The 70,146-nt window shown below is 48.9% G+C and overlaps 2 protein-coding genes across 7 annotated transcripts in view; both read left to right on the top strand.

Annotated features, from left to right (window-relative positions):
• The window catches only part of Pum2 (pumilio RNA binding family member 2), a 100,359-nt gene extending 88,753 nt beyond the window's left edge, over nt 1-11,606 (top strand). For all 6 annotated transcript variants that reach the window (XM_070025055.1, XM_070025054.1, XM_070025051.1 and 3 more), the window contains 6 exons: nt 90-218; nt 1,606-1,743; nt 2,453-2,578; nt 2,784-2,905; nt 4,169-4,361; nt 8,484-11,606. In XM_070025055.1, the coding sequence (XP_069881156.1) occupies nt 90-218; nt 1,606-1,743; nt 2,453-2,578; nt 2,784-2,905; nt 4,169-4,361; nt 8,484-8,615 (840 nt within the window). In that variant the 3' untranslated portion in view covers nt 8,616-11,606. The remainder of the gene's footprint in view (nt 1-89; nt 219-1,605; nt 1,744-2,452; nt 2,579-2,783; nt 2,906-4,168; nt 4,362-8,483) is intronic.
• A 25,797-nt stretch (nt 11,607-37,403) lies between these two features.
• Sdc1 (syndecan 1) lies at nt 37,404-58,983 on the top strand. The gene is made up of 5 exons (XM_070025049.1): nt 37,404-37,748; nt 54,846-54,927; nt 56,177-56,649; nt 57,150-57,285; nt 57,455-58,983. The coding sequence occupies exons 1-5, from the start codon at nt 37,683-37,685 to the stop codon at nt 57,622-57,624; spliced, it is 927 nt and encodes a 308-aa protein (XP_069881150.1). The 5' UTR covers nt 37,404-37,682; the 3' UTR covers nt 57,625-58,983.
• Nucleotides 58,984-70,146: the final 11,163 nt, after the last annotated feature.

Here is a 70,146-nt window from a genome sequence, read left to right as displayed (position 1 = left end):
ACTGAATAGGCTGCATACAATATCTACCTCAAGGTTTAACAAGTTAATATGTAATCACTTAATGTTCATATCAATTTTTTTTCTTTCAGTTTGGGAATTTGGATCAAAAATTAGCTTTGGCTACTCGTATTCGTGGTCATGTTCTGCCTTTAGCTTTGCAGATGTATGGCTGCCGTGTTATTCAGAAAGCATTAGAGTCCATTTCTTCTGACCAGCAGGTAATTGTAAGTTAAGAAAAGAAGTTTAAACTTCCAATTTTTAACTTAAAATAATCAGATTTCTACAACAAGACTAAAATCCTTTTTTCAAAAATCTGCACATGATCCAGTGGCTCACACCTGTAATCCTAGCTACTCAGGGATCTGCGATCTAGGGATTGCAGTTCGAAGTCAGCCTGGGCAGAAAAGTCCCTGCGAAGCTCTTATCTCCAATTAGCCACTCAAAAACTGTAAGCAAAGTTTGGCTCTAAGTGGTAGAGCAACAACCTTAAGCAAAAGCGCTCAGGGACAGTGCCCAGACCCTGAGTTCAAGCCACACAACTGACCAAAAAAAAAAGCTCCAGCCAAGCGGTGGTGGCTCACTCCTGTTAATTCTAGCTACTCAGGAGGCTGAGATCTGAGGATCACAGTTTGAGGCCAGCCTAAGCAGGAAAGTCTAAGACCTTTATCTCCAGTAAGCCACCAAAGACAGGAAGTAGAGCTGTGACCCAAGTTGTAGAGCACTGTCCTTGAGCAGAAAGGCTCAGGGACATGGCTCAAGGATAGGTTTCCTGTCAAGCATACATGAGGTCCTGAGTTTAATCCCTAATAATAAAAGAACAATAATGGTGGTGGTGGAATGTGTGTATACGTTGTGTATATGTACATTAATCATATTACGAAAAAATAATTACGCTTCTAGAAGAAAACCTAAGTTTGGGAGTAATTGAAGGTATATCAACAATGGAGAAAAATCAAATTTGGTCATATAAAGGCTTAGAATTTCTCTGCCACAAGTTACAAAGTAGTATAGATTAAAGATAGCCTAAATGTCTTTGATATTTGAGAACATAAAGCATTGGGCTAACTTTTAATGTGAATCAGTATAATTGTGATGTTTATTCTTAGATTTTTATGTTACCATGTTTTAGGCTTATATATAATTAAGTTCATTTTAGCTTAGATACGAACATCTATGGTATAAGTTGATTTAATAAGAAACTTTCATGATAAGAGTAGTTATAAGTTCTTTGAGAAATATTTTAAAGATTATTAAAACATGAATGCATTTACACTAAGCATATGTGCACCATTCTTCCACAGAATTTTTTATTACTCTTATAAGTTGTACAGATCATTGTATCAATGATGAGCCATATGAAGTAAATTCTTTATTGAATTTAAAGTTGCTGTGAGGTCCAGTTGAGCCAAGTTCAGGATTAAATGCAAACCCCAGTACCGCCAAAATATTAAAAGTCACAACAGGAATCAGGCTATAACTATCTCCCATCAAACTTCTTAAATTTAGCAGAATATATTTTTGAGGGTCCTTTGGCTTTTGTCTCAGTATTTTTATTTTGTTAAATTGTTTAATGGGGTGATTATTTAAATGGCATCTTCTTTGCAGAGTGAAATGGTAAAGGAATTAGATGGACATGTACTCAAATGTGTGAAAGATCAGAATGGAAACCATGTTGTTCAAAAATGTATTGAATGTGTTCAGCCACAGTCACTACAGTTCATCATTGATGCTTTCAAAGGACAAGTAAGATTGATTTTTAGCTTCTAATTTGCTAAATATTATATAATTTAAACCTTTATTTCTTATAATACCTAGCACTTTCATGTAAAAATAGAAGCCAAGATAGCAAATGTGAGTTGATGTGGTGATGTAATCCCAGCACTTGGAAGGCTGAGGCAGGAAGGTGGAGAGTTTAGGTCAGCCTGAGATACATAGCGAGATTAAGACTTGGTCTTTAAAAACAAAAAGAACTTCTGTGCTTCTTCATACAACCATAGATAGATGCCTTCACTTCGTTGAAACTGAAAAATGTAGAAATAGGTGTTTTCATTCATAATAAGAAATAAAGGCAGGGCACCAGTGGCTCACACTATGTAATCCTAGCTACTCTGGAGACTGAGATCTGAGGATCGCTGTTCAAAGCCAGCCAGGGCAGGAAAGTCTGTGAGATACCTATCTCCAATAAATCACAGAAAAAACCACAAATGGTGCTATAGCTTAAGTGGTAGATAGTTAGAAGCAGCTCAGGGCCAATGCCCAGGCCCTGAGTTCAATCCCCAGGACTGGCAACACCCAAAAAAGAAGAAAGAAGGTAAAAAATAATAATGAGGTAATCACTGTTAGAATTTTAAACCACAATATTTTTCCAATTTCATGGGAGAAAGGGAAGGGAGAAACACTCAAAACTTAATGAAAAGACAGAAAATGCAAGTTTTAATTCTTCTGTTTTAAGGTATTTGTGCTTTCAACTCATCCTTACGGCTGCAGAGTAATTCAACGTATCCTAGAGCATTGCACTGCAGAGCAGACGTTGCCTATCTTAGAAGAGCTTCACCAACATACAGAGCAGTTGGTACAGGTATAGGTCTCTTAATAATTTGAAATGTTTGTATACTTATGGAATTGCTTTTATTTTTTTTTAAATTAACTTACTAATGTAAAAAAGCTTACTGATTTCCATGTGGATACTTATACTGATTGATTTTTAAACAACTTGTTAACATGTTTTAAATAATCATTCTTAAGGAATAACTGATAGAAGTAACTTTTAAATCTTTCCATAGGATCAGTATGGCAATTATGTTATTCAGCATGTATTGGAACATGGTCGACCTGAAGACAAGAGCAAAATTGTTGGGGAAATCAGAGGAAAGGTCTTAGCCCTGAGTCAACACAAATTTGCCAGGTATTTCTTATTCAGAGGGTTATTTCTCTCGCCTCCTCATGTAGAATATTATATTGAAAGAATAACCACATACCATGATTCACAAAGTTCCAGCCACTCTAAAAACGGAGGCAGAAGAATCACTTGAGTCTACACGTTGGAGACCAACCTGAATAAAATTAGCAAGCCCTTGTATCAACAACTTTCCAGACATCAGTGGCTCACACCTGTAATCCTAGCTACTCAAAAGGCTGAGATTTAGGAATCATGGTTCAAAGCTGGGCCTGGCACGAAAAGTCCATGAGACTCTTACCTCCAATTAACTACCAAAAAGCTGGAAATTTGAGTAAGATATTGGTTCTACCCACCTGTATTCCATTTTTGAATTTGTATTTAAGAGATAATGGTCTTTGACTAGTAAAGAAGGCTGGGAGGGGCTGGAAAGGTGGCTCAGTGGTAAAGTGCTTGCCTTGCATGCATGAGGCCCTGGGTTCGATTCCTCAGCACCACATAACCAGAAAGAGCCAGAAGTTGGGCTGATACTCAAGTGGTAGAGTGCTAGCCTTGAGCTGAAGAGCTCAGGGACAGCACCCAGGCCCAGAGTTCAGGCCCCACGACTGACAAAAAAAAAAAAGAAGGCTGGGAATGTGTTTCAGTACATGCGTAAAGCCCTGGTTCGATTCCTCAGCACTACATAAACAGAAAAGGCTGGAAGTAGCGCTGTGGCTCAAGTGGTAGAATGCTGGCTTTGAGCAAAAGCAACTCAGGGACAGTGCCCAGGACCTTCCTGAGTTCAGGTCCCAGGCATCCCCTTCTCCCCACACCCCCCCCCCAAAAAAAAAAAAAGAACTAGGAAAGTAATACGAATACAATTAGTACATATTTTTTTAGAGTTAGGCTTTATTGGTGTCCTGGTTTTACTGTTTGAATTATAATTGTAAAAAGGCCATAGTTAGGGTTGTCTTCTGATAACTTTGTTTTTTTGTTTTGTTTTATTTTTTGTCGGTTATGGGGCTTGAACTTGGCGTAGGCCACTGTCTTTGAGCTCTTCAGCTCAAGGTGAGTGCTCTACCACTTGAGCCACAACACCACTTCCGGTTTTCTGGTGATTAATTGGAGATAAGAGTCTCACAGACTTTCCTGCCTGGGCTGGCTTTGAACCATGTCTTCAAATCTCAGACTCCTGAGTAGCTAGGATTACAAGTGTGAGCACCAGCCCCTGGCTAAGTTGTTTTTTTTGTTGTTGTTGTTGTTTGTTTGTTTGTATATACTTTTAACTTTTAGCAATGTAGTAGAAAAATGTGTTACTCATGCCTCCCGTGCTGAGAGAGCTTTGCTGATTGATGAAGTTTGCTGCCAGAATGATGGTCCTCACAGTGCCTTATACACCATGATGAAGGACCAGTATGCCAACTATGTGGTTCAGAAGATGATCGACATGGCTGAACCTGCTCAAAGAAAGATAGTCATGCACAAGGTAAGGTGTACAGAAGACCATTTCTTTTCTTTTGTCGGTTGTGGGGCCTGAACTCTGGGCCTGGATGCTGTCCGTCAGTTCTTGAGCTCAAGGCTAGCACTCTACTATTTTGAATCACAGCAATGCTTCCAGTTTTCTAGTGGTTTATTGGAGATAAGAGTCTCAAAGACAGATACGGTCAGATAAGTTGGTGTTAGGTGAAATGAACCCCAAGATAAGGATTCAGATGTTTTTTTCTTTCTTGCAGTTGTTTCTAACACATTTATAAGATTTCTTTGTTGCTTTCTATGTCCCTCCCCCATGATATAACCCCTGTTTTCACTGTATTTGATGTTGGTATACTTTGTGGAGGGGAAGGAAAAAAGCAAATTTTTTAAATCGGGATACCCATTGCAACAATGAGATGCACAAGACGTTATGTAGAAAAACAAACTTTACAACTTTGGGCGGGGGAGGGGGGGAAGTGGGGCAAGGTGGAGAGAGGAGATGGGAAGGGGAAACAGAGGAGGAGGCAACAATGCTTGATAAGAAATGTACTCATGGGCTGGGAAGATGGCCCAGTGGTGGAGTGCTTGCCTTGCATGCATGAGGCCCTGGGTTCGATTCCTCAGCACCACATAAGAAGAAAAAGCCAGAAGTGGTGCTGTGGCTCAAGTGGTAGAGTGCTAGCCTTGAGCTGAAGAGCTCAGGGACAGCACCCAGGCCCAGAGTTCAGGCTCCACAACTGACAAAAAAAAAAAAAAAAGAAATGTACTCATTACCTTGCCCATGTAATTGTAACCCCTCTGTACGGTATTTTCACAATTAAAAAAAAAAATCTCAAAGACTTTCCTGCCCAGGCTGGCTTTGAACCGAGATCCTCAAATCTCAGCCTCCTGAGTAGCTAGGATTATAGGTGTGAGCCACCAGCACCCGGCTCTATGATTTTTGACTACACATTTAACTTCATAGGTGTTGATTTCCCCATATATGTTATCATTGGATTAAAAAATGAAAACTAGTTAATTTTCTTTGTCTATTTCTTTTTTTTTTTTTTTGGGTCCGGTCATGGGGCCTGAACTCTGGGCCTGGGCGCTGTCCCTCAGCTCTTCAGTCAAGGCTAGCACTCTACCACTTGAGCCACAGCGCCACTTCTGGCTTTTTTCCTTTTTGTTTATGTGGTGCTGAGGAATCGAACCCAGGGCCTCATGCATGCAAGGCAAGCGCTCTACCACTGAGCCACCTTCCCAGCCCCTCTTTGTCCATTTCTTAAATTAAGTTTATAATCTGTTCGATAAAACCATGTTCTTTTCTCATCTGTTTACATATGGTTAAGCATTAGTTTCTCTCCCTATGTTAAAATACAGTTATCTTGCTGTCGTATATGAGTTAACATTGATTTTAGATTGTAATAAGATTTTCCCACTACAGTAATAAATGTTAGTTCTAGAAAGATCTTTTATTATCTTTAAATATTTGTATTTGTACAAGAGTTGGCATTTAACAAAACAGTTTATGAATACAATATCTTTATCAGTAGTCATCTCTTTCAACATTCTAACCCAATTTTTCCCTACCCTTATCTCCCCCCTCCCCCCCCCCACTCGCCCCATCTCAAAGCTAGCACTCTACTACTTGAGTGCCACAGCACCACTTTTAGTTTTGGTGGTTTATTGGAGATAAGAGTCACACAGACTTGCCTGCCTGGGCTGGCTGTGAAGCAGATCTCAGCCTCCTGAGTAGCTAGGATTACAGGCATGGATTTTTGGCTCAAGACTAGAATTCTACCACTTCTGGCTTTTTTTTCAGGGGGTTGTTAATTGAAGATGAGAGTCTCACAACTTTGCTACCCAAGCTGGTTTTGAGCTATAAACTATAGTCTTTCAGCCTCTTGAATAGTAAGGATTACAGGCAAGAGCCACTGACATCTGAAACGGAACTGTGGCTCAAGAGATGAGTGCTAGCCTTGAGCAAAGCAGTTCAAGGACAGTACCCAGGCCCTGAATTCATGCCCCAGGACTAGTGCATGCATGCACACATATACACACACGCACGCACACGCACAAGTATACATACACAAATTTTTGATAGGATAGATTATGTAAACCTTTTTTTTTTTTTTTTTTTTTTTTTTTTGTCGGCCGTGGGGCTTGAACTCTGGGCCTGGGTGCTGTCCCTCAGCTCTTCAGCTCAAGGCGAGCGCTCTACCACTTGAGCTACAGCGCCACTTCCGGTTTTCTGGTGGTTTATTGGAGATAGGAGTCTCATGGTCTCTACTGCCCGGGCTGGCTTTGAACCACGATCCTCAGATCTCAGCCTCCTGAGTAGCTAGGATTACAGGCGTGAGCCACCAGCGCCCGGCTTGTAAATCATTTTAATAAGAAAAACTAGCAGCAAAAATAAAACCTTGCTTCCATTTCCTTGAGTTCATTTTGGTAAATGTTTTTATATGATCAGATGCACATAGACATCATGCCTTTGTGTTCTCTCCTAAGAATATCCTCCTTTGGTCTCACTGTATGAATGTCTAGAGTCCTGTATAATTTATCATGTTTTAGTGTACATTAGACCTAGCTTCTGCATATAAGAGGGACTCATTGTTTGTGTCTCTGAGCTTGGCTACCTTCTCAGTTGAAATGATTTGTTCTAGGTACATCTATTTCTCTGCAATGGGTGTGTAAAATTCCTTTGTGTATGGGTATTACTTGTGTGTGTCTATGTCTGTGTCGATCATGGCGCCTGAACTTGGCCTGGGCGCTGTCCCTCAGCTCTTCAGCTCAAGGTGAACACTCTACCACTTGAGCCACAGTGCCACTTCTGGCTTGTTCTTCTTATGTGGTGCTGAGGAATTGAACCCAGGGCTTTATGCATGCGAGGCAAGCACTCTACCACTGAGCCACCTTCCCAGCCCCTGTCCTGGCTTGTGATGTTCTGGGTGTGACTTACTTTAAAAGTAATGATTGGCTGGGAAGGTGGGTTCGATTCCTCACCACATAAGCAAAAAGAAAAAAGCTGGAAGTGGCGCTGTGGCTCAAGTGGTAGAGCGCTAGCCTTGAGCTGAAGAGCTGAGGGACAGCGCCCAGGCCCAGAGTTCAGACCCCCACGACCGAACCTAAATGGATGGATGGATGGATGGATGTAATGATTGGTGCCAGCCACCATGGCTTCTGCCTGTAATTCCTAGCTACTCAGGATGTTGAGATCTGAGGATCACAATTTAAAGCCAGCCCAAGAAGGAAAGTCCAGGAAACTCCTTTCCCGTTCTCTCTTCTTCTCCCCAACAGCCCTCCCCCCCAGCCCATCCTTGTCCTGAGCCTTGAACTCATAGCCTCTTTGTGCTCAAGGCTAGCACTCTACCACTTGAGCTACAGCCCCACTTCCAGCTTTTTGTGAGTAGTTTATTGGAAATAAAGAGTCTCAGATGGGCATTGGTGGCTCACGCCTGTGATTGTAGCTACTCAGGAGGCTGAGATTTGAGGATAGCAGTTCAAAGCCAGCCTGGGCAAGAAAGTCCGCAAGACTCTTATTACCAGTTAACCACCAGAAGAAATCCAGGAGTGGCACTGTGGCTCAAGTGGTAGAGCACTCACATTGAGCTGAAGGGCTGAGGGACAGCACCCAAGCCCATAGTTAAGCCCCATGACTCACCAAAAAAAAAAAGAAATAGGAGTCTCATGGACTTTTCCTGCCTGGGCTAGCTTCGAACTGCAGTCCTCATATCTCAGCTTTCTGAGTAGCTAGGATTACAGTCATGGGCTACCTGTGCCTGGCTCAGGAGGCTCTCCAATTAGCACAAAAAAATCTGGAAGTGGAGCCGTAGCTCAAGTGGCAAAGTGCTAGCCTAGAGCAAAAATTTGCTCAGGCATAGCACACAGAGTGAGTTCAAGTCCTAAGACTCCCTCCTTCCCCTACTTCTACCCCTGCCCGCACCCCCCATAAAAGTAGTGATTTGTTAATTCATTGAACAACTTTAAGTGCATACATTGGGAGAGATTGAGTGAATCAGAATTGCTTTCAAAAGAAAATAGCTTCATGTTTGAATTTTTAAATAAGCAGTCATTCCTTTGAATTGTCCAGATTTGAATGTGCTTTATAGAGAATTAAGAAACTTAAGATTTCCTAAGCAGATTGTTTGTTTTACAGATTCGACCTCACATTACTACTTTGCGCAAATACACATATGGGAAGCATATACTGGCCAAGTTGGAAAAATATTATTTGAAAAATAGCCCAGACCTAGGGCCTATTGGAGGACCACCAAATGGAATGCTATAAAGGAAAACAGAAAGAAGATGGTTTAACCATGTGGAGAAAAAAAAATGGAGGTTTTGTTGGTTTTTTTTTTTTTTGTGAATTATCAAAACACAACTCAACTATGGATCTTCAATTTTTTTTAAAGCAAAACTATTTATTGACTTTATTCATCCATTTGTAAATTTTTTAAGGTTCTTGTGTATATTTGGGGGGTGGGGTGGTGAACTTTAAATGATACTCAGCCCTGAATGGAGACCTATCAGATTGGATTGCTGGCAAAGCACAGAAGCCTGTATATGATGTAACTGTATCAAAAAAAAAAAAAGCTGTCACATATTTTGTAAATTTTTACCTTGTAAAGTCACAAAAATAGTTTTTAAAGGAAAAAGTACAGTATTCTTTTAATAAACTGGCTTGCAGTCTGGTAGGTCTATGACCCCATAGCACAACAGGTTTATAGAGATGTATATAGAATTATAGTCCTTATTTTTTTTCCTTTGCGTGAAGCCTTTTATAACAGATTAACAATCAACTGCATAAATATTATTAATATTTTAAAAAGAAAGTTAAGTTGTATTTTGGTAATTCACAAACTATCATGCAAATAAAAACTCAGCAAGTAAGATAAAAATGATTTGAGATAAAAAGAACATTATTTACAGTGGATGTGGTTTTAATACAGATACTGCCCTATAATGTCGCTGGCGATGTACAGAAGTATTGTATATACTTAAATATGTAATTGTGAGAGTTAGAAAAAACAAAATCATGGTGACACTTCCATTCAATAAAGTGGGCTAAATGAAAAGTTAGTTTGTATTAACTTTTCAGTTTGGTTTATAATGAGAAAGAGTAGAAATTTGTATTTTGTTTTTCCTTATAGAATTACAAATACATGTTGAGGAAGTGTTGAGCTTTATTTTGCTTTTTCATAGTAGATACAGAAAGTTAGGAACCAGTTAAGAGATGAAAAGGGGCCACTGAAAAGTGAGTTGGATAGCTCAGCATTTAAGCATGACTACATATTCAGATAGCTTTTTTTGCTTCCTATAAATATATGCATTGTGTGTGTAGTATTAGATGTAAGTTTACACTTTGAAAGCAAATCTTGTTTCAATGTTCATTATAAAAGCCTTGCTAATTTAGTAGTAATGCTTTCCTTGGTTGTACAGGTGTACATTTTGTAAACCTTCATGCTGTAAATTGAATTTGTTTTATCTCTTTGGGAAACATTTGCATTTTAGTGTACATTTATGTCCCTGCCCTCTTTGGCCTGGCAATATAGTGTTGTATAATGTAAATTTATTTCTCCAAATCAAAAGTGATTTTTTAAAAAGTTTTTTATCTTTATATGGTTTCAAAAGTATGAACCAGCTTTCTTTTTATTATTGTGAGAAACATTTTGTTTCATAACATAGTCATTGACTCTTAATAATGGACATGCTAGGATGGGTCACTTTCAATTGAAGTCAGGGTATTGTGCATAATAGAACGTATTGGACTGATATACTTGGTAACCATGGAGGCCAATGCTTTTTCCATCTTATCAAATGTGATGTGACTTTTTTTTTCTTTGTACAGAAGAGTACTGTATTTTTGAATAGCCTACACCCAAGTAAGAGCAAATCTGTATGATAACTTTTTTTTTCCTCTGGACATAGACGTTATAACAGTAACATGATGTACATTTACAAGCGGCCTTATGTACATTTCCCAACAATCTTTTTAAGGCAAAATTGTGACCATATGTGTATAATTAAAATCATTTTTAATCCTTTGCCTATGAAAATATTTTGGAAAAAAAACTTGCTTTGTATATTCAGTTTCTGGAAGATAAAGAAAGTGCTTTGTATTTTTGTTGAAGTCAGTATTTTGTATAAACATTATGTTGGCCCACTTACGTTTAGTGCTAAAAAACTAAAATGAACATGCCCTCTCTGTCAGTTGAACTTGGAAGGGAATTTTTTTTAACCAGAAGTCTGCAGAAGAAAAGATATCTTCTGAGCACAATATTGAATATAATGGTTTTATTACTTAATTGTTCATATCATGAACCTTAAAATAACGGCATGAAATTTGAGGTGCCAGGAATACTTCTCATGTTTTATGTTGAGTTATTCTAGTTTTCTTAACCCAACATTCCCTGGTGAGGCCATTAAATTCAGTCACCTGATATTTCTCAGTCACTCTGGTTCATCCACATGTCCTTGTCATAGTTGCAATACTCCTTCACCCCCAAGTCCTTCCTCCTTGGAAAACTGCTCTTCCACTGCTTCCTGCTTTGTATTGCCAGACTTAGACTATCTTGGCCCATCTTAAGATTTCTTCCCAGTATCAGCCCATGGTTTCAGCATCAAAACTGTCCTATAAAAGTCCACTTGTCCTAATTTGCCTTCATCCTTTACCTCCAGTTGGCACGGGCAGTTCCTGCTACAACTTTAGAAAATCACAAGTCCTAGAGAATGTTCCATTTGGAACCCAGTCCCTCTCCTTGAGGTCTTTTCTAGCACTAACAACCCAGCCCTCCTGATCTTACCTGCATATTCTAGAGAAATACCTGTTCTTGTAGACATTTTATGGTCTGCCACTTTTTGTGCCCACCCCTGGCTCCCCCTTTAGTATGTTGGCATGGAACTTGGGTCATATTTGACATTTCAGAATAAAGAAATGTGGGCAGTCCTACTTAGGCTTTACTCTTGAGCGTCTCTTTTTGGTATGGATTGTTTCTGGACCAGCTTGTCTAAGTCCTGCCTCTTATTGGTTCAAATGAAATGTTATCTTCACTTCTTTGTATATTATGTATAAATTAGAAAATGAAAAATGTGTGAATAACATTGTATGAAATAAACCTGGTCTTGTGTTTTTCTCTAGATAAAGTATCCCTCTACACCTGAATTATTAAGATTCCCATTCAAGTTTATCACATACCTTTTCATACAGACAAGGACCTTCTTTCCATGTGAACTTGAGGCAATATTGTTTAAAGGCAAATAAAAGTGTATCTGGACACTGCTAGTTTACATCTGTGTGTAATCCTAGCTACTCAGTAAGCCTGAGGACTGAGGTTCAAAGCCAGTCTAGGCAGAAAAGTGTAAGGCTGTCCAGTTAACCAGAAAAATCTGATCTAGAAGCATAGCATAAGTGATAGAACACCAGCTTGAGCAAGAAAGCCAACCAAACATGTGGCCCTGAATTCAAGCTTCAGTTCTGCCTCTGCCTCTCCCAACCCTCCCCTCCCCCCCCCATTTATTTCTGGAATTAAAATGTGCTTCCTATTTCTAACTCTTGTGGACATGTGTATAACTTAGCTGTAGTGCCCTCTTCTGTACCCTGGCTTCACATTAAGTAATTCAAAAGATACCTGAAACCTACTTCACAACGTATGTGAATTCCATTTGCCCATTCCATTCCCTGTCTCATTTGACTGGGGGGTGGGAGGTGGCAATACTGCGCTACCAGATATTTAGAGCAGTGGACTTGGTAGCCAAGTACTGCACTGTACCACTTGAGCCGTGTTCCCAGTTATTTGGGGAATAAGCTCTCACTTTTTCCCTGGACAAGTCTGAACAGAGGTCCTCCTACTTAGTTTCCTCATAAATGAGATGATGTGTGTGCCACCACACCCAAGTTTTCATTGGATGAGGTGGGGTCTCACTTTTTCCCCTTGATCTTGAACTAGGATTCTCCCAATTTGGATTATCTCTGATTTCATTTAGTAAAAGGCAATACCACCTCTGCCCTCCCCGTCACTTGCCAAACTAATTTGCCTAGACATATTTTGTCAGGAAACTCTTTTGCTTTTGTTTTGAAAGAGGTGGACAGACTCCTAGGAGAATTGTTGACTGTCTTCTCTGCCTAACCTACCAGGACTCCAGTTAAGGTCTGAGCTAGGGTCTCCCCATTCCAGACATTCAGAGAAGTTATTTCAACAGGAAGGAGCTGTGACTTGCTGGGGAGAGCTCTGCCCTGTTCACAGAACCTGGGAACTGGAACCCTAACTCGCTCCAGGATGGCTTGTGCAGGAGCTAATTCCAGAGCCCTGTAGGCAATTTCTCTAGTTCCTTTTATGTTACAGCCATATAGAACTTGACAATTTTTTTAACTGACATTTCCCACCCAAGTATGATGCATCCAGATAAAACACACCCTCTTGACCGTACTAGTCATTTACCCTGGCCAACAGCCCCTCTTGCTGATTGATAACCCACCTCCCCACAGAGCTTGTTTTAGGTGGGGGTTCTTTGGTTGTTTTTTTAGTGTGCATTAATTGCATCAAGGATTTTCGCCGTGGTGTTTACATTTAGTCAGAGAAAACCCTGCTCTTTCTCCACTCCCTCAGTCCCTTACCTGATGAGCTTTCACTGAGTTTTTTTATGCCAGCTTCATACAGCTACAATGATTTAAAATTATTCATCTTTTTCCTCTTCCCTCAATTCATCCCCCTAAACAGTTCCTTAGTCAGAATCGTGTGTCATGTGTTTTTGAAGTTGACTCAGGCCCTTCATTCTGTGATTATGTCTTAGTTAAGGGTATGTCTTGAGCAAATCAGTGTTTTGCCAAGTTCAATTAAAGAGCCACCCTCAATTGTTTTTGTTGGGGGCAGGGGAGGTGATTATTGTTCGTGGGGCTTGAAATCAAGGCCTGGACGCTGTTTCTGAGCTCTTTTTGCTCAAGGTTAGCGCTCTACCACTTTGAGGCACAGGGCCACTTCTGGTATTCTGGTGGTTAATTGGAGATAAAGAGTCTCACAGACTTTACTGCTCAGATTTCAGTAGCTAGGATTACAGGCGTGAGCCCCCAGCCTCCAGCTCACTCAAATAGTTTTAAGTTTGGGTCTTGGCATTTGCCTGGGCAACAAAGTTGAAATGGCAGGAGCCGCCCCAAAGCAGGTACTTGAACGTCAGAAGCCGTCCTGGGGTGGAAGCAGGCTAGAAGCCAGCAGGGATCCAATTCCCCAAACACAGGACCCACCTTGGGAGCAGGTGTCGGGAGATGGGAGTGCTGGCTAAGCGTTCCTCCTGGACACGGCCATCCGTGCCTTGTGGGGCACGTTAAGGGCTGCTTGCGTCATGTGTGATTGCCAGCAGAGGGCCCTGGGAGCGGGCTGGGCGCCCAGGCAGCTGTGCCAGGGTGTGCCCAGCACCTGGTTAATTAAGGCGGGGTGTGGGTGAAACAGAGCTGAGGCGCGGCTGTACGAGTGTCCACCGGTGGTCTGCGCCTGCACACCTCGGCCTTGTGTAAGATGAGGCGTTGATGAGCCAGGGCTGCCACTGCCGGCGGGGCCTCTCCCATCTTCCTGGCAAAGAGGGCTGAGCAGGCTCTGGTCTGGGTCTGGAGAAGGATGTGAGGCTGGAGGAAGCACTCCCCGGGTCTGGGGAGGATTGCAACTTCCTCTATGCAGACCTCACCCCTTCCCAGGAAGATGCATCACCCAGAGCCCTTCCACGCGCCCTTACGCCTCCGGCTTCGGATGGCTCCTGTAAGCCGGCGGGGCGGCGCGCCCCCTGCTGGCGGCAGGCTGCATCGCGCGCCTCACCGCAGCTGCTCACCGCTGGGAATCCATGCTCCTCCTCTCAGGCCTGCTAGTTGACCCAATGCCCAAGTATCCGCCTTGGTCTGTTCTCAGGGATATCATGTCAAAAGCTGTGCCCAAAGGCTCACACATTACCAGGTTCTCTAAATTACTTTTTTGTGTGTGTGCCAGTCCTGGGGCTTGAACTCAGGGCCTGGCCTCTGTCCCTGAAGCCTCTCTGTGGCTCAAGGCTAGCGCTCCACCACTCGAGCCACAGCACCACTTCCAGCTTTTTCTGTCTATGTGGTACTGAGGAATCAAACCCAGGGCTTCATGCATGCTAGGCAAGCATTCTACCACTGAGCCTCATTCCCAGCCTTCTAAATCACTTTATTGTTGTTGTTGTTTTGCCTGGGCCTTGTTCCTGAGCTCTTTTGTTCAAAGCTAGCACTCCCACTTGAGCTACAGAGGCCCTTCCAGTTTTCTAGTGGCTCATTGGAGCTAAGAGACTTTCCTGCCCGGGCTGGCTTTGAACCATCATCCTCAGATCCTGAAGCTAGGATGATAGGCATGCACCACTAGTACCCAGGCCTAAGTTATTCTTGAAAGACCACATTTGAGTTGAGGGTGAGCTCAGGTGACGAGAGTGCTGACTCACCATATACCTTGCCCTGGGTTCCATCCCCAGCACCAGAAAGTGACAATGGTTTTTAGTCAAAACATTATATTTGAATGAATTCTTTAGGTTGTCCTCTTAGCTTTTTTGCTCATGGTTGGCATTCTACTACCTGAGCCACAGCCTTACTTCTGGCTTTTTAGTGGTTCATTGGAGCCCAGAGTCTCATAGGCTTTCCTGCTTGTCTGGCTTCGAACCACGATTTTCAGATCCTCTTAAGTAGCTCTGATTACATGCAAGAACCACTGGCACCCAGAATTAAAGTTAAGAACAAAAGTAAAAACAAAACCTCCCTTATTCCCTATACGTTCCAACTCTCCCCCACTCAAGCTTAAAATTAATCACTGCTACAGCTGCATTTGGAACGTCCGAGGGTTTTGGTGTTTTTTTTTTTTTTTTTGGTGTGTTTATTAGGCCATTATGAAAAGCCTAATAAATTCCACTAGGCTGAGATCATACAGGACAAATTCTCTAAGTAGAATGCAATAGAATTAGTAAGGGAGACCAAAAATACATCTTGGAAGCAGAACTCTGTCCATTAACAAAGCCTGTTATTTTTAAAACAAATACATCTGCTACTGGAAGTGTAACTTTGAATTTTATGGTTGAGGGGGAAAGATGAGGAAGAGAAAGGGTAAATTTGATGATGGTATGATTGTGCATGTATGGAATTGTCCTAAGGAATCTCATTTTTGTAAGTTTTGAATTTTTTAAAAATCCTCTCCTTTAAAGCATCTAGTTCAGGGGGCGGGGGGGGGGGAGGACGGGAAGGGATGGGAAGGGGAAACAAAGGAGGAGGTTACAATAATAAATAAATGTACTCATCTTGCCCATGTAATTGTAACCCCTCTGTACAGTATTTTCACAATAAAAAATAAATAAAAATTTTTAAAAAGAAAAATAATAATAATAAAAAAATAAAGCATCTAGTTCAAAGAACTACTCTTACCCAGAACTATGAAGGGCTAATTTCAAGCCATGCACCAGTGGCTCATACCTGGTGATAGGCCCTGAGTTCAAGCCCCATGACCAACAAAATAAATAAAACAGTAAGTCATATGTACCAAAACCTGAAAGAATTAACCCAAAAACTGTTCAGAGAAAAATGTGTAGCCGAGAAAAGCCTAAAGGATAAACTTCCTCTGTATAATACCTTAATAAATAACAATAAGGTTATTTTCTTTTTAAAGATAAATGAGGGCTGGGCGTTAGTGGCTTACATCTGTAATCTAAACTACTCAGGAGGTTGAGATCTGAGAATTGTGGTTCAAAGCCAGCTGGACAGGAGAGTCTGAGAGACTCTTACCTCCAATAAAACACTCAGAAAATGCTGGGAGTGATGCTGTGGCTCAAGCAGTAGAGTTCTACCCTTGAGCAAAAGAAGCTAAGGGATAGTGCCCTGGGCCTGTAGGCTGACCAAAATAATAAATGAACCCAAGAAAATAACAAAACGATAATTGCCCCCCCAAAAAAAAATCACCAAAAAAATCGGATTTCCACTAAAAAAAAATAATAATAATTAGCTAAAGATAAATCAACCGTGCTTTTTGCTTATCTGGATTTTCTTAAAGGATGGAAGATGAATATGAATAAGATAATATAAAAGCCCAGTACCAGTAGCTCACGCCTGTAATCCTACCTATTTGGAAGCTAAGACAAGAAAATGAAAGGTTGAGGCGCAATCCTGAGCAGAAAAGTCCACAGGCCTCCTCAACCCATGGCTGAATGCAGGGATGAGAACTTGTCATCCTGACAAGATCTATGGAAAAACAGGGCCGGAGGCCTGACACAGATTCAGCACCCACTAATGACCTGGAGACTTGGAGTTCAAACCCTAGTACACATTTCTCAGCAGCATGAAAAAATATATTAAAAGTCTACCTGTGAACTAAAAATGAAGTGAATAATTTTCTAGAAAAATATAGTTTATGAATGGGTTTAAGAACAACCAGTTTGTTTGTTTTTTTAATTTATGCCATTTCTGCGGCTTGAACTCAGGACCAGTGAGCTCTCCCCTAGGTTTTTCACTCAAGGCCGGCACTCTACCTGCTTGAGCCACAGCTCCTCTTCTGGCTTTTCAGTGATTAACTGGAGACTTTTCTGCCCAGGCTGAGTTTGAGCCATCATCTTCAGATCTCTACCTCCTGAATAGTTAGGATTACAGGCTTGAGTCACCAGCACCCAGCTCTTGGAAGGACGTCTGCTGCCTGGTCTCCTTCCTGTGTTTCTCTGTGTACTTCCTGGCTCCCATTAAACGAGTGACTCTTTCCTCTGTCACCCCTTTTGTCATGGTGTTTGCATAACTATGCCTGAAAACAATGGCGTTCACCAGTCCCGACTGAAACCAAAATAAATCTTTTCTCCTTTAAACTTTTCTCTCAGGTATTTGCCACATAACCCAAAGTCTGATCAACACACAACCCAACTGTACATTGGCAAATCCACAGATAAGACAAAGTTAGTATCTGGGTATGTGGGTATGTGTAGTGTGTGTGTGTGTGTGTGTGTGTGTGTGTGTGTGTGTGTGTGTGTGTGTGTGTGTGTGTGTGTGTGTATTTAACACGAATAAACTTTTTTTTTTGGTTGGTCATGGGGCTTGAACTCTGGGCCTAGGCACTGCCCCTGAGCTTTTCAGCTCAAGGCTAGCGCTTTACCACTTGCACCACAGCACCACTTCCAGCTTTTCTGGTTATGTGCTGCTGAGGAATCAAACGCAGGGTTTCATGCATGCGAAGGAAACACTCTACCACTGGGCCACCTTCCCACCCAACATGAATAAACTTTTAACTGTAATTTTTTTTTGTCTTTTCTGAAACTTGGGATGGAACCCAGTGCTTTGCCACTGAGCTACAGCCCAGCCTGGGTATATTAATAAACTTTTAAAGGAAGGAAATGGGGACATGTGCTACAACATGAATGAACTATGGGAAGGAACATTATACTAAATGAAACGAGCCAAACATGAAAAGTCAGATACTTGGCAATTCCATTTATCTGAGGAATCTAAAATGGGTAAGTTCATAGAGAAAACAAAATGGTGCTTGCCGGGGGTGGGGGGAGGGGGAATTAAGGAACTTCTATTTAATGGCATAGAGTTTTAGCTTTGCCAGACTAGAACTCACACCGTGTGAACGTACACTGCACTGTGCACTTCAGAATGGGTAACCTGGGACCCCATGGCGCATACGGTAGTCCTAGTGACTCAGGAAGCTGAGATGTGAAGATCAAGGTTCAGAGCCAGCCCAGGCACACAAATCTGAGAGACCCTTATCACCATTCAACCACCAAGAAGCTGGAAGTAGAGATGTGGCTCACATGGTAAAACACCCACTTTGAGTAAGAAGGTGAGGCCCTGAGTTCAAGCCCTAGTACTGGCACCAAAAAATAAAAAAAGGAGTGTTTAAGATGAGATGGTGCTGGTAGTTCATGCCTATAATCCTAGCTACACAGGAGGCTGAGCTCAGTATTGAAGTTCAAAGCCAGCCTGAGCAGAAAAGATAAAGAAATTCCATTCCTAAAATGATGAGCAAAAAGCAGGACTATGGATGTTCAATAACAAACATACAGGGGTGGGGCAGGGAAGGATGAATCTGTGGAGCACCGGGCAATGAAACTATTCTATATGATGCATCTATCAAAACCCACAGGACATTCAGTACGAAGACTGACCTTAGAGAAACCTGAGGACTGATACTAATGTGTCAATGTGGGCTCATCCAGCCCAGCGCCAGATATATCAGCCCAATGCCAGGCGTCATGCTAGGAGAAATGAGCTGGGTGTAGTGTTTCCAGTTTGTAGTCTCAGCCTCTTGGGAAGTTAAGGAAGGTAGAGAACTGATTCACTGAGATCAAGAATTCCCAGATGACCTAGGTAACAAGTTACCCCCCCCCCAAAAAAAGGTAAAGAATTAGGGAGCCTGGCACTGGTGGCTCACACCTGTAATCTCGCTACTCAGGAGGCTGAGATCTGAGGATTGCAGTTCAAAGCCAGCCTGGGCAGGAAAGTCCATGAGACTCTTATCTCCAATTAAACACTAGAAAACCAGAAGTGGTGCTGTGGCTCAAGTGGTAGAGTGCTTGCCCTGAGCTGAATTGCTGAGGGACAGCACCCAGGCCCAGAGTTCAAGCCCCACCAACAACCAAAAAAAAAAAAAAAAGAAAATAGGGAGCAACTGTGTTGAGGATAAAGGAAGGAAAGGAGGGAAGAAGAGAGAAAGGGAGGAGAAGAAAAGGAGGGGCACCCTGGTGATGCTGAGCCTAGGTCTTGGTGGGAAATTGTCAGGTGGGAGTTCCTGACCCCTGACCCCTGACCCCAGACTCCTGGCTCAGACTTCATCTGGTCAGAGTCATTCCAGCTCTTGTACATCCCCCTCATGTGATAACCAGCTTCCTTTTCTCTTTTTTTCCCCTAGTTTGAACTTGGGTCTAGGGGCCTGTCTTCAGCTCAAGAGTGCTCTACCACTTGAGCCACAGAACCACTTCCGGTTTTCTGGTGGTTAATTGGAGATCAGAGTCTCATGGACTTTCCTGCCTGGGTTGGCTTTGAACTGTGATCCTCAGGTCTCAGCCTCCTCATGCTAATCAGCTAGAATTACAAGTGAGAGCCACCAGTGCCTGGCTACCATTGGCTTTAGCTTGGTATTTAAGGCCCTTTACATTCCTACCACATCCTGTCCCAATGTCCCATCAGCCCTGCCTGCTGCCACTCCATACCCAGCTCCCCAGCCCCCCAGCACCTGGCCGGCGGGATTACTCAGAAATGCTCACGTGGTGCTGGCCAAGCCCCGCCATGCTCCACACCCATCCTTTCACTTGCTCATCTGACTGACAAAGTGCTTCTTAGCCTCTAGCTTCTTCCAGGATACCAGCTCCTCCAGGAGGCCTTCCCTGAACTCCCTCTTCCCCTGAGGGCAGGGCCCGGGATTCTGAATCACCCAAACTTAGGACTCAGACTGAGTCATCTGGCCTCCTTCCTCAACTGTCTGCTGCTCCCTAGCCAGGCACTGCTTGTGGCACACCACACCCTGGGACCTGGCTAGAGTAGGGGCTCAGTGCAAATTTTGTTGTTGTTGTGATGGGGCTTGAACTCAGGGCCTAGGCAACTGTAAGGTTCTACAGGTCCATTGTAGCCTGGAGAGCTGTCACTTGCCAAGCTGTGCCTGAAATGATTTCACCTTGGGTGGAAGAACTTCTGGGCGCTCAGCTCGGGTTGGAAGTGAGGCACACCTGTGCATGTGTAGCTGTGCTGCACGAAGGGGCAGGTGTGCACCACCAAAGCACTGTGCTTATACAGCCTAGCTGGGGAGCCAGAGTCCCTTAAAAGCGCACCCCAGATTCTCTCCAAAGCAGCTTTAGAATGCCTGTATTACTTGGAGGGCCAGCCTGGTGCTCAGTAAACTCAGTGCTTTGTATGCATTAGGTCAGAATGCATTCTCCATGCTTAAGGAACTTGCCCAAGGTCATAGGGGAGTGAGAGAGCTGCAAAGCACACCTGCATCTCTGTCCCTCCCAACTGCTGCTGTGCACGTCTTCTTTAAAGCCTGCAGGTGGGAGCATGGGCCTACCTTCCCAGTCCTCCAGCTGCAGGCTGTTGTATTTTTCTAATTAAGAGGGGCAAATGAAAGTGCAAAGAAGTTACCTTACTTGCCGGGAGTCACCAAGATAAAATGGCCATAAAAATGTGTAAAAGAGCGGGGTGGGCTGGGAAGGTGGCTCAGTGGTAGAGCGCTTGCCTTGCACGCATGAGGCCCTGGGTTCGATTCCTCAGCACCACATAAGCAAAAAGAAAAAAGCTGGAAGTGGTGCTGTGGCTCAAGTGGTAGAGCGCTAGCCTTGAGCTGAAGAGCTGAGGGACAGCGCCCAGGCCCAGAGTTCAGGCCCCATGACTGGACCAAAAAAGAAAGAAAGAAAGAAAAAAAAGAGCTGGGTGCCGGTGGCTCACACCTGTAATCCTACCTGCTCAGGAGGCTGAGATCTGAGGATTGTGGTTCAAAGCTAACCTGGGCAAGAAAGTCTGTAAGACTCTTCTCCAATTAACTACCAGAAAACTGGAAGTGGTGCTATGGCTCTTGAGCTGAAGAGCTCAGGGACAGTGCCCAGGCTCAGAGTTCAAGCCCCATGACCAATGCCCCCCCCCCCCACAAAATGTTCAAAAGAGCTGGGCACCAGTGACTTACACCTGTAATCCTAGCTGCTTAGGAGGCTGAAATCTGAGGATCATAGTTTGAAACCAGCCTGGACAGATAAATCCAAGAGAGACTTTTTTTTTCCTGCCAGTACTGGAACTTGAACTCTGAGCCTGGAGCCCATCCCTGAGGTGTTTTGTGTGTATGTGTGTGTGTGTACGTGTGTGTGTGTGTGTGTGTGTGTGTGTGTGTGTGTGTGTGTGTGTGCTGTTGTCTGTTTTGCTCAAGGCTGATGTTCCACCCCATGAGCCACAGCTCTACTATCAGCTTTTTGCTGGTTAATCAGCAATAAGAGTCTCACAGACTTTCCTGCCCAGGCTGGCTTTGAATCATGATCCTTAGATCTCAGCCTTCTGAGCATCTAGGATTATAGACATGAGCCACCAGCACTCAGCTTTCCAGAGATACTCATCTCCAACCCAGAAGCTCAAAGCCACAAATGAAGGTGTGGTTCAAGTGGTAGAGCACCAGCAAAAATGCCAAGCAAGAGTGTGAGGTCCTGATTTGAAGCCCCAGTAATGGACACACACACACACACACACACACACACACACACACACACACACACACACACACACACACACACACACACCCCACATACATACAATGTGTAGAAGGAATATACATGGGAGCAGGGGCAGCTTTGTTAAGCCTGACAGGGACCTGCTGCTCCTAATCTCCTTTCACTAGCTGCATCTGCCTCCGCCTCTTTCCACCAGGGGCTGGGGCTGAGTCAGAGGGAGCCAGGGCTGCTCAGACAACAGATCATCCATGAGAGAGCTGTGGGGATGGCTGATGGAGGCCAGAAAGTGGCTCGGTGTGACTGGCCTGTCCCTGAGAAGGTGTCCCTGAGGCTGGCACACCCGCCTTCAGGGGAACTTCCCATCCAGGCCTAGCGTGTGGGATTCACTGCCTGACAGCACCTGCTCCCAGCGCAGCCAGCTCCCACGCCACTGTCTGCGTCTCTCTGCTCTTCCCTGCCCTCTGGGCTGCTCCTCCCTCTCTGTGGTCTGTTCTCCACACAGGAGCAGAGGATAGCAGTCCCATCCAGTCTCTCCCTGCTCTGAAAGGTCGAGGCTCAGGTCCATTTCGGTAGGAGGCAATGTGGGTTTTGCTAGCGCCCTACCACTTGAGCCACAGCGCCACTTACGGCTTTTTCTACTTATGTGGTGCTGAGGAATGGAACCCAGGGCCTCATGCATGCGAGGCAAGTGCTCTACCACGGAGCCACCTTCCCAGCCTGGTCCTGGACACTCTGAAGCTGTCTTGCTTCTTTGTTTTGTTAGGTTCCCTGCAGGCCTGGCCTGAGCCTGTGCCACCTGTGTGTCCTAGGCTGCTTAATGGAGTCTAAAAGCTAAAGACATCTGAGTTGAGTGGGTGACACATACTTGTAATCCCAGCACTCAGAAGACTAGGTATCTAAAGATATGGGGAGATCCTGGGCAACATATGGAGACCCTGATTCCAAATGGAGAAGGAGGAGAAGGAGGAGGAGGAGGAGGAGGAGGAGGAGGAGGAGGAGGAGGAGGAGGAGGAGGAGGAGGAGGAGGAGGAGGAGGAGGAGATTCATCTGAATTCCTAGCACCTGTGTGTGTTACTGTAGGACAAGGGGGAGGGTAAAATGTCTTTGCAGATGTGATTAAGTTAAGCATTTTGAGATACGAGTAACTATCCTGGATTATTTGTGTGGTCTTAAATGTGATCACCTGTATTTATTTATGTATTTGCTGTTTTTCTGGGCTGGAGATATAATCCAAGACCTTGTGAAAGTTAGGCAAGTGCTTTACCACTGAGCTTCTCCAAAAACCTGCTCCCTAATACTTTTTTTTTTCTTTTTTTGGGTCCGGTCCTGGGGCCTGAACTCTGGGCCTGGGCGCTGTCCCTCAGCTCTTCAGCTCAAGGCTAGTGCTCTACCACTTGAGCCACAGCGCCACTTCTGGCTTTTTTTCTTTTTGCTTATGTGGTGCTGAGGAATCAAACCCAGGGCCTCAGGCATGCAAGGCAAGTGCTCTACCACTGAGCCACCTTCCCAGACCGCACATACTCTTCTTGTAAGAGGGAGGCAAAGGGAGATCATTTTACAGCCAGAAGAGAAGGCAGTCTGCGGCTGAAGAGGCTCTTCGTGACAAGTGAGTGATGCAGCTACAAGCAGGGAATGCCAGCTGCAGCCAGAGCTGGAAGAGGCGTGGCGTATGCACCCCCCCCCCCGCCCCCGCCCCCGCCCCCTCCAGTCCACAGCAGGAGCACATTCCTGCTGACTGCTTGATTGCAGCCCAGTAAAACTGACTTGGGATTTCTGGCTTCCAGAACTGGAGGAGAATAAATGTGTGTTATTTTAAGCCACCAAATTTGTACTAATTTGTTACAGCAGCCACAGGAAACTAATATAGTGTCCAAACCCCTCTTTTTTCAAGGTCAGATTCTAATGGCTTCCACTCACCCCCTCAACTCCACCCTCATCCATGAAACCTTGTGGAAACTTATTCTTGCATTTGGAATCCATCCTCCCGCCCAGCTGCCGGTAAACAGACTAGTAATGTGCACACGTCTTTGTTTTATAAGGATTGTTTATAAATGTTCCCCCTCCCCACCAAGCTGTGGACTCCCAGAAAATGAAAACCTTATGCTTTCCCTCTATGTCTCCAGCATCCTGCCCTGAGCCTGGATTGCAGGAGCTCTCCGCCACTTGGTTATGGTGGGCCAACTCCAAGGGCACCACTGGTGCCAGTTGCCGGGTCAGGAGAATGGCATCTCACAGGTCTACGAGTTGCTGTCTATGTGGAACCCACTGTAAGTGCTTCCTGGAGCTGGGCAAGGTGGCAGATCTGGGCATACCTATTCATTGGATGAGCTTCGTGCCACCCTCTTCCAAGGAAACTCAGGGTTCCAAGGTTCCTGGTCTCTGTGAGACAAGGCAGCATCACAGGACGACTTTTGGGAAACTAGACACTGAGTCTGAAGGTATTTGCAAAAATGGTGTTAATTTTATTCCCCCTCCCCCCACCAATCTCTAAGAAGTATAGGCAACTTAAGAGGAACTACATGTTATAAACAAACAGAGCTGGGTGCTGGCAGCTCATGTCTGTAATCCTAGCTGCTCAGGAGGTTGAGATCTGAGGATCATGGTTTGAAGTCAGTCCAGCAAGAAGTCCTTGAGGGACTCTTTTCTCCAGTTAACCACCAAAAAGAAAGCCAGAAGTGGAGCTATTGGTTCAAGGGATAATGTTAGACGAGCAAAAAAGCTAAGGGCCAGTGCACAGGACCTGAGTTCAAGCCCTAGGACTGGCACTAGAAAGTAAAACAAGGACTGGGAAGGTGGCTCAGTGGTAGAGTGCTTGCCTTGCATGCTTGAAGCACTGGGTTCGATTCCTCAGCACCACATAAACATTAAAAAAAAAAAGCTGGAAGTGGTGCTGTGGCTCAAGTAGTAGAGTGCTAGCCTTGAGCTGAAGAGCTGAGGACAGTGCCCAGGCCCAGAGTTCAGGTCCCACCACCGGACCCCCCCCAAAAAAGAAAGAAAGTAAAACAAGGGCTGGGAAGGTGGCTCAGTGGTAGAGTGCTTGCCTCACATGCATGAGGCCCTGGGTTCGATTCCTCAGCACCACATAAGCAGAAAAAGCAGGGAGTGGTGCTGTGGTTCAAGTGGTAGGGTGCTAGCCTTGAGCTGAAGGGCTGAGGGACAGTGCCCAGGCCCAGAGTTCAGGCCCCACAACTGACAAAAAAAAGAGAAAGAAAAGAAAGAAAGAAAGAAAGAAAGAAAGAAAGGAAGAAAGAAAGAAAGAAAGAAGGAAAGAAAGAAAGAAGGAAAGAGGGGGAGGGAGGGAGGGAGGGAGGGAGGAAGGAAGGAAGGAAGGGAGGAAGAAGGAAAGAAAGAAAGAAAAAAACAAATGAAAAGTAACAAGTGACAGAAACGTGATGGGTTCCATAGCTTTCAAGCTAGGAGAGCAAGCCTACTTATTCCTTAGGAGAGACCTAAGCTCCCTGGTGCCTACATGCCCATGTGTCTCCCAGTGAGCTCAGGAGTTAGGGTAGGGGCTTCCGCTAGTATCCTCCTTGAGGCTTGGGCAGATGGAGCAGGGCCTGTGCAGACTTTGCAGAGGCCTCCGGAAAGACCTCTCTCAAGCAGAGCCCTTTCCTCTCTGCAGCTCTTCTAGGCACAGTTGTTAGGTAACCTGAATGAAACCCAAAGTCTAGCAGGTGGACTGGGCTTGGGAAAGTGGCGAGTCAGCCTCTAGGAGGATTCCAGTGGCATCTTCAAAGCCATCGTCTCTGCCTCTTCCCCGGACACCTCCCTCCCTCTGCCAGTCACCCCCCCAAAAAAAAACAAAAACAAAAACAAAAACTCTGGGATTGTCTACTTTGTCATGGAAGAGGTAGCTACTCATTTTTTGTTTTATTTGGGGTTGATTTGCTAGAAAATGACAGAATATGAAGAATAACAGCATCTTGAACTTAAATAAAAAGGAAAGCATTTTTCCCCATCATGTACAAGTCTGAGTGAGCCTTCTAGGAGTAGTGCTGGCTTTCTGCAACAGAGATACATAGAAATTCTCTTTTCTTTTTGTTGTTGTTGTTGTTGCTTCTCCTCCTCCTCCTCCTCCTCCTCCTCCTCCTCCTCCTCCTCCTCCTCCTCCTCCTCCTCCTCCTCTTCCTCCTCCTCCTTCTGTTATAGGGCTTGAACTCAGGGCCTGGGCACTGTCCCTGAGCTTCTTTTGCTCAAGGCTAGTGCTCTACCACTTGAGCTACAGCACCACTTTCCGGTTTCCTGGTGGTTAATTGGAGATAAGAGTCTCATAGGCCTGGCGCTGGTGACACACACCTGTAATCCCTAGCTACTTAGGCAGCTGAGATCTGAGGATCACAATTCAAAGTCAGCCCAGGCAGTAAAGTCTGTGAGACTCTTATCTCCAATAAACCGCTCACAAAAATCCAGAGGTGGTGTTGTGGCTCAGGTGGTAGAATGCTAGCCGTGAGTACAAAGAGGCTCAGGGACAATACTCAGGCCCTGAGTTAAGAGCCCAGGACTGGCACCAAAAAAAAAAGAGCCTCACGGATTTTCCTATCCTGGCTACTTTCAAACCACAATCTTCAAATCACAGTCTCCTAAAGAACTAGAATTACAGGCATGAGCCACTGGCACCCAGCTTGCATACTGCTATTCATTTGTTCCTCTCTCTTCCTAACTTCACTTCATGGTCCAAAATGACTGCTCCACCTGCAGCCATCATATCTGCATTCCAGCCAGGAGGAAAAATAAAAAGGAAGGGGAAAGATATGCCTCCTTCCCTTGACACGTCCCTAAAGATGTCCAAACAACTTCCACTCAGGTACCATTAGCATGCACCCTAATTACATGGTGACACATAGCTTGCTGTAATAGATGTGGGAAAGATAGCCTTTATTTGTAGTGGTCTCAGCCTGCGTGGAATTAAGGAATCTCTTATTGAAAAGGAGAGAAAGAGGAGAACTAACAACCAAACAAGTCTCCCTAGTCAGTCAACAATAAAAGATAAAACACTTCATGATGAATAGGATATTTCAAATCAAACAGTGAGACAGCACTAATCAGTAGCGGACCAAACAACACAGACAAAGTTCAGCAAAATCAAGTCCCAGAGAGCAGATTGAAAAATGGAAACTGTTGTAGGGGCCATTCAGAGTATACATTGTTTAAAGAAAACAGGTGGGGGGAAGAGTACATTGTTAGAAGCTTTTTGAAGAACAATTTCCTTAAATAAATTGCTTATAGCCGGGTGCTGGTGGCTCACACCTGTAATCCTTGCATCTCAGGAGGCTGAGATCTGAGATTCATGGTTTGAGGCCAGCTTGGGTAGGAAAGTCCATGAGACTTTATTATTATTTTTTTTTTTGGCCAATCCTGAGGCTTGAACTCAGGGCCTGGGCACTGTCCCTGAGCTGCTTTTGCTCAAGGATAGCACTGTACCGCTTGAGCCACAGCACTACTTCCAGCTTTTTCTGTTTATGTGGTACTGAGGAATCAAACTCAGGGCTTCATGCATGCTAGGCAAGCATTCTACGACTAAGCCACAGTCCCAGCCCCCCATGAGACTCATCTCCAATTAACCACCAGAAAACCAGAAGTAGCACCCAAAGTGGCAGGGCTTTGCTAGTCTTGTGTAAAAGAGCTCAGAGACAGCATCTAGGCCCTGAGTTCAAACTCCATGACCAATCACAAAATAGAAATAAATTGCTTACAGTAATTACTAAGAAAGTTGAAGATGTTTGTATGAACATCCCGACACAGTTCACTCAAGGAGATAAATAAGACAACTGATTGAATAACTCAGTAAGTGTTGGCCTAGCAAGTTCCATCTTGGCACCACAGGGAAAAAAAAATAGACGATTGTGGCATTGTGCATAAACTTTTTTTAATTTTTTAAATTGTTCTTATAAAGGTGATATACAGAGGGGTTATAGTTGCATAAGTCAAGTAAAGAGTACATTTCTTTCTTCCTTTTTTTTTTTCTTTTGTTAGTCATGGGTCTTGAACTCAGGGACTGGGCACTGTCCCTGAGCTTTTTCTACTCAAGGCCAGTGCTCTAGCACTTTGAGCCACAGCACCACTTTCAGTTTTCTGATGGTTAATTGGAGATAAGGACTTTCCTCCCTAGGCTATCTTTGAACTATGATCTTCAGATCTCAGCCTCCTGGACAGCTAGGATTACAGGTGTGATCCCCCAGTGCCATTTCTTTTTGGACAATGTTACCCCTTCCCTGCCTCTCTCCCAGTTTTTCCCTCTCATCCCAATTTTTTTTTTTTTAAGCAACAGCACCTGGGCACGGGTGACTCACACCTGTAATCCTAGCTACCCAGGAGGCTGAGATCTGAGGATCTCAGTTTCAAGCCAGCCTGGGCAGGAAAATCCATGAGACTTTTTTTTTTTTTGCCAGTCAAGGCTTGAACTGAGGGCCTGGGCACTGTCTCTGAGCTTCTTTTGCTCAAGGCTAGCACTCTCCCACTTGAGCCACAGCGCCACTTCTGGCTTTTTTCTGTGTATATGGTGCTGAGGAATGGAGCCCAGGGCTTCATGCATGAGAGACAAGCACTCTACCACTGAGCCACCTTCCCAGCCCCTGTACGACTTTTATCTATAATAACCTACTCAAAAAAAGCTGGAAGTGGTATTGTGGCTCAAGTGGTAGAGCACTAGCCTTAAGCAAAAAGAAGCTCAGGGGCAGCACCAGGCCCTGAATTTAAGCCTTAGGACTGGCACACACAAAGAAGCAGTAACAACTGGAAACATCAAAATGTTTGTAGATAAATTGTGGCTTTTTATAATGCAATAAGCCAATGGTTTGCTGTATAGCAATTAAAATTAATGAGCCAGAGCTACATGTATCAACATGGACAAATTTCAAAATGTAACACAAATTGGACAAGCCCAATTATATTTGTGTATTAGTCAGGGTTCTTCAGAGAAGCAGAGCTAATGGGATATAAACATAAATGAATAAATTTATTACAGGAATCAGTTCATGGGATTATGGAGGCAGAGAAGTTCCACGGTCTTCTGCTTTGTATGCAGGAGAATGAGAAAGCTGATGGTGTGAATTCAAAGTTTAAAGATATAAGAATCAGGGCTGGGAGGGTGGCTCAGTGGTAGAGTGCTTGGCTTGCATGCATGAGGTCCTGTATTCTATTCCTCAGCACCATATAAGCAGAAAAAGCCAGAAGTGGTGCTGTGGCTCACGTGGTAGAGCGCTAGCCTTGAGCTGAAGAGCTGAGGGACAGCGCCCAGGCCCAGAGTTAAGGCCCCATAACCAGAAAAAAAAAATCTAAAACCCAGGAGTTGCAATGTCCAAGGGCAGGAGAGGATGAAGGTTTCAAGAAAAGGAAAGAAAGGAAAAGGAGAGGAAGAAGAAGGAGGAGGCAGAGAGTGAGGGAGCTCTGTCTTTCTTTAGGTAACACGACGTGGTCCATCAATAGATAAGATGACACCCACCCATTGCTCACGATGAATCTTCCTGACTCCCGCTCCTATTGCAGGTGTAATTCTCTTCTGGAAGCATCCACACCCAGAAATAATATTTTATCAGTTATCTGGACATCTCTTATCCCAGTCAAGTTAATGCATAGAAGTCAGTATCATATTCTACAATCATTTATTTCATAAAAAGGAAAAGAAATAGTTAGGATTTGGCAAACTGGGTGATTGTTGGGTAGGTGTTCATACTATTCTTTTTTTTTTTTTTGGTACAAGTTCTGGGGCTTGAACTCACAGTGTTGGATTCTTGCTTAGCTTTTTTTTTTTCTGTCAGTCATGAGACTTGAACTCAGGGCCAAGGCTAGTGCTCTACTACGTTGAGCCACAGCACCACTTCCTGCTTTCTGGTGGTTAACTGGAGTTAAGAGCCTCATAGACTTTCCTGCCTGGCTAACTTCAATCTTTGATCCTCAGATGTCAGCCTCCTGAGTAGCTATGGTTCCAGGGATGAGCTGGCTTTTTTCCTCCACTTGAGCTCCACCACTTGAGTCACACACCTCCACCTTCCACATTTTGGAGATGAGAGTCTCATGGGCTTTTTCTTCTAAGGCTGGCTTTGAACCTTAGACCTCAGACCTCAGAGCCTCTATGGACCCCTCCCCCCTAAACAGGCTTTAATCTCAGGGTGCCAAGCTTGCTAGGCAGGCACTTCTGCCACTCGAGCCACACCTCCAGCTATGCTAACAATAAAACAAATAGCTGTCCCTTAAAGAGCTTCACAATGGTTAGAAGCTGAGATGGGAAAACTGTATTTTGTATTATCTGGAGTCAGAATGTTTTGTATGCATCTGATTTTATTGTTTGTGTGTTTGATGTTCTTATTTATTTATTTATTTATTTTGGGTCCCGTCGTGGGGCCTGAACTCTGGGCCTGGGCGCTGTTCCTCAGCTCTTCAGCTCAAGGCTAGTGCTCTACCACTTGAGCTACAGCGCCACTTCCGGCTTTTTTCTTTTTGCTTAATGTGGTGCTGAGGAATCGAACCCAGGGCCTCAGGCATGCAAGGCAAGCACTGAGCCACCTTCCCAGCCCCTGATGTTCTTATTTTTGAGGCAGATTTTGACTAAGTTTAATAGTCATCAAGAACTGGCTTTGTTAATAAAAGCCTTGTATGACAGACCAACAGCCAATATCATACTTAATGGGGGAAAACTACAACCAATTCCCCTAAAAACAGGAACAAGGCAAGGATGCCCACTCTCCCCACTCCTATTCAATATAGTTCTGGAATCCTTAGCCAGAGCAATAAGGCAGGAAAAAGACATTAAAGGGATCCGCATAGGGGAGGAAGAAGTTAAATATCTCTTTTTGCAGATGACATGATTTTGTACCTTAACGATCCCAAAGGCTCCATCCCCAAACTCTTAAAGCTTATAAACCACTTCAGCAAAGTAGCAGGATACAAAATTAACCCACAAAAATCAGTCGCCTTTCTGTATACCAACAATGTACAAGCAGAAAGGAAATCAAGGAAACAACCCCATTCATAATAACCTCAAAAAAAAAAGTATCTCGGAATTAACCTAACCAGAGATATAAAGGATCTATTTCATGAAACTATAAAAGCCTGAAAAAAAGGAATCATAGTGGATACCAGGAAATAGAAAGATCTCCCATGTTCCTGGATAGGCAGAATTAACATAGTGAAAATGGCTATAGTGCCAAAATTCAATGCATTCCCATTAAAATCCCAATGGCGTACTTTACTGAAATAGAGAAAACAGTCCAAAAGTTCATATGGAACAACAAAAGACCTAGAATAGCCAAAGAAATTCTAGGCAAAAGAAACAACACAGTAGGGATCACGATACCAAATTTCAAGCTCTACTACAGAGCCATAATAACAAAGACAGCTTGGTACTGGTACAAAAAGAGATCAGACTAGATGGAACAGACTAGAGGACCCAGAAATAAAGCTACATATGTACAGTCAGTTGGTATTTGACAAAGGATCCAAAGACATATAGTGGAAGAATCATAACCTCTTCAACTATTGGTGCTGGGAAAACTGGGCGGCCACATGCAGAAAACTAAAAGTGGACCCTAGCCTATCACCATGCACTAACATCAACACAAAATGGATTAAAGACCTTAACATCAAACCTTATACTCTACAACTACTGCAGGACAGAGTAGGAGAGACACCTGAATTTATAGGCACAGGCAGGAACTTCCTGAACAGAGTCCCAGGGTTACAACAAATTGGAGAGAGACTGGACAAATGGGGCTACCTTAAAATAAAAAGATTCTGCACAGCTAAATCTATCGCAACCAAGCTAGAAAGACAACCAACTAACTAGGAAAAAATATTTACCAGCAAAATATCAGACAAGGGTCTAATATCCATTATATACAGGGAACTCAAGAAATTAACCCCTCACAAATCTAACAAACCAATCATGAAATGGGCAAGGGACCTAAAGAAATATTTCTCAGGAGATAAAAATGGCAAAGAAACACTTGAGGAAATGTTCATCATCCCTGGCAGTAAAGAAAATGAAAATAGGGCTGGGAAGATGGCTCAGTGGTAGAGCGCTTGCCTTGCATGCCTGAGGACCTGGGTTCGATTCCTCAGCACCACATAAGCAAAAAGAAAAAAAGCCAGAAGTGGCGCTGTGGCTCAAGTGGTAGAGCACTAGCCTTGAGCTGAAGAGCTGAGGGAACAACGCCCAGGCCCAGAGTTCAGGCCCCATGACGGACCCCCCCCCCCAAAAAAGAAAAGAAAATGCAAATAAAAAAAACACTGAGATACCACCTTGCCCCAGTCAGAATGGCTTACATCCTAAAATCAGCCAATGACAAATACTGGAGGGGGTGTGGAGAAAGAGGAATCCTACCGCATTGCTGGTGGGAATGTACACTAATACAACCACTTTGGAAAACAGTCTGGAAAGCTAAATATAGACCTCCCCAATGACCCAGCCATACCATTCCTAGGCTTCTATGCTGAGCAACAGGAACCAGTATACAAAGACTCATGCACCTCCATGTTTATTGCATCGCTGTTCACAACAGCCAGGATATGGAAACAACCCAGATGCCCCATTACTGATGAGTGGATCCAAAAATTGTGGTTCCTATATACACTGAAATATTATGCAGCCATTAGAAAGGACAAAATAATGGCATTTACAGGGAAATGGATGGAACTATAGCAGATTATTTTGAGTGAAGCCAAGAACAAAGAGACAAATGGCACATGGTCTCCCTGATATGTGGATGCTAAAGCCAAAATACAAGAAGATATGGCAAACAGGACTCAAGAAACAAAGGACAGCCACACATTTTGTCATATCATTGCTAAATGACCCCATGTTCTGGACCATATATATGGCAGATACATGCCCGCAACAGAGGGAAGCCAGGAGGAGGAACAGAATAAGTGGAACAGCCTTCACTAAGCAAAAGGAAAGAAATGTAAACATCACCTGATATGGAAAAAATAACTTGTAATGTCAAAGCTCATAGAATTCACAAACTGTATAGACCATGATAATGACAATATGCCTTGTGAAAGTTAAAATATGTTTGTGACTCTAAGTATCACTATTCCACAATACTGTGAAATATGTGAAATTTATGTAATTACCTAATCTCAATTTAAGGAAAAAAGTGAGAGAAGGGATGGGTTAAGAGAGCTGGGTGTCAATGTTGTCAGACACTTTGTACTCATACACTGTTTTGTAGAATGGGAACTTCATTGTACAACTACTTAAAGATAATAAATAACTAAATAAAATTATTTTAAAAACAAAGGAAACAAACATGTATTCACTAATTGTACCCAGTAATTCCAACTTTCTGGTGTATGGTTCAGGTAAACATCTCAGTATCCAAAGAAATAAAGAATAAAATAGTTGTTAATAAAAGGAAAAAATAAGAACTGGCTTTGTATCTTAAAAAAAAAAAGTTTTATTGTCAAGGTGAGGGGTTACAGTTACATATGTAAGGTAGCGATTACATTTCTTGTCTAACTTGTTACCCCCTCCCTCATTTTTCTCCCTTTTCCCCTTCACCTATCCCCCCTCCCAAGTTGTACAGATCATTTTCAACATATTTCTTGTGGGTATCGTTGTTGCATAGGTTCCCACTTTGTTCTTTGTGTCACCATTTTGTTGTTTCCCTTCCCTTCCCTAGTTCAGATAAACATATATACAATACCCAGGGTACCAAAATCCAATATAGAAAAAAGTATGGAACGCTTCACGAATTTGTGTGTCATCCTTGCTCAGGGGCCAATTTTAGTATATGTGCTGCTGAAGAGAACACTGTTTGATGCTTTTTAAGAACTCAAAATGTCTGGGTGCTGGCAGCTCATACTTGTAATCCTAGCTACTCAGGAGGTTGAGATCTGAGGATTTGAGGCCAACCAGGGAAGGGAGGTTCCATGAGACTCTTATCTCCAATTAAGCATCAAAAAAGTGGGAAGTAGGGCTGTGGCTCAAGTGGCACAGTGCCAGCACTGAACTAAAAAGCTAAGAGACAATGCCCAGGCCTGAGTCAAGCCCCAGTACTGGCATACATATGTGTTTTGTGTGTGTGTGTGTGTGTGTGTGTGTGTGTGTGTGTGTGTGTGTTGTATGTTGTGTGTTTTGAAATTTTAATCTTTGGACTTATCTACAAAATACAAATGGTATTCCAGTGGGGGGACCACTTGTAAATATTTTCTTTCAAGAGTTCAGGGCCACAGCCTAGACGCCAACAGAACCAATAGCCCAGGCTGTCCCAATAAGCAACGACAGAGAGGTGCAGTAGCAAATCAAATCCAATGCCGCCAAGTTGGGAACAACAGGTAATGAGGTTCAGTGACCTCGGGTCCATCTTCAGGGTGCTGAAAATGAGCTTTCTGAGAATAGAGGGAAGAAGCCAGAAGCATGTGTGCTTACTCAGTCCTGGACTAACTGTGGCCTGGTTGGTCATTATCTCAGGAATAGTCAGGCTAAGAAAGTCTTTGCATGGAAGTGGTGCTGTGGCTCAAGTGGCAGAGCGCTCACCTTAAGCTGAAGAGCTGAGGGACAGCGCCCAAGCCCAGAGTTCAAGCCCCATGACCGACAAAAAAAAAAAGCAAGTCTTTGCTACCTGGAGTGGGGATTGACTTTGCTTTCCTCCTGAAGATGTTTGCAATAAATGGCGACTGCAGTAGGGAAGAAGTTAAGGCGGCAGAAGCAGAGTCAGGGAAGATGAAGTGGATTCGCTTGGGCATGTGACAGCAATCCTTCTTCAGTCTTCCTTCCTCTTTTGTGGTGGGCCTGAGACACAGCTCTGTGGGACACTGGAAATGCTTCAGAAGAGGAACACCTCTAGCAGAGAATCCCTGGGCAGAAGTCAATGCGTTTTCAGCATCACTGATGTTGCCAGTCTTTGCAGGGAGGCCTGTTTCAGCTCAGGTGCCCAGCACACTCCCAAGACAGCTCTGGGGTCAAGTATTAGATTTCTTCTTCCCACTCAAGTTCTTCCTCCCCCACCTGCCAGCCCTGTCACGAGCAGCATTTCTGTCTCTGTCTCTGTCTTGGTGCTGGTCCTGGGGCTTGAACTCAGGGCCTGGGCGCTGTCCCTGAACTCTCCAGTTTAAAGTGAGTGCTCTACCACTTGAGCCACAGTGCCACTTCAGGTTTTCTGGTGGTTCACTGGAGAGAAGAGTCTCACAGACTTTCCTGCCCAGGCTGGCTTTGAACTTCGATCCTCAGGTCTCAGCCTCCTGAGTAGCTAGGATTACAGGCGAGAGCCCACTTATCAGCCCAGCAGCTGACTCCCATTAAATTCTCCTGATGTCAAGCTTTCTTAATTTGAGAATAAAAAGAGAAAACATCAAACACATACATTTTTCTTCCATATTGGGTTGAAAAAAAATCTAAAATGTTGATTTCAGAACCTGAAACCACTTGGAGAGGTCCCTAGTCCTATTGTCTCTTGATTTGTCACCAAGGCCCTCAGAGATGTACAGCAGCCTGGAGGAAACTTAAGGAGGACCTGTTACACATCTGTACACCCCAGAGACAGACCTGGGGAAACTGAGACCTCCCCTCTCTGAAGGGAGAGTTGATTGGGGGGTTCAGGAGCAAAGGCAGGGACAGAGCGTGATGAGCAGTGATGACTGTCATCATCCCTGAGTTCTCCAACAGGGTACGGCCTGAGGTAGGGACCGGAAGGGGTCTGGCTAGTGCCAGGAAACCATTCCTGAAGATGGAGCAGAATCTAGGGACCCATAGTCAATTTCCCTTCTTGAATGACGCAGGGCCCAGGGAGGCTTACAACACCGAAGACTTTTAAAAGTCTGAGGAGCCTTAGGAGCTGGAGGTGAAGAGTCTGGGCCTGCTCCGGGTGACTCTACATTCAACTTTCAGTCTGTCTTGCTTCACTCTTTTATTGAGTAACAGTTTTGACCACTGCTATTCCATTTTGAGACTAAGTGAACAGAGAACAATTCTATTTCTTGTTCAAACATGTGAACCACTACTATCTATCAGCACACCATAAGGCACACACTGATCATTTATTTGTGCCAATAAACAATTATGTTTGCAATATAGTATCAGAAAACACAGACACATGAACTTATCAATCCTCTAACCAGGGACTGAAAAAGGAGGAGTACTGCAGGACTGAGATGTGGCAGGCATACTGAATCCTGTCATCAGGTTACTCCTCATAAGTCCTGATCAGACAAATTGCCAAAGGGTCCCCAGGCTCCAGCTCCAGTGGTTTCCAATTTGCCCATGACAAACTGACACCAAAAATGGCCTGCCACCTGGACCTGCATTTGTTAACTCGTGTGTGTGTGTGTGTGTGTGTGTGTGTGTGTGTGTGTGTTAGTACTGGGGCTTGAACTCAGGGCCTGAATGCTCTCCTTTGGCCTTTTCTGCTTCAAAGCTGGTGTGCTACAGTTTGGACCATACTTCAGAAAAGTCTCATGGACTTTTTCTGCCTCAGCTGGCTTTGAACTGTGATTCTCAGACCTCAGCCTCATGAGAAGCTAGGATTGCAGACATGAGCTACCAAATCCTATATCTTGAACAGCTCTGTGCCCACAGTGTGTAGAACTTCTTTCGTGGTTCCCTATTACCTTTTCCTCCCTCTCTACCAGCTATCTGCCTGTGCCTCCCACCCAGCCTCTGATCTTTAGAGCCTCCTCAACCCTTCCTTAGCATTACCTATATATTGTTATTGTATGAAGTATAATGAGTGATCTGAGGGTTAATATTAGTAATTGAGATTGGAATAAAAATACCAGTTTGCCAATGGCTCAGGGATGTCAAATGACATCATTAATACTGGGGAAATTAATGCTAATGAAATAGATCTGGCTTGTGAAATGGTTATTATTCAATACATTCTGGTATTAGGGAAAGGCCCAAAAGACGTCCCTCTGTATTTCTGACATAGCTGGCTGGCAACAGAGATGGATTTTTTTATGTCCTGGTTTCCAGTTCAGACAGACTGAGTCCGGCGGCACCTCTGCCGGGGGAAGATGGCAGTAAGGAAAATGTCATCTTTCTTTGTTGCCTTAGGCCCAGATGCTAAGGTTATTGGGCACTGGGTTCTCTTGCTTCTGATTGCGAGCGGGGGCCATCCAGTTTTTCCCCTTTGCATGACACGCACAGGCTCTCCTTGGCCTTGTGCCAGCCGGGGATGGAGTTTCTGAGGTCTAGGCCCTTACAAGGAATGGCCGAGAAGCAGGGCACACAACCTGTGCTCCTCAGCTGGGCATGCCTGAGGTCACACGGGAACAAAGCAGCTGTCTGTTTTGCCTTTTGGCTCGGGGTATGAAGAGAGAAGGCATTGTCTTCTATAGAATGTCTCTGAAAACTTCTTTTTAAAACAAGCGTTCTTCTCCGCAGTGGCCGGCTATCAAAGTAAGGCCCAGAGTTCCGAGTACTTGGGTGAAGGCGGAGAGCACGTGGACCGTGCGGCCGTGCGCGTCCGCAGCCGAAGGACGGGCGGCAGTGGGCCCGTGACCGAGAGTGTGCACCAGGCTAAGGCCTCACCGCCTTCGGGCTCCCGGGTGGACCCAGAAAGCTCGATCTTGGGACCCGGGCGCACCTGGAAGGCGTCCGGCATCCCCGCCCAGAGGGCGCTGCAGACTCGCGTCCACGGAGGACCCGCTGCCGCCCCTATCCCGGGCAACGCCCTCACGATCCCGGGCCGGGCGGTGGAACCCCTCGGTGCTGGAGCAACGCCCCCCGAGACGCCGAGAGCCACAGACCCGGGGCGGGGCGCGGGCCGCGGGGCGGCGGGCGAGAGGTGGGAAGAGCCGGTTGGGAGCCAGGCGAGGCTCGGCCCCAGCCCGGCCCGGAGCGGGGCCGGCTCGGACCCGAGGGGCGGGCCCGGGGCGGGGCCTCGGGGGGGCGGGGTCCCGGGGCGGGGATTGGGGCCGGCCGGAGACCTGGCGGAGCTGGGGGTGGGGGGCTAGCTGTTTTTTTTTTTTTTTTTTTTTTTGCAAACGGCTAAAGGGCCTGCGGGTTTATTATAAGGCGGAGCTCGGCGGCAGAGGTGCAGGCTCGCGCGGAGCTGGGCGCCGGGAACCGGGCAGTCGGGCGCGATCTCCAGCGGGCGGACCTCACCGCCCTCGCCCGGGACAGCAGTCAGCGCGCTGGGCCAGGAGCCCGCGAGAGCCGCGCGCGGCGCCACCAGCGGAGCCGGCCGGGAACCCCGCGCAGCTCGCAGCCCCGACCCGCGCAGCCCGCCGAGCTCCCGCCGCCGGTCCGGGCAGCATGAGGCGCGCGGCGCTGTGGCTGTGGCTGTGCGCGCTGGCGCTGCGCCTGCAGCCGGCCTGGCCGGTGAGTGCGGCCCGGGGCAGGTCCGGGAGGCGGCGGGAAGCCGGGGCTCGCCCCTCGCCGGTGCACGTGGAGGGGGAGGGGACCGCGGACGGCTTCCCGCGCTCGCTAGCCGGGCAGGCCCGGGGATGGAGAACCCTGCAACTATACAAGGACTCCGCCGTCGGGGGGCGCGGGGTGGCGTCCGCAGCGTGGAGCCCGCGCCGGGCCCCGCGCTCAGTTACGTAAAGCGTGTCCACACGTGTCGGAGTCCGCGGCCCGCAGCGGCGCCGGGAGGGGGGTCTCCCGCGCGCCCCCCTTTCGCCCGGGGCACCGCGGCGGCCGGGCCTCCGCCTGGGGCCCCGAGGTCAGGAGCCGCGGCCACGCCGCCCCTTCCGCGGACCCTAATCTAAACCAGATCGCGGGCTCCTGCCCGCAGCGCCGCCGAGCCCGGGCCACCCTGCCCTTTGCGCCCAGGCAAGTTGGGGCGCAGCGGAGCTGGCGGGGGGGAGGGATACGGGCGGGTTGGCGGAGAGAACCGGCGGAGGGGCGCGCGGGGGCCCGGGGCGCGCGGCGCGGGGCCCTCGGGCTTGCCTCGAGCTGCCGTAGGTGCGCCGAGCCGAGCTGGCAGTGGGAGGTTCCGGGAAGTTGGCTCGGGAACGTTGAGGATCCCGGAGCAGCCCAACTTTTTTGGGAGTGGGGTGGGGGAGCGGCTGAAGTGGTGCTGCCCCCAGAGGGGCGCCTTCCACGCCAGTGGTCGCGGCGATCGCCTCTCCCCCTCCCCCGACTCGGCTTTGTGCTGGAGCCGCGCGCCGAGGGAAGGCGCGCCGTCCCTTGGCCCGCCCTGTAGAGCCGGGGCGCGGGGCGGGGAGGGGGGGCGACCGAGGGACCAACGTGGAGCTCGCGGCTGGGGGCGGCCCTGGTGGAGGATGCTGCATCCACTTCTGGTGGGGTTCGATCGCCTTTAGACCAGGCCGACAAAGAACGTGCCGAGGGGGTCCCCAGAAAGTGGCTCTCCCGCCCCAGCCGCCGTCCGCTAGCCCGCCTTCCCCAATGGGGGCGCTTTGTTCTCGGCCCCTGTAACCCTTTCCTGGGAACCGCCCCGGAGCGCCGGCCCTGGACGTGGGCTGGGTGCTGGGCCGCCGCCAGGTGTCAGCGCCGGACGCTGGGTGCCCACGCCCCCGGCCCCCGCACCGGCTGCGAGCCCCGGGGGGAGGGGGTCTTCCCGGCACGGCCGTCCCGGGGGAGGCCGGAGGGAGGTGCGCAGCCGGGGCCCTCTCCCTGCCGGAAGTGGCGGTCTCGCCACCACATCTGGACAGCTCGACTTCCCTAGTTCTGGCCAAGGGAGGCACGTGGGCAGGGAGGGAAGGCAGGGGTCGGCACCGGGGAGCAGAGCTTCTGACGGGCCGTCTGCACGCGTCCCTGGGCGGAGCAGACCCTCGGCTAGTATTTTCTTGGGCAATCACAGCCACTAGTAAGTTATTGTTCCAGGGGATTCTTGGGGACTGGCTTCCGAGATGAGGTCGGTCCTCAAGTTTTGGAGGCAGATGGGTGGACGCTGCTTCCCAGGTGATTTGCACTTCCAAAACTTTCTGAAGTCCCAGAGAGGACCCCGACTCCTCTTGAGGGGCCCTCTGAGTTGGAGTCTGTGGGGTGCTGAATCTAGGGGAGTCTGGGGCGGGGGCGGGGGTGGAGGCGGACTGGTTTCTGGTCTGCAGTGCACTCCTGGTTTTCAGGTTGGAGAAGTCGCACTTGAGGCTTGTGGTTTCTGTTGGGGCTCAGCTTACGCCTGGAGAAGAGAGTGGAGCCACTTGGCGTGTCTCCCTGACCTGCCTGGCATTGCCTCCTGCCCCCCTCTGCAGGCCAAGAGGAGGCCTCACGGGGCTCCAGGGAGGTGGGGTCCTGCGAAGGGGCGCTGGTACCCTCTGCCTGCCTGGAGTGAGACATCATTCCTGTGAACTCTATCCCAGAGCGCCCATTCATGCGGAGGCCGCTGGAGATGGCCATTCTCTGGTTATAGTTTCTGGGTTTTTCTGTGGCCTGGGTGGAGGTAGATGGTGCAGTGGGAGGCATTGTTTCTGTCCCCACAGGAGAAGGCAAGCTCTAGGAGGCAGGAGATTCCCAGTGGGGAAAGGAAGAAGGGAGTCTTGAGAGGACTTCTGGAGCAGAGTTTGCACAGAGCCTGTGGTTTGGGCGCAGACTTCAGCATGGAGCTTAGGCATTCTTCTTGCTTTTTTATTTTACGAAGTTTACTTTATGAATGTTTCTCTCTTTCCCAGCAATGCCCTTTCTTAGAGCAAATACCTGGTTTGTTTAAAGGAGGCTGCCTTGTGTGACATAAAATACCTGCCCCGTGTTGCCCTCTTCCTCTTTCCTAAAAGAAAAGAAAACAAAAAACAGGCAGTTGGGATTAAAATGGAAGAAAGTATCCAAAAGTTGCCAAGATCTGGCACCAAAGCCCCCGTGGGAAAGAGGTCAGAGCCCCCCTGGGGACTAGTGAGGTAGCCTCTCACAGTTGGGTGTCTGAATGCAGGAGGTAGCTCCCAGCAGTCTCCCGAGACTGAAACAGGTTTGTTTAAAAAAGTGTGTGTGTGTGTGTCCGTCTGTTCCTGTCCTTGTGTCCCTGTCCGTCTGTCTGTCCCCCAGTCCATCCGTGTCCCCATAGTCTTTTGCTTCTGCTCTGTTGTGGGGAGGGAGTGTTCTTCTGGAATAGTTATTTGCGATTTTTCTGTTTCTCTCCCCTCCATCTTGAAAGGCATAAAATCCTTTTTGCTTTAATTATGGGGACTAGTAGAAACATTTCCCCAAGGCCTGGCAGGGTGGGAGGGGTGGGGGAGGCTCTGGCTGCCTCTGCCCAGGCTCAGACTTCGGAGGTGATGTCACTGCTGGCTTAAGCTCCCAGGGGAGGGCAGAGCCAGTTTAAGTCTCTACCTGTGGCCCTTGATGGGTTCCAATGAGACCTTGTTAAGGGGCAAGGAAGGAGAACACTCCCCCTCCCTCCCCCCCCCAATGATGACTGACAGTCTTGTGTTTTGTTTTGTTTTTCTAAGTAGTTTCTAGTAGAAGACTAAAGTTGTTTTTTTTTTTCCTCTGCTGTAGCAGGAGTTTGGATTCCTGAAATCCCTTGAGAGTGAAGTGTCTTTGGCATTCAGACTTTGTTTCAGTGAGTTCAGAATTAGCATTGCCTCCAAAGTATTCTTACTTTGCACAGGACTCTTAAGTATTTATTTCTCTTTATCAACATCAGCAAGATGCTAGACATGGTTTAATCTCCTCTGGGTGCCAGCCGCTACCCCCTTCCCCCGCAATCCAGGCCGCCCACAGCACCGTTCCATTCCCTGGATCTGTTGAATTTGATGTGAACATTTATTTCCCTTTTCTATCCCTGTCCAATAGCCAGAAGTAATGTTGGTGTATCTGAGTGGGTCAGCTGTTCCATTCATTCTAATTTGTTGAAAGGAATCAGATTGGTTAGAACCAGAGTGGAAGGCTCTGAATCAGGTCTAACCCATGAGTAACATACTTGATCTGTGGATTTGATATTCTTTTTGGACCTCAGCCGGGACCTCTTGTCCCTAGCCCTAGAGGGGGAAAGAGTCATTGTTTTAGTCCTCAGTCTCATCCCTTCTGGGACTTGGCTAGTCCCAGGTAGCCTGGCCTCATTAGGACATGCTCTTGTTTTTCCTGAGGAGCATGGCTGTGAACTGTGATCCTCAGATCTCAGCCTCCTAAAAGTAGCTAGGATTGTAGGCATGAGCCACGGGCACCCAGCCAGGCCCTTGTTCTTTAGCCTTTACTGTGGCTCTTAGCTTATGTTTGTGTATTTTAATCTGCATCCAAAAAGTTTGTCAGGCTGGAGACACGTCCCGCGATTAAGGAGAGCCCCAGGATCGAATCTCAACTCTGCCACTAATTTACCACGTAATCTAAGGCGAGTCTTTTTACTTCTACATCTTGTCATTGCCATTTGCAAAACAGATATCTCCATGCCTGCTCTTCCTGCCCTCATTCTGTCACCTGGGTGTCTTATTTCACAATGGACGGGTGAAAGTGCTTGGTAATGAAAGTGCCCAAGAAGAGTTAGCTGCCAGTACAATGGAGCTTAGGGTCACCTTTTATTGAGTGCCTATTACAGAGAGCTCAGTTCTCTTCCTAATTCTTAGTTAATCTTTACCCTCAACCTTTGTAACAATTTATCATTCACCTCCTTTTGGATGAAGGCAACTGAACCTGTCCAAAGAGCAGAAATGGCAGACACAGGATTTTGACATGTGTGGTGTGTGCATAGCGTGTGTCTGTGTAGCATGAAGGAGTGCATTACAGGGCTGTTCATCTCTACATGTGGGGGTATCCAGGCCACCTCTTGCTGACCCACCCTGGAGTCTCCTGGGGGTGAGCACTTTGTTAGGAAGGAAGGGGGCGTTGGGCTTGGCTAGGCTGGCCTGCTACAGTGCCTTTGGGCAAACCCTGAGAATTAGGCAATGCCTTGGGCCTCGGCTGTGGCACTTGAGTGTAACTTGGGGACAGGCAAGAGCTCCTTACAGTAAAGCAGAGGCCAGGAGTCGGAAGTGAGACCCAGGAGAGTGGAGTATGACATGACATGCTGGGCCTAGAGAGCCTGCATGTTTGGATGCACCTTGTTAGGATGGCACCTTTGTACCTACCTGAGGTAGCACCCAGGAGTCCTCCCTTTCTCGCTGTCTTTCATCTCTTGGTGGCTCCAGTGCCGGGTCTCATCGCTAGGTCATTGAATGATGTCTAGGCCCAGTGAAAAACGGAACAAACTTTTCTCTGATGGCTTTTTACCAATCAGATTTGTGATGTCGGGTTGAGGCCCCTTCACCCCACTCCCCACCCCCCTAGTTTGCCTGGGGTTAAAGAATGGGATTAAGGGGTCTGTGGAATGAAAAGCTTCTAGTGCCAAGATCCTGTATCCTGGAAGAGACAGAGGTTTCAGGTTGCAGCAGAGGTTGGGTTGGGGGTGGGAATGTACATTCTGGAACCTTCCATGGAGTGTGACTTGAGTGCTTTGACAGGTACCAAGGAGAGGAGGTATCTTAAGTCTCTTACCACAGGGAGATATGTGTTGGGAGGCAGTGAGACACAGATCAAGCTGTAGAGTGACACTTCTGCCTCCTCAAGAAGCTTCTGTGTTGGTCATGAGATGGTCCATGAAGTCCAGCAGGTCCCATCACTGTGGTCAGTGTAAGGGGACGGATGGATGGGCACCTGGGGAGGGGTGTCCTCTGCCGTGGCATGCCGGGAGGCCTCACCAGACCTGCAAGGGAAGGCAAGCTGAAGAGAGCTTGCAGAGGGAATTTTGGGACCACTGATGGGGGGGAGGGGGGTGTGGGGAACGGCAAATCTCTCCACTTAGTGGTTTGCTGGGGGATCTTTCCTGCTGACTCAAGAACTCAGAGGCCTGCAGAGGTGCCTCCTCCCGCCCCTCACCCTCTTCACACTGAGAGCCGTCAAGGGTCTCCAATCTCCTGGTGTTTATGGCTTTGTGGGCTGCTTAATTATATGTAGAGGATGCTCTCCTCTGGCCTCCAGCCCTGGGAAAAAACTCCTCTGCCCAGTGACTCACCTGAGGTTTGTGGCCTCGTGAGAGGCTCTGTGCACTCATGCACGCACGCATGCATGCACATGCTCGGGTTCCAGCTACACTGGCCTCGGCCTGGCCGGTTGTGGTGCACACACACACACACACACACACACACACACACACACACACACCCCTCGGCCTGGCCAGTTGTGGTACACACACACACACACACACACACACACACACTCTCTCTCTCTCCCTTATGGGTTTTGCTTCCTGTTAAGTTGGCCCTGGCTTTCTGGCACCCTTCACTACCTGTCTGCCACTTTCTCCATAGAAACCAGAGAGTTTGTTCTTCCCTTCTTCCTTTCGCTTGCTGCCTTTCCTCTTTCCACCGCAGCTCTGAAACTCTTCTGGAAGTTGTTCCTAACAGAGAAGGGGGCGCAGCCAGGACGCCTCTCCTTCCTAGTCCCATCGTGGCCATCCACTCAGTGTGGCTCACACAAGTCATTGCTCCTTTAGGTCTGTCTCCCATCTGCCTGACGGGCCTCGATTCTGAACAGAGAGCCCTTGTTGCGGGAAGGGCCATGTCACAGGCCTTGAACTCCTGTCCACGCTGCCTCTGGGGACCCATCCAAACAGCTGGCTGCCCGAGAGATCTCTGTGGGCTAGGCCTTGCGGGCAGTGGAGGGGTGCCCTTGGCAATTGGCGTGGGAACCGGGGTGGAGGGAGGCCCCTGGGCAAGGTCAGGCTGGGGGTGAGGGCTGGGCCCTGCGCTCTGCGCCCACACCCGCGCGTCCTGGCACCTGCCTGAGGTCCGCTCATCAGCAGGAATGAGAACTGCACCGGGCAGGTTGGGGCAGCAGGAGGCGGGCGTGTTTATCACTCCCCTCATCAGCTGAGTCATGGTGCCAGGCCCACGGGTCCTCCCTGGAGACTCACCCATCTAGCCTTGACCCACTCTGTGTTGGGCACAAGTGGTACGATGAGGTCCAGATGTGGCCGGGGGGATGGGGGTGCTGGCTTCCAGCCCTGACCCTGCTGTTCCCCCTCTGTGGGCTTCTCTTGGGATCAGTGAGCCCCATCTATGAAATGGGGGCATGGGTGGAGAGGCAGAAGGGAGCTTGTGACTTGATAAGGCTGTGTTATATGACTGTGTGTGTGTGTGTGTATCCAGAAGGATACTGCCTGAGTGCTGAGGGGTTCCAGAGCTACAGCTAGAGCCATACAGGTCTGTACAGGGAGTGGCTTCACGTCTGGTCTCGTGTCTGCACTGCAGAAGAGGTGCCTGTCACTGAGCCAGCCTGAGAAGGCTTCTGTCGACATGTGGAGGGGGGGGACAAGGCACTCTTAGGTTTCTCACACTGGCCTTATTTGACTGCCTCTGTCTTCCTCATGTAATGGCAACTGCCTAGGGTTGATGCCTGGGCTGCCCACTTTTGGGGGGACCCCAGTGTGGGGTTCTAAAGCCCTAGGACTGGGCAGGAGCAGAGGACCCAGTAACTGACAGGCTAAGGAGGCAGGATTGTAGCACCACAGGCTGAGTGGGGGTCACTCTTCGGGTTGGGTTGTGGGGTGGTGGGCAGGAACTTCAGGGGGGCTGGGGAATGGGGCCCAGGAACACCCAGAAAGGCCTTCAGGACTTGAGCTGCTTAGGAAGCTCCCCAAGACTTGGAGGTCCCACCTCCCAGGAGGGTTGGGGCCGGATGTGGAAGTCAGGTTCAGGCTTGCAGGGCCCTGGGCTGTGGGGTGTTGGAGGATCCGCCAAGACCGTTGTGGAGGCTGACGTCACCCCAGCTTCTCCCAGAAATTGCCACGGGGTGCGGTGCTGCTGTGGTGACCCCCAGGTCTCCCTGGACGGCACGTGGGGGAGCGTGGAGCTGCTGGGCCTGCAGGACCGCTGGGGCTGGCCATCCCTCAGGCCATATGGTTGTGTCCACCTCCCTGGCCTGACTATGAAGGCATTCTGGAGGGTTCCTGGGGCCTGTGGGGTGAGCACAGGCGGCTTTTCCAGGGTCCAGGCCTGGGTGGAGAGTCCGCAAGCGGGCCTTGAGGTCCATTTTTGTTGGTTTTTTTTTTTTCCCCTGTTATGGGGCTTGGACTCAGGGCCTGAGCACTGTCCCTGAGCTTTTTGGCTCAAGACTAGTGCTGTATCACTTTGAACCATAGCTCCATTTCTAACTCCTGGTAGTTAGGATTGGAGATAGAGTTTCAGGGACTTTCGTGCCCAGGCTGGCTTTGAACTGTGATCCTCAGATCTCAGCCTCCTGGTAGTACTCAGTGGGACTTAAATTCATAAAGTTGACGAGACTCTTATCTCCAGTTAGCCAGCGAAAAGCTGGAAATAGAGCTGTGACTTCTGTGGTCGAGTGCTAGACTTTAGCCAAACAGCAAGTGGCAGCCAGAGGCCCTGAATTCAAGTCCCACTGAGTACTAGCACCACTAGTTACTCCTCTCTCGCTAGGACTACAGGCATGAGCCATGGGAGCATTCTTACCTGTCCTCCCTGACGCTCGCCTCTGCCCACTTCTAGTGCAGGCCTAGGCAGGTGAGGGGCCCCCGAGGGGCCACAGAGAGACGGGGTGAAGTTTTCCCCTCTGGGATCATGCCTGGACTTCTTGCATCTTCTGAGTAACCTTGGACACAATTTTTTTTTTAACCTACCTCCAAGCCTCAGTTTCCTTATCTGTAATATGGGGTTTCTCACAGCCTGCCACATGTGATATGGTAGGGGGTGCCCCTTCTTCCTGGTCTAGGACAGGTCTGGGGGAGAGCACTGAGGCGGGCCTGCAGTGGCGGTGGCTGCAGGAGGTTGGTAGTTACTCGGTGGGAAGGCAGTGGCGCCTGGCCTGGCCGCGGGGGTGTGGATACAGCAGGGTCTGCGGATACAGCAGGGTCTGCAAACATGGCTTTTGCCCCTTCTCTGAATGCCTTGTCTTTGTTGGCAGGACAGACTTTGCTTTCCTCAACCTGAGCAGGGCTGGGCTGGCAGGCGGGAGAGGAGGCCAGATAAACCCAGACACCCACCCGGGCACCGGGGTGGGGGCTCATGCCTGCAGTAGGGCCCTGGTCGTGGGGCGCCGTGGCCTGTGCCTGGAACTTGGGACCAAAGGTGGCCTTGGAGAAGCCAGGTTCTCTGTGGACACCTTCACATGCGGCTGCCCTCTGCAGGGTGAGGCCCCGGGCCTTCGGGTGAGCAGACCTGCCTGTCCCTCTCACCTCGGGCATAAGCGACTTCTCCTCCCCTCTCCTCCCCTCCCCCCCCCCCCCCCCCCGCCTCAGTTTCCTCATCTGTACTAGATCCTATAGTGGTTGTAAAGATAAAAGTGAATTCATTGGGTGCCAGTGGTTCACACCTATAATCCTAGCTGCTTAGGAGGCTGAGATGTGAGGATGTTGCTTCAAAGCCAGCCTGAGCAGGAAAGTTCATGAGACTCTGATCTCCAGTTAACCAGTCCAGAGCTGGAAGTAGAGCTGTGTCTTACGTGGTAGAGCACTAGACTTTAGCAAAACAGCTAAGTGAGAGCCAGAGGCCCTGAATTCAAGTCACACTGAGTACTAGCACTGAAAGAAAAGAAGATTAAGCGTACTAACTCAGGGGAAGTGCTAGTACTTCAATGTATTTAGTGCTAGCATATTCTGCTCGATAAATATTGGTTGTGATGGCCCTTTTTTTCTTCCCCGTCAGTCATGGGGCTTGAACTCTGGGCCTCAGAGCTGTCCTGAGCTATTCAGCTCAAGGCTAGGGCTCTACCACTTCCGGTTTTCTGGTGATTAATTGGAGATTAGAATCTCACAGACATTCCTACCTGGGCTGACTTTGAACCAAGATCCTTAGATCTCAGCCTCCTGAGTAGCTAGGATTACAGGTGTGAGCTACTGGCACCTGACTGGCTTTTTTTTTTTTTTTTTTCTTGGTCATGGTCTTAAACTCTGGGCCTGGGCGCTGTCCCTCAGCTCTTCAGCTCAAGGCTAGCACTCTACCACTTGAGCCACAGAACCCACTTCTGGCTTTTTCTGTTTAGGTGGTGTTGAGGAATCGAACCCAGGGCTTCATGCATGCGAGGCAAGCACTCTACCACTGAGCCACCTTCCCAGCCCCTGGCTTCTTTTTTGGAAGACCATCTTTGGTCATTTCTGTTCTTCCAGTAACCCTCAGCCCAGGTCAGATCCCTACATTCTTTTCCCAGCGCCTCTGGTCCTGAGACTTGGGCAAGGTATCATGGACGTTCCCCTGTTTTGGGGGTCGCTGGGCTACTGAGGGGAGCTACACTTCTCATCCTCCTGTAGCATCTCGGTACCAGGCTATGGAGGCCCAGGGAAGGTGTGTAAACCTTCCAGGCCATCATGGAGAGCAAGCTCTTGGTGAAAAGGCCCCAGCTATTCAGTTCCTATTTGGACCAGGCCCTCCTGTGAGTGATCAGGCCTCTAGACACAGCCTTCACAGAAAATCCTGGCTTCTGCTCAGCCCACAGGGGCCAGCTTCACCCTTCTATGAGCCCCTCTTCTAGAAATCTCTGCCTTCTGTCTCTCTTTCTGGGCTTCCCAGTGGCTCATAATAGTGCTACTCTGTCTGAATTATGCGTTATTTGAAGAGATTCCCAGCCTGGCCCGATGCTACATATGTGGGAGGAGAAGCCACAGACCTCTGTGGCTTGAACAGAGAGCAAAGGGAATTAGTCTCATTCCTGGGCAAGGCACCCTCATTCTGAGCAAGGTTAAGAGCAATGCCCTTGGCATCTTCCTGACTCCCTTTTGAGCTCCCTTTCCTACCTGCTGTGTTTCCTATCCCAGCTTCAGTGCAGGTTTCAGAATTAGCTCTTTTCCCCCATTTATACTATAGTGTGAATGATTAGTACCCCTTCCTGTGCCCCACCCTCCGGGCATTTTTGCTTCCAGGAGGATATTGGGCAATTTTAAGGGACACTGAGAAGAGAGACTTTACTGAGGAACTTGGAGCTGGACCCCCTAACCCCTCCAACTGGGACCCCTCCTGAGTGCAGGAGTGTTAAAGGGGGCAGTTTCTGCCTCTGACACTATTTGGCCAATGTAAATACAGATTGTCCCTAGAATTTGAAAGCTACCAGTGTCAGGCTCCCTAACTCAGTAGCGTGAAGTTGGGGTGTGGGAGGCACTAATAATCTAGATGACAGTTCTCGGGTCTTCTTGGGGTCTGAGCCTCTCAGAAGGAGGATGGGGTGGGGATTAGGGGGATCCCTGGAGGTGGCCAGCTGTCAATCCCCAGAGACACATGTCCAGCATTCTTCCTTACCACCCTGACTTCCTTTGTCACACAGTAAGCTAGGGGACAGACAGACGGACGGAAGGACGTGCCTGGCGGGTGGGCTGTGGCAGGAACTAGTCCTCCAGCTCCATCCCACACCCTGCTCTCAGCTGAGCCTGCTTGGACTAGTCAAGGCATGTGCGCTGGAAGGCAGGCGCTGGCTCCCCGGGGGTGGGGGGGAGGGCTGGGCATGGGGTGCTGGGGCAACCCCAGGAGCAAGGAACAGGCCACCTTGACCTCAGGTTTGCCGTCTGGTGTTGCAGCAAAGGAGAATGCTATGGGTCTGAAATCTTCACAAGGGGCCAGGAGCTTTTTAAAACCAAGTCAGTTGCTGTACCTCTATCCCCAGCCCAAGATGGAGGCAACTAAGGGTGTGTGTGTGGGGGTGCTCACCCCAGGGTCCCTCTCCCGGAGAATGCTGTGAGCAAGGCCTGAGCAAGGCCCCGTGGGCTGCCCCATGTCCCCCAGTGGCTGCTGACGTAGTACTTTGCCTGCCTGCTCCCCAGCCCCCGCCCTGGGCGAGGCCTAGTCTCCCCCACCCACCGGTCACCCGCTCACTGCAGGTCCCGGCTTGACTCTCTCAATGGAGAGGTGGAGAGCCGGTGAGACGTGAGCTGATAAATCACTGCCTGGCAGCCGGAAATGCTGGTCTGCCTGGAGGCCCTGGGCTCCTCCCTCCTGGGAAGGGCCTGGGGCAGATTTCAGGGGCTCTACCTTCCTGGCTGACTGAGGTTGAGGTAGTGAGGGCGTTGGCCTAAACCACTGTGTCCTGGGACTGGCTGGACAACTGGGTCCTGGCTATGGTCCTGAGGCTCCCCCGTCCCCCCTTTCTCCCCCCCCCCCTGCCCCCAGGGTCTGTGGGTTCCTGATCATCACGCATGCTCCTCCTCTAGCCTGTGAGAAAGTAAGGAATGTTAGGCTTCTTCTACCAAACCATTTCCATTTTCCACCCTTTCCCTTCTCCTACCCACCCCCCCCCCGCCCCCCGCCTTTTGCCTCAGTAGCACCTCCTATAGGCAATGTGGGGGGAGGAGATGCTGAGTTGAGGTCAGAGGTTCCCTGTTGTTCCTTGGTGAAGGAAACTAGGTCACAACATGTTGTTGAGTCTGCCCAGAAGAAACAGTGAAAGGGTAGAGAGAATAATCCAGAGCCTTCCCAGATTGCTTTGCACCTAGTGCTTGTTTGCTGGGCTCTATTGTGATTTGAGGGTCTTGTATTTGAACCCTGGACTTGGTCAAGGGACCCGGAGAAGTTGCTCCCTCCCCCACCCCCCCAGGCCTTTCTTCTCTAAAACTATTGTTGTCAAAGTCAGCCTGTGGGGTGGCACTCAGAAGACTGGCTGTGACTATATCTCCCATGATCCTTAGGGCCCCTGGGTGAAGGTGATATTTGGGACACCACTCCAGCTGTGTGGCTCCTGGTACACAAGTGGGGAAGGGGAGTCAGGCCATATTTCTTAGACCAATAGATCTGTCCAAGAGACTGAGGACTAAAACCAGTTATTTCAGGGTCTGGGTGCTTTGCTGTCACTGGGCTTTCTTGCCCAAGGCTGGTGCTTTCCCACTTTGAGTCACAGCTCCACTTCCAGCTTTTTGGTATTTAATTGGAGATAAGAGTCTCATGAACTTTCTTAACCCTGCTCTTCAGATCTCAGCCTCCTGAGTAGGGTAGGATTACAGGAGTGAGCCACTGATGCCCAGCCAGATTACTTTATTAAATGAAGCTTTCTCTCTCACTCTCTCTCTCTCTCTCTCTCTCTCTCTCTCTCTCTCTCTCTCTCTCTCTCTCTCTCTCTCTCTCTCTCTCTCTCTCTGCTGGCACTGGAGCTTGAACTTAGGGCTTTTAGTTCTCGCTTGGCTTTTTCTACTCAAGACTGGTGCACCATCACTTAAGCCATACCTTAAGACCTCTACCTTTTTGACAGTTGGAGGTAAGAGTCTCATGTTTTAGTTTTAGTTTAGTTTAGTTTAGTTTTCTTTCTTCTGGGCTGGCTTTGAATCAGGATCCTCAGATGTCAGTCTTCTGAGTAGCTAGGATTACAGGCATGAGTTACTAAGACCTGGTTCTTAATGAAGTTAGAAAAAAAATGACCAGATATGGGGTTGGGAATGTGGCTTAGTGATAGAAGGCTTGCCTAGTATACATGAAGCCCTGGGTTCAATTCCTCAGTATCACATAAACAGAAAAAGCTAGGAGTGGTACTGTGGCTCAAGGTGGTAGAATGCTAGCCTTGAGCAAAAGAAGCTCAGGGATAGTATCTAGGCACTGAGTTTAACAGTACAAGGGTGTTTCATTGTGACATTTCCATACCTGCATACTAAGTACCCCATCAACCTCATCCCCTGTTTTTTTCCTCCTTAAGACAATTTCAGCAGGTTTCATTGTTCTATTTTCACCCATGGGGTAAAGTAATTGGATCATACACACCTTCACTCATACCTTCTAACCCCTTCCACTGAAACCCACTTCCCCAACAGTCTGTTTGGGACTTGAACTAAGTATCTGAGGCTTTTGTTCATTGGTTGGTGCTCTACCACTTGAATCACACCTCCAACCTCCATTTTTCATTCTTTTGCTAAATCAAATTTCTTACACACTTACTCTGTTTGAAGCTTTCCAAAATGGTTAGCAGCGGCCTGCAATCTCAGTGAACAGTGATGACAAGTGTCTAGCCTGGCATGATGGTTGGGTTTTCTTGAAAACCAGCTCCAGGGTCAGTGCCCTGCGGAGGATCCAGGCTGCTGGGGAAAGGGAGGAGTCCTGGCCCTTTGATAAGGACTGCTCTTCGTCACTGGTGTGGTGACTAATTGGACTTGATGCAGTGATTTCATTACCACACCTGGCAGCTAGCACAGGCCACAGCCTCCCTTTCCCACTCCACCAGACAAAAGGCTGCTCTGCAGCCCCGGTTAGCACTCTGGGATGACATTATTTTTATCTTCTCCTGGGTTTAACTGGAGGTGCCGCCTTCCTTCACCCCTGGAGTATGGTCTCCAATTTCTGACATTGAAAAGAATCCCAATTTATACCAAATTCCTGTGACCTTCTTCTAGGCTATTGTGCACATTGATTGGAAAAAAAAAAACATTACATGACCCCAGGAAGTCAGTAATGCCTTCGAAGGGGATTTGTGATGTGTGCTGTCACCCAGGTCAAGCAGCAGGGGCCATGCTAGTGTGTTCATGATGGCTGGAAGCCACAGGACTTGGTTGCATTTCCAGTTAACCTCTGGGTCCACCATACTTGAACATCTTGCAGAGACATCGACTTGCTTGTGACGTTGCTGAGGCCCAATGTCCTGGTGGAGTGCTCCTGCCCCTGGTGGCCTTTCCACGGGGCTCCATCAAACGGAAGTAGCCAAGGAGGGTGGCCTTGCTTATGGCCAGTGTGGGGGGTGGGACCTGGCAGGCACTGTCTTCTTGGCGCTTCCTTGGAACCCTCTGCCCACAAGCTCCAGAGATGCTCTTGGGTGTGGCTGGCCCAGTGGCATCCATGCCATTTCCTCTGCTCCCTACCTCCAATCCAAACACATGGGTTTAGCCAGGGAATTAGGGCTAAGGGGAGGGAGATGGCAGATGAGGGGAGCAAGCGTGCTGGCTGCCAGGCCTTGAGCGGTTCCTTATCTATCAGATCCTAATCTCAACCCAGCCAGCTAAAGTGCAGGTGAATTGTGTTCTAGCCTTAGGTAAGGCCTTAGCCTTCAGGCCTCGTTCCTGCTGTACCTGCCAGCCTCGAGTCTCTCCCCAGCTCCTTCCCACACATCCCCAGGGGGTGGACAGGAAAGTAAAGACTGAGTCAGACAAGATTGGTTGTCTGTCTGGTCTTCTCTTCCAGACTCCCTGTGTCTGTTCCGTAGGTTCCCCAGTCCCTTCCAGCTTTGGGTCTGTGCTATGGGTAGGGAAGGGGTTGATTAGCCCTTTCTTTGAGGGGACAGAATATGTGGATCCCTTTCTCATAAGTGGGATTTATTCTAGGGTTTTGATTAGTCCAATGGGCGACTTACTTTCCTGGGACCTGGAAAGGTGAAAGGTTGGGTTAGATTGTCTCAGGTGGCAGGAGGTTGGCTCTGGGCTGAGCCTGCCTGTCCCTGACCGTTAGTGAGTAGTGACCAGGAAGTCTCAGAAGGACCCAAATCCAAGGTGATGCTGACAGCGCCCTTTAAGGCCTTGTGGGCAGAGGGCTCCGGCTGGCAGTATAGCAGGCTTACCCAAAGAATGTGGAAGTCAGGCCCCAAACTCCAGTCAGCTGGCCTCTTGGGAATCTCAGTTCAAAATCAGTTTCTGCTAATTGCTGAGATATCACACAAGATCCCAGCTTGGGGGTGGGAGGGGATGGGGGGGGGGAGGCTTGGCGGACAGAGGACAGAGAGTAGAGACTGGAGGCCCCTAGGATGGGATTGGCTCCCCGGAGGCCAGAGGGCTGGTTTGCCTGTTTCAGTGTGGAAAGCGTTTGCTTAAGAGCTTGTTGTGTAAACAAGATCACAGAGGGATAAGCCCTGCCGGAGCTAAGGGAACAAATTGTTTCTAGGGCCCGAATCTTATCTAACCACGAGGGAAGGCCTGCTCTTGGGAAACTGAACCTGTCTGGGCCTCTCTGTGCAGGTGAGAGGCCAGCCTCCCTGGGTCCCAGTGTGAATCTTTTCTGCCTTGGCTGTTGAACAGGGCCTGGATCCCATGATGTTGGTTTCTGTTGCAAGCTTCTCGCTCTCTCGTGGGACTCAGGTTCAGAGGAGTGAAGCCCTGGTCCTCTGTCCCATCTCCAGCTTTTGGAGGCCAAAGACAGGGGAGAGTGGAGCAGAAACCTTGGGAAAGCTGTGGTCTTGGTGGCTGAGCCTGCCTGGTGGGCAGTATTCTCAATTGCTAAAGGGGGAAGTCATGGGAGAGTCTAGGGCCAGTTGCAAAAGCTGTTTGGAGGTAACACGGGCATTTGAAGCCCCATCTGGGATGGGAAGACAGGATGTGGCCTGAGAGGGGATAAGGGGAGGGACTCTGACCTGTTCCTGGTGGATGGGCCCCTGTGCGTTTTGTACAGTTCTGCTTTGTACTTTGCAAGGAAGTTTGGTGTGAATTCTCTTGTGTCTCAATGATCTGGGTTACTGAATGTGGAACATCTTCCTGGTGCAGCTCTGTCTCAGGATTGCCACGGATGCCCATGAGCCCCAAGTCCCTGTGGGACATCCCTCTGTCCCCACCCCTCTACTGTTCTGACAAGTGTTCAGGATGAACTGACTCCCTCTTATCCACTCTTCTTAGGAAAGCCCATCCACTTGCACCTTGCCCTCTATCCACACAGGCCTGTTGACATTGGAGGCAGCTGTGGGCCCCAGAACCCTTCATTCCTCTGTTCAGTGGCTCATTCCCTAGTTAGAACAACAGCCACTGCTGGTGGGTGCTACGTGGGCCGGGCTGTGAAGTGTTTTAATTTGCATATCATCAACTTGCTGCAACCAATGTTAGCATTTGCCCCATTTTTAGCCAACCAAGTTGCTTGGACTCGTGTCTGATTTTTGAACAGGACCGTCTAGCTACCCAGCCAGCCACCTTGCTGTGAGGTCCTCCTTTTGCTATACCTGGTATCTTGGAGCCGGTGCTGCCAGGGACCACAAATGTGGTTTTGTGTGCTGCCTCCCTCCAGTCCCCCCTCCCAACCCTGCACGTTTGTATCCTGACACCTAGCCCTCCAGCCTGTGGCCTTGGTGCCATGGTCAGGTACCCAGCTTCCTCAGGCCCAGGCTGCCTTGGGGTTGTTCCTGGGGATTCTTTCTTTCTTTCTTTCTTTATTTTTATTAAGATTGATCATGAGGCTTGAACTCAGGGCCTCGGCACTGTCCCTGATCTTTGTTACTCAAGGCTAGTACTCTACCACTTTGAGCCACAATTTTACTTCTAGTTTTTAAGTGGTTAATTGGAGATAAGAGTCTCACAGACTTTCCTCTCCGGGCTGGCTTTGAACTGTGATCCTCAGATCTCCGCCTCCTGAGTAGTTAGGATTACAGGCATGAACCACCAGTGCCCAGCCTCTGGGGATTCTTGAAAGTTTCCTGGTTGATGAGACCCCTCCCTGCCATGGGCAGGGAGCTCCCTGACCAGACTGAATGTGCTAGGGTAAGGACTTGCTCCCCTCCCCAGTATGGGGCCTTGTGGTTGCATTCAGAGGTTTGGGGAGGCCCTTGGAACATACAGATGGTCATAGAGCCATGCACGAAGGCTTTTTCTCTGGGCCAGCACGGTGAAGGGGAGCCCCAGGGCTCTGGCCGAGTCACTACTCATAGTCTTTTCTGATCTTTTTCTAGCTGACTGTGGCCACCAATGTGCCTCCTGAAGATCAGGACAGTTCTGGAGATGACTCTGACAACTTCTCCGGTTCGGGCGCAGGTGAGGCTGAGTCCTGACTGCCCAGTGTTTCCTGTCCTGCCTAGCCCCATCCAGCTGGGCCGGGAAGGTGGTTGTACAAAGGAAAAGAATAGGGTCTTGGACTGCAAAGAGCTGCCTGCCTAGGGAGACCACCTATAAGGAACTGAAGGGAAGGCTCTGGGCTCGGAGACCTTGTGCTGCCACTGCACACTGGCCCATTCTTCTTGTCACTCATCAAAGCCTGTGGAAGACTGTTTGGCTCCTCTGAACCTCAGTGTTTCCTATCTGCAAAGTGGGAAAAATGAGTCAGCTGCCTGTAACCCTAGCTGCTCAGGAGACTGAGATCTGAGGATCATAGTTAAAGCCAGCCCGGATAGGAAAGTCTGTGAGGCTCTTATCTCTCCAATTAACCAGCAAAGAGCCAGAAGTGGAGCAGCGATTTAAGTGGGAGGGCGCTCATCTTGAGAGAACAAGTTAAGAGAGAGCACAAGGTCCTGAGTTTAAGCCCCAGTACCAAGAAAAGTGGAGGGAAGTATATTTTTACCATAAGGTTATTGAGAGCCATAGGCATTTTTTCCCCCTTCTTCCCTAGTTCCCTTTTCCCTGGGGGAGAGAGGTCCCTGAGCTGGGAGGCCTCCCAGAGGAGACTGTGTTTTATGGAACAAAGGAATGAGGCCGGGAGTCAGAAGGGATGAGATCAGAGCAGAGGCCTGAGAGCTGGGGGATGCGTGCAGGCTTCTGGGCCCTTCTGACGCAAGGGCAGGGAGTTGCTGGGAAGCTGTGTGCACCGCAGGTCTCTGATGGTCTCCTGCTCTGCTCCATGGTTGGGATCTTTATTGAGGTTTCGGAGACCAGCCTACCCAGGCAGGTGTGCAAGGAAGAGCAGCTTCTTGTCAGTGTGTGGAGTTGAGTGTAGCCCCACTTCTGGCTTTTGGGGGTGGTTAATTGGAGATGAGTCTCACACACCTCTCTGTATGTCACTCTTACAATTTAAAAAAAAATTAAAAAAATTTTAAAGTCTTACAGATTTTCCTGCCCAGACCTAGCTTTGAACCGTAATTCTCAGATCTCGCCCTCCTGAGTAGATAGGATTATAGGCCTGATCCACTGGTGCCTGGCCAAGACAACTTCTGGAGAGAGAGCAAGGGTCTGTCCTAGCTAGCAAGGAGTCAGACTGAGTCCTGGCTTCAGGCTCTACCTCCTCACAGCCTGAACTTGGACTTGACTTAGTGCTCCACCACCCCAACATGCTTTGCTTCTGATTCTGCAGGTGCCTTGCAAGATCTCACCTTGTCCCGCCCATCTTCCTCTACCTGGAAGGATGTGTGGCTCCTCACAGTCACACCCACGTCTCCAGAGCCCATAAGCAGGGGTGCCACAGCTCCCTCAACCTCCATGGTGCCGGCCATCGAGAGGCCTGAGGAGGGAGAGGCAGTGGTACTTAGCAAAGTGGACTCTGACTTTACTGTCGGGGAGAAGGTGGTCACCACTGAGCCCAGGGAGACCACACAGCTCCTGACCACCCATCGAGCCTCAACAGCCAAAGCCACCACAGCCCAGGCCTCCGCCACCTCCCCTCCCCACAGGGACGTGCAGCCTGACCACCATGGGACCTCAGCACCTGTAGCACCTGAGGAAGTTGACCTTCCCAAAGTGGAGGAGGGAGGTCCTTCTGCTACCGAAAAGGTGGTTGAGGATGGAGCCGCCAATCAGCTCCCAGCAGGAGAGGGCTCTGGGGAGCAGGTGAGCAGCCTCTGTGTTTGCTGGGACATTGGGTGGCCCCGAATACCTGGCACTCCACAAGCGTACAGCACACAGGGTGCTCCTCAATGTGAAGATGGGGTAATAGGGTTCCACTTTCCCCTGGGCCCTAAGGCCTCCGTCAGGGCTGAACAGATTAATGACAAGGTCAGAGTGAGTCTTTCAAGGTCTGGGGCCTGGGTAAAAGTTCTATCAAGTTTTATTTCTTACCATAGAGCATCATGGGACCTGGACACTTTGTATTGAACACCAGCCCCTTTATTTTCATAGAAAAAAAAATGCTTTGTGACATTGAGGTGACATCTGTGGCGTGGCCAGCCGGGGGTCCAGTGTGGACACACATGTGGGGTCTTGGAGGTGTCTTGGGACATATCTGAATGGCTGGCGGCGGTGCCCAGACAGGCAGGGCTGGCTGCTCTGGCTGCGAAACAGCTGGATGCCCCAGCGGTTCGGGCCCTGAGCCATGCCGATGTACCCCGCAGGACTTTACCTTTGATACATCTGGGGAGAACACAGCCGTGGTTGCCATGGAGCCTGGCCTTCGGAATCAGCCTCCCGTGGAAGATGGGGCCACGGGCACCTCACAGGGTCTTCTGGACAGAAAGGAAGTGCTGGGAGGTAAGTCTTCTCCTGGGTTGGAGGCTGGGGGGGAGGAGGGAGGAGTCAGGCTGCAGCTCTGGGTGGGGAGGGGACTGACCACACTCCATTCCACTGTCCAGCTGGGGAGCATCTGCTGCTGAGCCCAGTGTACTACTAAGCTAAGCTGGGTTCTATCCACTCACCCTAGGGGTCATTGCTGGCGGCCTTGTGGGGCTCATCTTTGCCGTGTGCCTGGTGGGCTTCATGCTGTACCGGATGAAGAAGAAGGACGAGGGCAGTTACTCCTTGGAGGAGCCCAAGCAAGCCAATGGCGGCGCCTACCAGAAACCTACCAAGCAGGAGGAATTCTATGCCTGATAAGGGACGGCTCTCCCCGGGGCCCCCCGCCACTCACTAGGCTCCCACTCGGCTCTCTGTGAAGAACTGTAGGCCCTGGCCTCCCCACCACCCGTGCCACCTCCCCAGCCCTCTGACCCCTCCAGCCACCCATGCGGTTTCCTAGGGTGTGCTGGGGCGCCCACTCCGCTTCTCCATCTTCTGCCTCGAGGCTTGGGTGCAAAGGGTTTCTCGCATCTGACCTTCCCACCACAGCCACACATAGAGTCCCACCATTCCAACCCAGTTTCTCCAAAAGAGCGACCCCTCCCAGACCTCGCTCTGGTGAGAAAGAGGACCCGACTGCTTTGGACCTTCATGGCCTGCTGTGTGGCTGGGGCATTCTGGGGCCCAGGGAGGCTTGGCTGAGAGACACCATAGCACTTACTGTAGAGACTGGCTGTGGGTGTGGCCGGGTGGTTGGTGAGTGGGCATCCAGGGCCCCTCAGAATTCACTTTGTGTTGTGGGGAGGTCTGCTTTAGATACCAACTTGTTTTTGCACATGTTTTCCTTTAGTCTCTCTGTTCATAGCCCCAGTAGACTTCATTACTTCCGGGGTAAGTTAAGTCAGTTGATTGGTGTCCCCCATCTTGCTTCCTTAATCTACATTTGGGAGACAGCATCAGGGTTAAGAAGACTTTGTTGGTTTTTATTTTTTTTTTGTTTGTTGTTGTTTGTCTGTGTGTTTGTTTAATTTTTTTATTTTATTTTTATTAACTAGAAGAACCAAATCTGGAAGCCAAAACACGTAGCGTTAGCATGTGTGTTGTCTCTTGAGCTTATCACTCATGTATGCAACAGGGTATGGACAAAAATGTTTGGTGGCCCCATTTTTGGTGGTCCCTTGGTAGGGTGGCCAGTCCAGGCTGCCCTGGGGTGGCCATCTCTTCTGTGCAGTCAGATCTGTGTCCATGAACTCAGGGCCAAGGCCGTGGCCTGGGCTGCTGTGAGATGTGGGAGGTGCCGATGTGAGAATTGAATCCTGGCACTCAGGCTGGAGATGGAGGAGATAGGCCTGTGGGGTGGGTGGCAGGTTGGCCAGGGACCCAGAGACTCTCTTGCCTTTGGCACCATCTCTGGGGATGTCTCCCCTCCCCCTCCCGGAAGTAGACAAGAGGCATTTGGGGCATAATTGGCACTGGTTCCTCCCATCAAGAACCAAGTTCTCCATTCCTCCATTCATTTGCTCCTGCAGCCCCACCCTGGGCTGGAGTCAGGAATGTTTCCCAAAGAGTGATCGTCTTTTGCTTTTGGCAAAACTCTACTTAATCCAATGGGTTTTTCCCTGTACAGTAGATTTTCCAAATGTAATAAACTTTAATATAAAGGAGTCATGTGAACTCCACTGCCTGCGCTTCTTCTCTGAGCTGGTTGCGTGGACGTGCTTAGTCCTTTCCCAAACACTGGCAGCTTGAGGAAGCTTAGCCAGAAGCTCACTGCTTTCATCTCTTCCGAGGGGAGAGATTCTTGGGTTGAGAGTCCAGATTTGTTTTGTTTTGGCTAAGCCTCTGGAGGTCGGGAGGTTCAGCCAAGGTTTTATAGGGCCTGGTGTGAATCCTTCGTGGCCTCAAGCAGGGACTCCTGCACACGTTGACCTGAGGCCAGGGCCCCCACCTTGCAGACACCTCAGACAGCCCTCCTCCCACACCTTTCTGGGCACAATGGCCCAGGCTGGGGCTCTGGGAACTGCCACCCTTGCTTATTTAACTTGACAATGTTGCAGCTGCTCTTGTTGGCCACTCCCCGAGAGGTAGGCTGGCTCCTCCCCCGGCTCAGAGAGATGTGCCGCCATAGGAGAAGAACCGGCTTCCAGTGCTGGATTCTGGGACTCTCGCTGAAGTGGATGGCTGGGTGTGAAGTGGGAGTAGGGAGTGGGGGGTTTGTGGGATGGTGCCCCAGACTGACTTGGGCCCTGTCTTGTAACTGAAATAAATGGTACTTGTCCTGTCGGACAGCACACTGTGGTACTCTCTTCTTGGCTGCCCTGTGCCCTTTCCCTTCTCCTTTCTGGAGTGGAAGCATGACTCTGGGATGGGCTTTGGCTTGCCACAGAGAATGTCCCTGCTATGGGAAGGCGGGGCCCATTTCCCACCTCCTCCATAATGAAGACTGACCCTGACTAGAGGATTCCTTCTTCCGGGATATGTGGGACTCTTGCCTGGCTCCACGTTTGCTACTGTTCTGTTTGCTCATTGTGCAATCCCAGAATATTCTTGTTAGTCAACAGTCTCACATACCAAAGGCCTACAAATAGTGTCCCAACACTGGGGAAAAAGGCAATGTAAGATTTAGTAGTTGAAAGTGGCCACTGGTAGCTCATACCAGTCTCTAATCTAGCTACTCAGGAGGCTGAGAGGTGAAGATCACAATTCAAAGCCAGCCCAGGCTCAGAACCTACACACACACACACACACACACACACACGCCCAGGCTCAGAACCTACACACACACACACACACACACAGATTTGGGGGTTGTGAATGCAGTCCTGTATTGTTATATCCAGCTGGGTTTCCACAGAGTTGCTCAGGCATCTGGCCCATTCTGGCACTGGGTGCAGGCCAGCCCGCGGTCCTAACCCCAGGTCCCGGCATGTCCTGGGTGGTGTAGGAGGAATCATTGGACAGGAACAGCCTGACCCCAGGGTGCTCACTAGGGTAACACTACCCCACATTGCACTCCAAAGGGTTTGGAGGTGGAGAGAGGAAAGTCCTTAAGGTCATTGATTCACTCAACAAACACTGAAAACAGTGTGTATTCTTTGCCAGTCCCTGGATGAATAGTGAAGACGCCATTGTAAAATTGGTCAACCAGGTATTTATGGATTTTATTAATAATGTCCCTCCCACATAGGATCAGCAAGTTTCTGGAACTCCAGCCCTTGTGAGCCTCCCTGGCACCTCTGTCCCACTCTTCCTTCCCTTGGTCCTCTTGCTCTGGGCTTCTGCTCTGGGTCATTCCCATCCCAAACCCTTTAGGGCACAGGGATGATTGAGACTAACAGAGAAGCTAAAGTGGAGATGTTGGAACTTACCAAGTTCCGCAGGCAAACCTGCCTCATGTCTCCTCAGTCTGCTGCCAGGGTGTCTCAACCCCTGTTCTCATCTCTCCCCCACTTTCTCTGCCAGTCCCTGCTCCCTTCGGAAGGGAGCGATTGCCGGAGCACATTGGTGTCTCCCCTCCCCTGCAATCTCCTACAGCAGGCAGGACCTGGGGCTGGGTGGGGTGGAGGGGGGAGAGTACTGGATTTCTAGAGATTTGCTAAGACTAATGAACCATCTTAGGCTCCACTGTGTCACAGCCTTAAGTTGCAGCTGGTTTGGGTTTAAGTTGCAGTTTTGGCCTTGCTGGCTCTGGAATGAGGATCCTGGACCCCTCTGCTCCCTGCCCTTCGGGACAGTGACCGTGACAGTTTCCTGGGGGGGCTGCAGGGTGGAGATGGGGGGCGAGGGGCCTCTCACCCAGCTCAGTGTCTGGAAGGGGAGAGTACAGTTGACCTTTCGTGTGTGTGTGTGTGTGTGTGTGTGTGTGTGTAGCTGGCTGAAGACGCAGGCAGGGCTGCTGCTGGCCAAAGCAGGGCTCCAGAGACGCTTGCTGGCGGTGAAGAGCTAGCAGGTGTGGACGGAAGGGGCTGCAGGGCGGAGACCCAGGGACCGGGGTGCCTGGAGGGCCGAGGCGGGCAGGGAGGGGTGCGGTGCCTCCCTGCTCCCCCGCTGCCCCACGGGAGACTCCGTGCTGTCCATGGGGGCGAATTCTGGGCCAGCGAACAGGCTGGAGGCTCAGAGACCAGGAGGGACTGGGCAGTGGCCGCCGCACACCCCTAGGCCGGTGGAGGCCCCCAAAACAGGCCCTGGAGGGAAAGGCCCGGGAGCACTGTGCTGCGATGCCCGGAATTCCACCCTCCGCCCCGGCTGCCCCCCAGCCCAGTCCCCTCAAGGCCAGGGCCCCTCCACCGCCCCCCACCCCGGTCCCCAGCTTCGCAGAAGAGGGGGCTGGGCTGTCTTGGGGCACTGTGAGCTCCCGGCCCCCCAACGGCGCAGCCCCGCTGTGCGCATGCTCAGATCAGGGGTCAAGGGGGGGGGGTCCACCCTCACCTGATCACCTACAAGGAGGGAGAGGCTCTGAGTCCTCCCAGTCCCACAACTTCCGGTCACTTCTCCCCACCCCCCAACCCTGCCCCACAACTTCTGGTCACAACTATCCCCCCCCCTCCACCATCTTACTGCAGCCAAGTTTCCCCAGGCCTCTTGCTCCCCTCTATGCTCCTGGAGAACAGACCCGTTAAGAGGGGCCGCAGGGGAGGGGAGGCTCTGCCTCTGGGGGTTCTCAATGGCTGGCTGGACTGCTATCCTTGCCTGGGAGCCCCAAAGTCCTCAGAAGGGAATGAAAAATAGAGGCCACCCATAGGATGCTGGAGGAGAGTGCCCATCTATGGGGCATGGCAGTAAGTCCTGAAACCAAACACCCCTTGGGGACCGTGCAGCCGCTGCCACTGCTGCTGGAAGGTGGGTGGGAGACCGCTCAGTGAGCTTCAGCCATCAGGGGGCAGAAGTAAAAAACGAAAGATCTGCAGGAGAATGGATAAGTAAACTGTGGCACGGTGCATACCATGGAATACTACTCAGCAATCAAAAAGAACAAAATGCTGAGACATAGATAACATACATATATAAAATACTGAGACATACAACATAGATAAGCCGCCCAGACAACATATTCAATTCAAGAAGCCAGACAGAAAAGAGCGATGCTCTCTGATTCCCATCTCTATAAAACTCAGAAGGCAGGACTGATTGATAATAACAGAGTCCAGTGGCCACCACTGGGTCCTAGGTGGTGTTGCTGAGACCGGAACGCAGAAGAACTTTTTAGGGTGCTGGAAGTAATCTCTGGCTTGATATGAGTGGGTTGCAAGAGTGAACATATATGTAAAAAAACCATCAAGCTGTATGCTTAGATGAGTGTACTCTGAATGTTATTTCTCAGCAATAGGAAACTTAAACAAAAAAAAAAATAAGCAGCTTATAAAAGGGTTTCTGAGCTTCTAATTAGTTCCTTTAAACCTCACTTGTAGCTTTTTCAGCAGGAATGAGGGAGGCCCACATGGCCTAGGTTTTCTTCTGATTCCCAGTGGATTCTAATTTATGGGTAAGAGAGGCCCAGGGCAAATCTCTCCCAGCTGCACATGGAGAGCCAGCTGCTTGTCTGGGCCTGATGGAGGCGGAGCCAAGCCCCTCCCCAGACAGCCAGGGCGGTGGGCACCACCAGGGCAGCTCCCCTCCCCGACAGCCAGGCCCCATTTTCTGTCTGGTTCCTGGAACCTGTGCTACCCAGCTGCCCTTTCCAGCACTTAAGGCAGAGAGCTAAGTTGTTCCTCCACTCCAGGAAAATATTTGTTCAGAGACTTGGCATCTGCAGAAGAGGAAATAAAAGCCACCTTGGAGTCGAGCAGGCGGCCCGGCTGCCGGCTGCTTTGTCTGCCCCTCCAGACTGCCCCAGCTTGGCCAGCGCCACCCCACAAACAGGGCCTGCGCTGGGGATAAGGCTGTGGGTCCTCAGTCCTTGGCCTCTTCAGCCAGTGAATGTTGAGAAAACTCTGCAGGCCAAAAGGAGGGCTCTGCACACTGTGACCCTGGCCTGTCCCTACTTATCTGGTGGTTGAGCCGGCCAAGGAGGCCAATCAGTGGAAAGCTGTGCTGGTGTGCAGAGGGTGAAGTGAACTTCAGGGGTTGCAACTTCTAGGAGCAAGTAGCTATTCCAGCTGTAGGGAGAGGAAGGTAAAAGGTCTTGGTTTTGTGTGTGTGTGTGTGTGTGTGTGTGTGTGTGTGTGTGTGTGTGTGTGTGTGTGTGTGTGTGTGTGTGTGTGTGTGTGTGTGTGTGTGTGTGTGTGTGTGTGTGTGTGTGTGTCTGTGTGTGCTGGTCCTAGGTCTTGAACTTAGGACTTGGGCACTGTTCTTAGCTTTTTTGATCAGGACTGGGGGGCTCTATTACTTGAGCCACAGCTCTGCATCTAGCTTTTTTGTTGTTGTTCCTGATTAATTGGAGATAAGAGTCTCAGGGACTGTGCTGCCCTGGCTGGCTTTGAACTTCAGTCCTTAAGAGCTCAGCTTCCTCAGTAGCTAGGATTACAGGCGTGAGCCACTGCGCTGGCAGGAGGGTAAAGCTAAGAAGCTATTTGGGTGGAGCTGCGGGAGTGCTGCTAACTGATGGAACAGCTTGGGCTGTAATAGCACCCAAGGACTATGGGGCATAGAAAGTTATTGGGGTCAGCTGTGGCTGGGACCAGGCGTCCAGAGAGGACATTGGAAGGAAAGTGGCATTAGTGCCTGGAATCTCTCAGGGTGTTGGGCTTGGGAACCTGGACTTTATCCCTAGGATGTGTGTGTGTTTTGAAACATTTAAACACACTGATTTTGATGTCGTCCTCCCCACCCCCCACCCCCAGGCTTGGGATTTGAACTCAGGGCTTTGCACTTGGATTCCAGTGTGTGCATGTGCGTCAGTGGCTTGTGCCTATAATCTTAGCTAATGGCTAATGGGGGGTGGGGGGGAACTGAGATCCAGAGAATTGTGCTGTGAGACCAGATGAACACAAGGCCCTAAGTTCAAACCCCAGTACTGACCTCCTCCCTTCCCCCCCCCAAAAAAAAGTGATATTCTTCTCCTCACCTGTCATTTAGGCCAAAGGCAACTTCATTTAACAGGTTTTCCATGAACAATTCCAGAAAGTTTTTCCATGCATGTACCCATGAGGATAAACCTTAGACTTTTAAAACCTTACAACTAATTGATCCCAAGTAGACGGTGCCTTACTCTGGAGTCCTTTGACCTCTGACCCTTGCTGACAGCTCTGCCGGCTGTAAGGGTTCTGGGCCTGTGCCATTTCTGATTCCGCCCTTCCCTCCGGCTGGCACCGTGTCCCCAGGCTTTGCTGCTCTCAGTAGTGTGTACTCAGCTCAGCTGAAGAACCGGTGAGTCCACACATCTGGTGGAAGGAAGGGGGTGTCCTTCACACCTGTCCTCCAAAAGTCACCAACTGTCACACTTGTGACCACACCTGACCTCTCACCCTGTTTCAGCAAATGCTTCCATTTTCTTTTCTCCTGCGGTGGAGGATGGAGTAGGCCTCGAGTGATTATTTTGATGTTTATTTATTTAATTGCAAATGAAATAATAGGAAGAAAACAGGAATAGGAAGAGAATAGGAATCTCTTTATGTTTTCCCCATTTAAAAAGCTGGTTGTGCAGTTTGAACTCAGGATCTTACACTTGCTCAGCTTGCTTGCTCCTAGCAGCTAGAATTATAAGCATGCCTTGGTTTTTGTTTTGGAGGCCCACCCTCCCCTCCTTCCCTGCCCTTCCCTTCCCTGCCCTTCCCTTCCCTTCCCTTCCCTGCCCTGCCTTGCCCTGCCCTGCCTGCCCTCCTTTTTCAGTACTTGGGCTTGAATTCTGAGCTTGGAGCTTGCTTTGTCCTAGTGCCCATTTTTTCTATGGGGCCTTGTTTCTTTTTCTTTGGGGTGGGTTTGGGTTCCATCTATGCAACAGCTTTTGAGAGATTGACCTATCTAGACTACTAAGTAGTACCCTATAGGTGCAGTTGGGCAGCGGTGGCCTGGAGTGAGCTGTGGTCATAGTGAAGGATCAGGAATGGATTCAGGAGCTACTCAGGAAAGAGAACCAGCAGGACCTGCTAGTGGATTGGATGTGTGTGTTTGTGTGTGCACACAAGCACCAATACTAGGGCTTGAACTCAGGGCCTTACGTCCTCACTTGGCATTTTCACTTAAGGCTGGCACCCTATCACTTGAGCCACACCTCCACCTCGGGGTTTTTCGCTGGCTAATTGGAGTTTGGAGTCTTGTGGCTGTGTCTGCCTCAGATCTCAGCCTCCGGACTAGCTGGGATTATAGTTGTAAGCCACCAGTGCGGACTGGATTGTTTTGCACAATAGCCCAGAGCACTTTTGGTTCTGTAGAGAAAACACATCATCAGACACTGTGTTCTGCAAGGCTACAGGGCTTGCCCTGGGGTCCTGGGATGGGCCACACATATGATGCCCCGAGTCCCTGTTGGCCATGTGGCTTACCTGGTAGTTTTGTACCGCTTCTCACCCACCCTGATGGCTTGGCCATGAGAGGAGGTGGGGGTGACAAGGAAGGGGCAGTTCTCACGTTCCCACTTCAAATATTATGGTCTCATAAAGCCACGGAAACATCTCAAAAATTCCAGCATTTTAAAAACTTATTTCTAGCTTCATAAATCAGAGTACTTCTTTGTCCAAGTGTAAATCCTGATTTGGAATCCAGAAGGCAGGGTCTGCGGTGGCTGAAGGAACAGTTCCCGTTGAGAACCTGCAGAGGTGAGCAGGCCTCTCTTAAGGAGAAAGGCCAGAACCAGGGGACAGGACAGGACAGGACCCCAGCTCAGCATCCGCCTCCCCTCCACCCCCCCTCCACTCCCCCAACCCCAGCCCACGGTCCTACCTCCACCGGGTTGGCTCCAGCCTGCTCAGCACCTCTGGGGAACGGACACAGGCTCCTCTCCTTGGACCCAGCCCCAATTGCAGAGATGGCCATGTCTGAGAAATATTCTGTCTGGACAACAGAATGTCAGCCCAGTTTGTTGTTGTTGTTGTTTGTTTTGTTTTTGGGGCCAGTGCTGTGGCTTGAACTCAGGACCTAGGCTCTTTTTCTGACCTTTTTGCTCGAGGTTAGTGCTCTAGCACTGGTGCCACAGCTCCTCTTCTGGCTTCTTGGTGGTCAGTTGGAGCTGAGAGTCCCAGCCTTTCCTGCCTAGGCTGGCTTCAAACCATGATCCTCAGATCTCAGCTTTCTGAGTAGCTAGGGTTGCAGGTGTGAGTCATCTGTGCCCCACTCCAGTTTGGTCTGGGCTTGTCTTCCTAAGACAGGAAAGTGATGCTGATAGCTACAGACCCAGGAGGCAGACGGTGTGAAGAGGCCACTGGTGAGGTCTGTTACCTGTCATCTCCATACTCCCAGGGGCAGTCTGCGCCTCAAAGAGAACATTCCAGGGCTGGCTTCCATTTCAAACCTTGTATGGCTCTTCCTAGCAACCGAGCTTGGCCAGCCAGGACCCTGCTGCAGTTACAGAGTCAGGGCCTCTGTGGGGAAGCTGGGTTCAGAGTTCAGAGTTCAGGGAGGAGTCAAGGCAACAGAGTGGTTCAGAAGCAGACTCTAGCTGGACACCTGGGGTCCAAATCTAGGTTTCTTTTCTGAGCTGTGAGCTTTCTTCCAGGGTGTTGTGGAACTAAGTCAGGTGTCTCTCAAGAAATGACCAAGTGGTTGTTGAGCGGTGACAGTACAGGGTTGGGAAGGTATCAGCGTGAAAGGTACTTAAAAGATGTTTGTGCGTGGTCCATGAATGAACTAAAAGCAGCGAAGAACTTGTCCTCCTTGCCTCCACATCCTGTGTGTTTCCACTCTAAGCCATTCTCTCTGCAGTCACTCTCAATCACTTTGTGTTCCAGGAAGGACATCTTTAACACAAGGGATTAAGGCTCCCCGCGCCACCCCCCCGCCCCGCCCTGCCTCCCACCCCCCCCCCCCAACAATAGAGCTTGCTCAGGAGGAACACCCACCCAGCAACAATGACCTTTTTATCTTGACCAATGATAACAGTGATAACAGATAATGACCCCCCCCAAGTGGAAAAAAAATGACCAACCAGGCCTTACTTTGACCTGGACAGTTTAACAATTATGCATACCTCCTGCCCGCAGTTTCTTGTCTATAAAACCTAAAGCTCCTGCATGTGGCTCATTCCTGTAATCCTAACAACTTAGAAGGCTGCTGAGATCTAAGGATTGAGGTTCGAAGCCAGCCCAAGCAGCAAAGTCCATGAGACTCTTGCTTCCAATTAACCACCCAAAAGCTGGAATTGGAGTTGTGGTCAAGTGTTAAAGCTCCATCTGTGAGTGAAAAATCTAAAGGACAGCACCCAGGCCCTGGGTTCAAACCCCAGTAGTAGCACAACAAACAAGATCTAAGCTGGTGTCTCTACTAGTGAAGATGAGCTGAGTGCTGTGTTCTCCTGGCATGACTGTGTCAAGTAATAAAATCGCCTCTCTCTCTCTCTCTCTCTCTCTCTCTCTCTTTCTCTCTCTCTCTCTCTCTCTGTCTCTGTCTCTCTTTCTCTCTCTGTCATGGTGCTTGAATTCAGGACCTGGACCCTGACCCTGAACTCTCACTTCTGGTTTTTGAGTGGTTAATTGGAGATAAAATTCTCATGGACTTATCTGCCCAGGCTGGCTTTGAACAACCTCCTCAGATTTCAGCCTTTTCAGTAGCTAGGATTGCCAGCATGAGCCACAGGCACCTGGTTTACCATGTCTCTTTATTTGGTATACAGACGTGTGGAACTCCTGAAGCTAAACTAAAACTAAAAATATTAGTTTCATCAGGAGCTCTGAGTGGTCAGCCCCTTCCCGTGCTGTCTCCATCTGGACCTCACTTATTCCCTGTCCCTGGCTGCAGGATGTGGTTTTACATGGCATGACACCTCACACCATCCCAGAGGGCAAGGTGGGGGCTTTGGTGATGCACACCCTATCGCCCACCCTCCTGCCAGGTGGTCCCGCTGGGCCCTGTGGTCCCTAGGGCAAGAGCAACCTAGACCTGCCCTGAAGGTCCATGCTGGCTACCCTGAGCCGGGACAGAACCTGCAGTACATGGGCAAGTCCAAATTGCAGCTAGTGACTTTGTGCAGAGTCCTAAGAAGGAGGAAGTTATTTCTCAGCTGCTTTTTTGTGTCCCTCAAGGTGGTCAAGGCTGTACAAACATCATTTATCTCTGTCTCTCTGTCAGTCTTACACTCTGTGTCTCTTTTCTGTCTCTGTCTCTCTGACTCTCTCTTGTGCCAGTACTGGGGCTCAAGCACAGGGCCTGGGCACTGTCTCTTGGCCTTTTTGCTCAAGGCTAGCACTTTACACTTGAGCTACAGCTCCATTTCCAGCTTTTTGCTGGTTAACTGGCGATAAGAGTTTCATGGACTTTCCTGCATGGGCTGGCTTTGTACTGTGATCCTCAGATCTTAGCCTCTTAGGTAACTTGGATTACAGGTGTGAGCCAGCGCCTAGCCTTTTCTGTCGTGTGTGTATGTGTGTGTGTGTGTGTGTGTGTGTGTACACATGAGTAAACATTAGTACTAGGGCTTGAACTCAGAGCCTGGGTGATATCCCTGTACTTCTGTGCTCAAGGCTAGCACTTTACCACTTGAGCCACAGCACCACTTCCATAAGCAGCTTTTTCTGCTTATGTAGTGCTGAGGAATTGAACCCAGGGCCTCATGCATGCAAGGCAAGCACTCTACCACTGAGCCACCTTCCCAGCCCCTTTTTTGTCTTTTTTAAATTTTAGTTTCAAGTTTACAAACTTTTATTGTTATTATAAAGTCAGTGTACAGAGGGGTTACAGTTACATAAATCAGATAACGATTACATTTCTTTTTGGACAGTGTCAGCCTTTCTGTCATTCTCTCCCAGTTTTTCCCTTCTGTCCCCACCCACAAGTTGTTCACTTTCAACATTGTGTCTAGTGAGTGCTACTGCTGCATTTATTCACCCTTTGTCTTTTTCTTTCTCTCTTTCTCTTTCTTTCTTTCATTCTTTTTTTTTTTTTTTTTTTGCTGGTCCTGAGGCTTAAACTTTGGGCCTGGGCACTGTCCCTGAACTCCTTTTTGCTCAAGGCTAGTACTCTACCACTTGAGCCACAGCACCACTTCTGGCTTTTTCTGTGATTAGTTGGGGATAAAGAGTCTCATAGTCTTTCCTGTCTAGGCTGGCTTTGAACCAAACCATGATCCTTAGATCTCAACCTCCTGAGTACCTAGGGTTACAGGTATGAGCCACAGGCACCCGGCTCTTCTGTCTTTTAATGAAGCTGTTTTGCTTCTGATGAGAGAAGGTCCTTGATGTGACAGACAAGGAACTTCCAGGTATAAGAATCCAGACACAGAGAATTTGGCGTGCCTGTACACGCCTGACCACTGCTTCCCAGAGGAGAGCGTGGCTGTCTCTGAGATGTGGCCAGCAGTGACAGTAGGGTTTCTGAGTCCTGTAGATCTCCACAGTGCTCAGGCTTTGGTGGTCCTCAGATCCTGGGGTATTTTTCCAATGCTTTCGAGCTGCTGGGGTGTAGGTCTATGGGTGTGAAAATGAGGAAGCTTGGGTGTGGAGAGAAGTTTTGCTCAAGGGTAGCAAAATCTACAGTGGGGACCAGACAGGATTCTGATGTGTGGGACTGGCCTCTTCCCATACTTCATGCACCTGCCTGCAGTCCTCCTCCTCCTCCTCACCCCTGCCTCTCCAACCCCCCTTCCTACCTGTGCCCACAGACCTGGAGAAACATGGGCAGGCTCAGAATAATAACAAATAGAGTAAGAGCTAGCTTTTACATGCCAAGCATGGACTGGCTCTGTGACACCTGTGCTCTGATCCTAGCGACACAGTGACATGGTGGTAGCAGCAGGAGCATTAGAGTCAGACC

Source organism: Dipodomys merriami, unplaced genomic scaffold, assembly GCF_024711535.1.
Source record: "Dipodomys merriami isolate MVZ:Mamm:240054 unplaced genomic scaffold, mDipMer1.0.p SCAF_17, whole genome shotgun sequence".
In the NCBI taxonomy this organism is placed as follows: Eukaryota; Metazoa; Chordata; class Mammalia; order Rodentia; family Heteromyidae; genus Dipodomys; species Dipodomys merriami.
Note: the sequence above shows the minus strand (reverse complement) of the source record. Positions and strands in the feature narration are given on the sequence as shown.

Excerpts from the sequence above, each read along its gene's own strand:
- Sdc1 (XM_070025049.1), top strand. The coding sequence starts at position 37,683 with ATGAGGCGCGCGGCGCTGTGGCTGTGGCTGTGCGCGCTGGCGCTGCGC. Across the intron at positions 56,650-57,149 it reads GAGAGGGCTCTGGGGAGCAG|GACTTTACCTTTGATACATC; the intron begins GTGAGCAGCCTC and ends TGTACCCCGCAG. Across the intron at positions 57,286-57,454 it reads CAGAAAGGAAGTGCTGGGAG|GGGTCATTGCTGGCGGCCTT; the intron begins GTAAGTCTTCTC and ends CACTCACCCTAG.